Source organism: Leuresthes tenuis, unplaced genomic scaffold (assembly GCF_036924035.1).
Source record: "Leuresthes tenuis unplaced genomic scaffold, fLeuTen1.0.hap1 SCAF_21, whole genome shotgun sequence".
Classification (NCBI taxonomy): domain Eukaryota; kingdom Metazoa; phylum Chordata; class Actinopteri; order Atheriniformes; family Atherinopsidae; genus Leuresthes; species Leuresthes tenuis.
In genome coordinates, this window is record NW_027325375.1 from 14834716 (window position 1) to 14906804 (window position 72089).

The window sequence follows — 72089 nt, forward strand, 5'->3', positions numbered from 1 at the left end:
GTCGGGCATTCGCACCCTTTCTTACCCGCTTTTTACAAACCATGGTCGGACTTTCACACCTTTTAGTAGCCGAACAACTCCGCTCCCGCTATTGAGTGTGTACAGTCGGGTATTTTAACCTTTTCTTACCCGCTTTTTACCAACTATGGTTGGACATTCACACCTTCTTACAGCAGAACACCTCCGCTCCCTGTTTTGATTATGTATGGTTTGACATTCGCACCTTCTCTCACCCGCCTTTTACTATGGTCGGCCATTCACAGCTTCCTCTCCACCATACTTGTATGGTGGGATATTCACACCCACCTGCATCCGAAGACCTCCGCCCTCACTTTTGTTGATATTTAGTCGGTCATTCGCACCTTACCCGCTTTGGCAAACTATGGCCTTCTTGCAGCCAAACACCTCTGATCTCGCTTTTGATGATGTAAGGTTGGGCATTCAGACCTTGCTTCACCTGCTTTTCACCAAATATAGTCGGACATTCACACCCACTTGCATCCGAAGACCTCCGCCCCAAATTTTGTTGATATTTAGTCGGACATTCGCACCTTACCCGCTTTAGGCAAACTATGGCCTTCTTGCAGCCAAACACCTCTGATCTCGCTTTTGATGATGTAAGGTTGGGCATTCAGACCTTGCTTCACCTGCTTTTCACCAAATATAGTCGGACATTCACACCTTCTTGCAGCCGAACACTTCCGCTCCACCTTTTAGTGTTCTATCACACCTTTTTTTCACCGCATTTTATACATTATGGTTGGGAATTTTCAACCACTCTCATCCGAAGACCTCTCCTCCCGCTTTTGTTAATATATTTGAACTTTAGTTGGGCATTCAAACCTTCTTGCTGCTGAACCACCTCCGCTCCCTGTTTTGATCATATATGGTCTGGCAATACTACCTTTTCTTACCCGTTTGTGAGTAATTATGGCTGGACATTCACACCTACTTACAGCCGAACACAACCTCTTTCGCTTTTGATGATGTATGGACCGGCATTCTTACCTTTTCTAACACATTTTTCAGCAATTATGGTCGGAGATTCACACCTACTCACAGCCGAACAACTCCGCTCCCGCATTTGATGGTGTATAGTCGGGCATTCTCACCCTTTCTCATCAGCTTTTTGCAAATTATTCTCTGACATTCACACCTACTTGCAGTCGAACAGCTCTGCTCCCGCTTTTGATTATGTATGGTTGGATATTCGAACCTTTTCTTAACTGCTTTTTACAAACTTTGGTTGGACGTTCACACCTTCTTGTAGCCGAACACATGCACTCCTGCTTTTGATGATGTATGGTTGGGCATTCGCACCTTTTTTTTACCCATTTTTCAGGTATTATGGGTGGACATTCACACCTTCTTGCAGCTGAACACCTCCTCTCCCACTTATGATCATGTGTGGTTTGATTTTCGAAAATTTTCTTTCATGTTTTCTAGCAATTATTGATGGACATTTAGACCTTCTTGCAGCTGAACACCACCTCTCCCGATTTTGATTATGTATGGACCGGCATTTTTACCTTTTCTAACACATTTTTCAGCAATTATGGTTGGAGATTCACACCTACTCACAGCCGAACAACTCCGCTACCGCATTTGATGGTGTATAGTCGGGCATTCTCACCCTTTCTCATCAGCTTTTTGCAAATTATGATCTGACATTCACACCTACTTGCAGTCGAACAGCTCTGCTCCCGCTTTTGATTATGTATGGTTGGATATTCGAACCTTTTCTTAACTGCTTTTTACAAACTTTGGTTGGACGTTCACACCTTCTTGTAGCCGAACACATGCACTCCTGCTTTTGATGATGTATGGTTGGGCATTCGCACCTTTTTTTTACCCATTTTTCAGGTATTATGGGTGGACATTCACACCTTCTTGCAGCTGAACACCTCCTCCCCCACTTATGATCATGTGTGGTTTGATTTTCGAAAATTTTCTTTCATGTTTTCTAGCAATTATTGATGGACATTTAGACCTTCTTGCAGCTGAACACCACCTCTCCCGATTTTGATTATGTATGGACCGGCATTTTTACCTTTTCTAACACATTTTTCAGCAATTATGGTTGGAGATTCACACCTACTCACAGCCGAACAACTCCGCTACCGCATTTGATGGTGTATAGTCGGGCATTCTCACCCTTTCTCATCAGCTTTTTGCAAATTATGATCTGACATTCACACCTACTTGCAGTCCAACAGCTCTGCTCCCGCTTTTGATTATGTATGGTTGGATATTCGAACCTTTTCTTAACTGCTTTTTACAAACTTTGGTTGGACGTTCACACCTTCATGTAGCCGAACACATGCACTCCTGCTTTTGATGATGTATGGTTGGGCATTCGCACCTTTTTTTTTACCCATTTTTCAGGTATTATGGGTGGACATTCACACCTTCTTGCAGCTGAACACCTCCTCTCCCACTTATGATCATGTGTGGTTTGATTTTCGAAAATTTTCTTTCATGTTTTCTAGCAATTATTGACGGACATTTAGACCTTCTTGCAGCTGAACACCACCTCTCCCGATTTTGATTATGTATGGACCGGCATTTTTACCTTTTCTAACACATTTTTCAGCAATTATGGTTGGAGATTCACACCTACTCACAGCCGAACAACTCCGCTACCGCATTTGATGGTGTATAGTCGGGCATTCTCACCCTTTCTCATCAGCTTTTTGCAAATTATGATCTGACATTCACACCTACTTGCAGTCGAACAGCTCTGCTCCCGCTTTTGATTATGTTTGGTTAGATATTCTAACCTTTTAACTGCTTTTTACAAACTTTGGTCGGACGTTCACAATATCTTGCAGCCGAACACCTCCACTTTCGCTTTTGATGGTGTATATTCGGTCATACGAACCTTTTCTTACCCGCTTTTTACAAACCAAGGTCGGACTTTCACACCTTCTCTTAGCTGAACAACTCCGCTCCCTCTTTTGATTGGGTACAGTCGGGTAATTTAACCTTTTCTTACCCGCTTTTTACCATCTATGGTCGGACATTCACACCGTCTTACAGCGGAACACCTCCGCTCCCTCTTTTGATGATGTATGGTTAGGCATTCGCACCTTTTCTTACCCATTTTTCAGTAATTATGGGTAGACATTCACACCTTCTTGTAGCTGAACACCTCCTCTCCCGCTTATGATCATGTGCGGTTTGATATTCGAAAATTTTCTTTCATGTTTTCTAGCAATTATTGATGGACATTCAGACCGTCTTGCAGCTGAACACCTCCGCTCCCACTTTTGATGGTGTATAGTCGGGCTTTTGAGCCTTTTCTTCCCCGGTTTTTACAAATTATGGTTGGATATTCAGACCTTCTTGCAGCCGAAAACCTCCACTCCCTCTTTTGATCATACATTGTCGGGCAATAGTACCTTTTCTTACCCGTTTGTGAGTAATTATGGCTGGACATTCACACCTTCTTGCAGCCGAACACAACCTCTCCCGCTTTTGATGACATATGGTCCGGCATTTTTACCTTTTCTAACACATTTTTCAGCAATTATGGTCGGACAGTCACACCTACTCACAGACGAACACCTCCGCTCCCACATTTGATAGTGTATAGTCGGGCATTCTCACCCTTTCTCATCAGCTTTTTGCAAATTATGATCTGATATTCACACCTACTCGAAGTCGAACAGCTCTGCTCCCGCTTTTGATTATGTTTGGTTGGATATTCGAACATTTTCTTAATGCTTTTTACAAACTTTGGTTGGACGTTCACACCGTCTTGCAGCCGAACACCTCCGCTTCCGCTTTTGATGGTGTATAGTCGGGCATTCGAGCCTTTTCTTACCCACCTATTACTTACTATGGTTGAACATTCAAACCTTCTTGTAGCCGAACACATCCACTCCTGCTTTTGATGATGTATGATTTGGCATTCGCACCTTTTCTTACCCATTTTTCAGTAATTATTGGTCGGACATTCAGACCTTCTTGCACCTGAACACCTCTGCTCCCGCTTTTGATGGTGTATAGTCGGGCTTTCGAGCCTTTTCTTCCCCGATTTTTACAAATTATGGTTGGACATTCAGACCTTGCAGCCGAAAACCTCCGCTCCCTCTTTTGATCATACATTGTCGGGCATTCGCCCCTTGTCTTACACGGTTTTTACAAACTTTAGTCAGACATTCACACCTTGCAGCTGAACCACCTCCATTCCCTGTTTTGATCATGTGTGGTCTGGAAATACTACCTTTTCTTCCCCCGTTTGTGAGTAATTATGGCTGGACATTCACACCTACTTGCAGCCGAAAAACCACCTCTCCCGCTTTTGATGATGTATTGTCCGGCATTCTAGTCTTTTCTATCACATTTTTCAGCAATTATGATCTGACATTCACACCTACTTGCAGTCGAACAGCTCTGCTCCCGCTTTTGATTATGTTCGGTTGGATATTCAAACCTTTTCTTAACTGCTTTTTAAAAACTTTGGACCTCTGCCCCAAATTTTTTTGATATTTAGTCGGACATTCGCACCTTACCCGCTTTTTGCAAACTATGGCCTTCTTGCAGCCAAACACCTCTGATCTCGCATTTGATGATGTAAGGTTTGGCATTCAGACCTTGCTTCACCTGCTTTTTTACAAACTTTGGTCGGACGTTCACACCTTCTTGCAGCCGAACACCTACACTTCCGGTTTTGATAGTGTATATTCGGGCATACGAACCTTTTCTTACCCGCTTTTTACAAACCATGGTCGGACTTTCACACCTTCTCTTAGCTGAACAACTCCGCTCCCTCTTTTGATTGTGTACAGTCGGGTATTTTAACCTTTTCTTACCCGCTTTTTACCAACTATGATCGGACATTCACACCGTCTTACAGCGGAACACCTCCGCTCCCTCTTTTGATGGTGTATGTTCGGGCATTCGAACCTTTTCTTACCCGCTTTTTACAAACCAGGGTTGGACTTTCACACCTTTTAGTAGCCGAACAACTCCGCTCCCGCTATTGATTGTGTACAGTCGGGTATTTTAACCTTTTCTTACCCGCTTTTTACCAACTATGGTCGGACATTCACACCGTCTTACAGCGGAACACCTCCTCTCCCGCTTATGATCATGTACGGTTTGATATTCGAAAATTTACTTTCTTGTTTTAAAGCAATTATTGATGGACATTCAAACCTTCTTTTTGATGGTGTATAGTCGGGCTTTCGAGCCTTTTCTTCCCGGTTTTTACAAACCATGGTCGGACTTTCACACCTTCTTGTAGCCGAACAACTCCGCTCCCTCTTTTGATTGTGTACAGTCGGGTATTTTAACCTTTTCTTACCCGCTTTTTACCAACTATGATCGGACATTCACACCGTCTTACAGCGGAACACCTCCTCTCCCGCTTTTGATGGTGTATAGTCGGGCATTCGAACCTTTTCTTACCCGCTTTTTACAAACTATGGTGGGACATTCAAACCTTCTTGTATCCGAAAACCTCCGCTCTCTCTTTTGATCATATATTGTCGGACATTCGCACCTTTTCTTACCCGCATTTTACAAACCATGGTCGGACTTTCACACCTTCTTGTAGCCGAACACATCCGCTCCCGCTATTGATTGTGTACAGTCGGGTATTTTAACCTTTTCTTACCCGCTTTTTACCAACTATGGCTGGACATTCACACCTTCGTACAGCGGAACACCTCCGCTCCCTCTTTTGATGGTGTATGTTCGGGTATTCAAACCTTTTCTTACCCGCTTTTTCCAAACTATGGTCGGCTATTCACAGCTTCCTCTCCACCATACTTGTATGGTTGGATATTCACACCCACTTGCATCCGAAGACCTCTGCCCCAAATTTTTTTGATATTTAGTCGAACATTCGCACCTTACCCGCTTTTGGCAAACTATGGCCTTCTTGCAGCCAAACACCTCTGATCTAGCATTTGATGATGTAAGGTTTGGCATTCAGACCTTGCTTCACCTGCTTTTCACCAAATATAGTCGGACATTCACACCTTCTTGCAGCCGAACACTTCCGCTCCACCTTTTAGTGTTCTATCACACTTTTTTTTCACCGCATTTTATACATTATGGTCGGAAATTTTCAACCACTCTCATCCGAAGACCTCTCCTCCCGCTTTCTTTAATATATTTGAACTTTAGTCGGACATTCAAACCTTCTTGCAGCTGAACCACCTCCGCTCCCTGTTTTGATCATATATGGTCTGGCAATACTACCTTTTCTTACCCGTTTGTGAGTAATTATGGCTGGACATTCACACCTACTTGCAGCCGAACACAACCCCTCTCGCTTTTGATGATGTATGGACCGGCATTTTTACCTTTTCTAACACATTTTTCAGCAATTATGGTTGGAGATTCACACCTACTCACAGCCGAACAACTCCGCTCCCGCATTTGATGATGTATAGTCGGGCATTCTCACCCTTTCTCATCAGCTTTTTGCAAATTATGATCTGACATTCACACCTACTTGCAGTCGAACAGCTCTGCTCCCGCTTTTGATTATGTTTGGTTGGATATTCGAACCTTTTCTTAACTGCTTTTTACATATTTTGGTTGGACGTTCACACCTTCTTGTAGCCGTACACATGAACTCCTGCTTTTGATGATGTATGGTTGGGCATTCACACCTTTTTTTTGCCCATTTTTCAGGAATTATGGGTGGACATTCACACCTTGCAGCTGAACACCTCCTATCCCACTTATGATCATGTGCGGTTTGATTTTCGAAAAGTTTCTTTCATGTTTTCTAGCAATTATTGATGGACATGTAGACCTTCTTGCAGCTGAACACCTCCGCTCCCGCTTTTGATCATACATTGTCGGGCATTCGCACCTTGTCTTACCCACTTTTTACAAACTTTAGTCGAACAGTCACACCTACTTGCAGCCGAACACAACCTCTCTCGCTTTTGATGATGTATGGACCGGCATTCTTACCTTTTCTAACACATTTTTCAGCAATTATGGTCGGAGATTCACACCTACTCACAGCCGAACAACTCCGCTCCCACTTTTGATGGTGTATAGTCGGGCTTTCGAGCCTTTTCTTCCCCGGTTTTTACAAATTATGGTTGGACATTCAGACCTTCTTGCAGCCGAAAACCTCCACTCCCTCTTTTGATCATACATTGTCGGGCATTCGCACCCTTTCTTACCCGCTTTTTACAAACCATGGTCGGACTTTCACACCTTTTAGTAGCCGAACAACTCCGCTCCCGCTATTGAGTGTGTACAGTCGGGTATTTTAACCTTTTCTTACCCGCTTTTTACCAACTATGGTTGGACATTCACACCTTCTTACAGCAGAACACCTCCGCTCCCTGTTTTGATTATGTATGGTTTGACATTCGCACCTTCTCTCACCCGCCTTTTACTATGGTCGGCCATTCACAGCTTCCTCTCCACCATACTTGTATGGTGGGATATTCACACCCACCTGCATCCGAAGACCTCCGCCCTCACTTTTGTTGATATTTAGTCGGTCATTCGCACCTTACCCGCTTTGGCAAACTATGGCCTTCTTGCAGCCAAACACCTCTGATCTCGCTTTTGATGATGTAAGGTTGGGAATTCAGACCTTGCTTCACCTGCTTTTCACCAAATATAGTCGGACATTCACACCCACTTGCATCCGAAGACCTCCGCCCCAAATTTTGTTTATATTTAGTCGGACATTCGCACCTTACCCGCTTTAGGCAAACTATGGCCTTCTTGCAGCCAAACACCTCTGATCTCGCTTTTGATGATGTAAGGTTGGGCATTCAGACCTTGCTTCACCTGCTTTTCACCAAATATAGTCGGACATTCACACCTTCTTGCAGCCGAACACTTCCGCTCCACCTTTTAGTGTTCTATCACACCTTTTTTTCACCGCATTTTATACATTATGGTTGGGAATTTTCAACCACTCTCATCCGAAGACCTCTCCTCCCGCTTTTGTTAATATATTTGAACTTTAGTTGGGCATTCAAACCTTCTTGCTGCTGAACCACCTCCGCTCCCTGTTTTGATCATATATGGTCTGGCAATACTACCTTTTCTTACCCGTTTGTGAGTAATTATGGCTGGACATTCACACCTACTTGCAGCCGAACACAACCTCTTTCGCTTTTGATGATGTATGGACCGGCATTCTTACCTTTTCTAACACATTTTTCAGCAATTATGGTCGGAGATTCACACCTACTCACAGCCGAACAACTCCGCTCCCGCATTTGATGGTGTATAGTCGGGCATTCTCACCCTTTCTCATCAGCTTTTTGCAAATTATTCTCTGACATTCACACCTACTTGCAGTCGAACAGCTCTGCTCCCGCTTTTGATTATGTATGGTTGGATATTCGAACCTTTTCTTAACTGCTTTTTACAAACTTTGGTTGGACGTTCACACCTTCTTGTAGCCGAACACATGCACTCCTGCTTTTGATGATGTATGGTTGGGCATTCGCACCTTTTTTTTACCCATTTTTCAGGTATTATGGGTGGACATTCACACCTTCTTGCAGCTGAACACCTCCTCTCCCACTTATGATCATGTGTGGTTTGATTTTCGAAAATTTTCTTTCATGTTTTCTAGCAATTATTGATGGACATTTAGACCTTCTTGCAGCTGAACACCACCTCTCCCGATTTTGATTATGTATGGACCGGCATTTTTACCTTTTCTAACACATTTTTCAGCAATTATGGTTGGAGATTCACACCTACTCACAGCCGAACAACTCCGCTACCGCATTTGATGGTGTATAGTCGGGCATTCTCACCCTTTCTCATCAGCTTTTTGCAAATTATGATCTGACATTCACACCTACTTGCAGTCGAACAGCTCTGCTCCCGCTTTTGATTATGTATGGTTGGATATTCGAACCTTTTCTTAACTGCTTTTTACAAACTTTGGTTGGACGTTCACACCTTCTTGTACCCGAACACATGCACTCCTGCTTTTGATGATGTATGGTTGGGCATTCGCACCTTTTTTTTTACCCATTTTTCAGGTATTATGGGTGGACATTCACACCTTCTTGCAGCTGAACACCTCCTCTCCCACTTATGATCATGTGTGGTTTGATTTTCGAAAATTTTCTTTCATGTTTTCTAGCAATTATTGACGGACATTTAGACCTTCTTGCAGCTGAACACCACCTCTCCCGATTTTGATTATGTATGGACCGGCATTTTTACCTTTTCTAACACATTTTTCAGCAATTATGGTTGGAGATTCACACCTACTCACAGCCGAACAACTCCGCTACCGCATTTGATGGTGTATAGTCGGGCATTCTCACCCTTTCTCATCAGCTTTTTGCAAATTATGATCTGACATTCACACCTACTTGCAGTCGAACAGCTCTGCTCCCGCTTTTGATTATGTTTGGTTAGATATTCTAACCTTTTAACTGCTTTTTACAAACTTTGGTCGGACGTTCACAATATCTTGCAGCCGAACACCTCCACTTCCGCTTTTGATGGTGTATATTCGGTCATACGAACCTTTTCTTACCCGCTTTTTACAAACCAAGGTCGGACTTTCACACCTTCTCTTAGCTGAACAACTCCGCTCCCTCTTTTGATTGGGTACAGTCGGGTAATTTAACCTTTTCTTACCCGCTTTTTACCATCTATGGTCGGACATTCACACCGTCTTACAGCGGAACACCTCCGCTCCCTCTTTTGATGATGTATGGTTAGGCATTCGCACCTTTTCTTACCCATTTTTCAGTAATTATGGGTAGACATTCACACCTTCTTGTAGCTGAACACCTCCTCTCCCGCTTATGATCATGTGCGGTTTGATATTCGAAAATTTTCTTTCATGTTTTCTAGCAATTATTGATGGACATTCAGACCGTCTTGCAGCTGAACACCTCCGCTCCCACTTTTGATGGTGTATAGTCGGGCTTTTGAGCCTTTTCTTCCCCGGTTTTTACAAATTATGGTTGGATATTCAGACCTTCTTGCAGCCGAAAACCTCCACTCCCTCTTTTGATCATACATTGTCGGGCAATAGTACCTTTTCTTACCCGTTTGTGAGTAATTATGGCTGGACATTCACACCTTCTTGCAGCCGAACACAACCTCTCCCGCTTTTGATGATATATGGTCCGGCATTTTTACCTTTTCTAACACATTTTTCAGCAATTATGGTCGGACATTCACACCTACTCACAGACGAACACCTCCGCTCCCACATTTGATAGTGTATAGTCGGGCATTCTCACCCTTTCTCATCAGCTTTTTGCAAATTATGATCTGATATTCACACCTACTCGAAGTCGAACAGCTCTGCTCCCGCTTTTGATTATGTTTGGTTGGATATTCGAACATTTTCTTAATGCTTTTTACAAACTTTGGTTGGACGTTCACACCGTCTTGCAGCCGAACACCTCCGCTTCCGCTTTTGATGGTGTATAGTCGGGCATTCGAGCCTTTTCTTACCCACCTATTACTTACTATGGTTGAACATTCAAACCTTCTTGTAGCCGAACACATCCACTCCTGCTTTTGATGATGTATGATTTGGCATTCGCACCTTTTCTTACCCATTTTTCAGTAATTATTGGTCGGACATTCAGACCTTCTTGCACCTGAACACCTCTGCTCCCGCTTTTGATGGTGTATAGTCGGGCTTTCGAGCCTTTTCTTCCCCGATTTTTACAAATTATGGTTGGACATTCAGACCTTGCAGCCGAAAACCTCCGCTCCCTCTTTTGATCATACATTGTCGGGCATTCGCCCCTTGTCTTACACGGTTTTTACAAACTTTAGTCAGACATTCACACCTTGCAGCTGAACCACCTCCATTCCCTGTTTTGATCATGTGTGGTCTGGAAATACTACCTTTTCTTCCCCCGTTTGTGAGTAATTATGGCTGGACATTCACACCTACTTGCAGCCGAAAAACCACCTCTCCCGCTTTTGATGATGTATTGTCCGGCATTCTAGTCTTTTCTATCACATTTTTCAGCAATTATGATCTGACATTCACACCTACTTGCAGTCGAACAGCTCTGCTCCCGCTTTTGATTATGTTCGGTTGGATATTCAAACCTTTTCTTAACTGCTTTTTACAAACTTTGGTCGGACGTTCACACCTTCTTGCAGCCGAACACCCCCGCTTCCGCTTTTGATGGTATATATTCGGGTATTCGAACCTTCTCTTACCCGCTTTTTACAAACCATGGTTGGACTTTCATACCTTCTTGTAGCTGAACAACTCCACTCCTGCTTTTGATGATTTATGGTTGGACATTCGCATCTTTTCCTACCCATTTTTTCAGTAATTATGGGTGGATATTCACATCTTCTTGCAGCTGAACACCTCCTCTCCCGCTAATGATCATGTAAGGTTTGATATTCGAAAATTTTCTTTCATGTTTTAAAGCAATTATTAATGGACATTCACACCTACTTACAGCCGAACACCACCTCTCCCGCTTTTGATGATGTATGGACCGGCATTCTTACCTTTTCTAACACATTTTTCAGCAATTATGGTTGGAGAATCACACCTACTCACAGCCGAACAACTCCGCTACCGCATTTGATGGTGTATAGTCGGGATTTCTCACCCTTTCTCATCAGCTTTTTGCAAATTATTCTCTGACATTCACACCTACTCGAAGTCGAACAGCTCTGCTCCCGCTTTTGATTATGTTTGGTTGGATATTCGAACATTTTCTTAATGCTTTTTACAAACTTTGGTTGGACGTTCACACCGTCTTGCAGCCGAACACCTCCGCTTCCGCTTTTGATGGTGTATAGTCGGGCATTCGAGCCTTTTCTTACCCACCTATTACTTACTATGGTTGAACATTCAAACCTTCTTGTAGCCGAACACATCCGCTCCTGCTTTTGATGATGTATGATTTGGCATTCGCACCTTTTCTTACCCATTTTTCAGTAATTATTGGTCGGACATTCAGACCTTCTTGCACCTGAACACCTCTGCTCCCGCTTTTGATGGTGTATAGTCGGGCTTTCGAGCCTTTTCTTCCCCGATTTTTACAAATTATGGTTGGACATTCAGACCTTGCAGCCGAAAACCTCCGCTCCCTCTTTTGATCATACATTGTCGGGCATTCGCCCCTTGTCTTACACGGTTTTTACAAACTTTAGTCAGACATTCACACCTTGCAGCTGAACCACCTCCATTCCCTGTTTTGATCATGTGTGGTCTGGAAATACTACCTTTTCTTCCCCCGTTTGTGAGTAATTATGGCTGGACATTCACACCTACTTGCAGCCGAAAAACCACCTCTCCCGCTTTTGATGATGTATTGTCCGGCATTCAAGTCTTTTCTATCACATTTTTCAGCAATTATGATCTGACATTCACACCTACTTGCAGTCGAACAGCTCTGCTCCCGCTTTTGATTATGTTCGGTTGGATATTCAAACCTTTTCTTAACTGCTTTTTACAAACTTTGGTCGGACGTTCACACCTTCTTGCAGCCGAACACCCCCGCTTCCGCTTTTGATGGTATATATTCGGGTATTCGAACCTTCTCTTACCCGCTTTTTACAAACCATGGTTGGACTTTCATACCTTCTTGTAGCTGAACAACTCCACTCCTGCTTTTGATGATTTATGGTTGGACATTCGCATCTTTTCCTACCCATTTTTCAGTAATTATGGGTGGATATTCACATCTTCTTGCAGCTGAACACCTCCTCTCCCGCTAATGATCATGTAAGGTTTGATATTCGAAAATTTTCTTTCATGTTTTAAAGCAATTATTAATGGACATTCACACCTACTTACAGCCGAACACCACCTCTCCCGCTTTTGATGATGTATGGACCGGCATTCTTACCTTTTCTAACACATTTTTCAGTAATTATGGTTGGAGAATCACACCTACTCACAGCCGAACAATTCCGCTACCGCATTTGATGGTGTATAGTCGGGATTTCTCACCCTTTCTCATCAGCTTTTTGCAAATTATTCTCTGACATTCACACCTACTTGCAGTCGAACAGCTCTGCTCCCGCTTTTGATTATGTTTGGTTAGATATTCGAACCTTTTCTTAACTGCTTTTTTACAAACTTTGGTCGGACGTTCACACCTTCTTGCAGCCGAACACCTACACTTCCGGTTTTGATAGTGTATATTCGGGCATACGAACCTTTTCTTACCCGCTTTTTACAAACCATGGTCGGACTTTCACACCTTCTCTTAGCTGAACAACTCCGCTCCCTCTTTTGATTGTGTACAGTCGGGTATTTTAACCTTTTCTTACCCGCTTTTTACCAACTATGATCGGACATTCACACCGTCTTACAGCGGAACACCTCCGCTCCCTCTTTTGATGGTGTATGTTCGGGCATTCGAACCTTTTCTTACCCGCTTTTTACAAACCAGGGTCGGACTTTCACACCTTTTAGTAGCCGAACAACTCCGCTCCCGCTATTGATTGTGTACAGTCGGGTATTTTAACCTTTTCTTACCCGCTTTTTACCAACTATGGTCGGACATTCACACCGTCTTACAGCGGAACACCTCTTCTCCCGCTTATGATCATGTACGGTTTGATATTCGAAAATTTACTTTCTTGTTTTAAAGCAATTATTGATGGACATTCAAACCTTCTTTTTGATGGTGTATAGTCGGGCTTTCGAGCCTTTTCTTCCCGGTTTTTACAAACCATGATCGGACTTTCACACCTTCTTGTAGCCGAACAACTCCGCTCCCGCTATTGATTGTGTACAGTCAGGTATTTTAACCTTTTCTTACCCGCTTTTTACCAACTATGGTCGGACATTCACACCGTCTTACAGCGGAACACCTCTGCTCCCGCTTTTGATGGTGTATAGTCGGGCATTCGAACCTTTTCTTACCCACTTTTTACAAACTATGGTGGGACATTCAAACCTTTTTGTATATGAAAACCTCCGCTCTCTCTTTTGATCATACATTGTCGGACATTCGCACCTTTTCTTACCCGCTTTTTACAAACCATGGTCGGACTTTCACACCTTATTGTAGCCGAACACATCCGCTCCCGCTATTGATTGTGTACAGTCGGGTATTTTAACCTTTTCTTACCCGCTTTTTACCAACTATGGTCGGACATTCACACCTTCGTACAGCGGAACAACTCCGCTCCCTCTTTTGATGGTGTATGTTCGGGTATTCAAACCTTTTCTTACCCGCTTTTTCCAAACTATGGTCGGCTATTCACAGCTTCCTCTCCACCATACTTGTATGGTTGGATATTCACACCCACTTGCATCCGAAGACCTCTGCCCCAAATTTTGTTGATATTTAGTCGGACATTCGCACCTTACCCGCTTTTGGCAAACTATGGCCTTCTTGCAGCCAAACACCTCTGATCTCGCTTTTGATTATGTAAGGTTTGGCATTCAGACCTTGCTTCACCTGCTTTTCACCAAATATAGTCGGACATTTACACCTTCTTGCAGCCGAACACTTCCGCTCCACCTTTTAGTGTTCTATCACACCTTTTTTTCACCGAATTTTATACATTATGGTCGGAAATTTTCAACCACTCTCATCCGAAGACCTCTCCTCCCACTTTCTTTAATATATTTGAACTTTAGTCGGACATTCAAACCTTCTTGCAGCTGAACCACCTCCGCTCCCTGTTTTGATCATATATGGCCTGGCAATACTACCTTTTCTTACCCGTTTGTGAGTAATTATGGCTGGACATTCACACCTACTTGCAGCCGAACACAACCTCTCTCGCTTTTGATGATGTATGGACCGGCATTCTTACCTTTTCTAACACATTTTTCAGACATTATGGTCGGAGATTCACACCTACTCACAGCCGAACAACTCCGCTCCTGCATTTGATGATGTATAGTCGGGCATTCTCACCCTTTCTCATCAGCTTTTTGCAAATTATGATCTGACATTCACACCTACTTGCAGTCGAAAAGCACTGCTCCCGCTTTTGATTATGTTTGGTTGGATATTCAAACCTTTTCTTAACTGCTTTTTACATATTTTGGTTGGACGTTCACACCTTCTTGTAGCCGAACACTTCCACTCCTGCTTTTGATGATGTATGGTTGGGCATTCACACCTTTTTTTTGCCCATTTTTCAGGAATTATGGGTGGACATTCACACCTTGCAGCTGAACACCTCCTATCCCACTTATGATCATGTGTGGTTTGATTTTCGAAAAGTTTCTTTCATGTTTTCTAGCAATTATTGATGGACATGTAGACCTTCTTGCAGCTGAACACCTCCGCTCCCGCTTTTGATCATACATTGTCAGGCATTCGCACCTTGTCTTACCCACTTTTTACAAACTTTAGTCGAACAGTCACACCTACTTGCAGCCGAACACAACTTCTCTCGCTTTTGATGATGTATGGACCGGCATTCTTACCTTTTCTAACACATTTTTCAGCAATTATGGTCGGAGATTCACACCTACTCACAGCCGAACAACTCCGCTCCCGCATTTGATGGTGTATAGTCGGGCATTCTCACCCTTTCTCATCAGCTTTTTTCAAATTATGATCTGACATTCACACCTACTTGCAGTCGAACAGCTCTGCTCCCGCTTTTGATTATGTTTGGTTGGATATTCGAACCTTTTCTTAACTGCTTTTTACAAACTTTGGTTGGACGTTCACACCTTCTTGTAGCCGAACACATGCACTCCTGCTTTTGATGATGTATGGTTGGGCATTCGCACCTTTTTTTTACCCATTTTTCAGGTATTATGGGTGGACATTCACACCTTCTTGCAGCTGAACACCTCCTCTCCCACTTATGATCATGTGTGGTTTGATTTTAGAAACTTTTCTTTCATGTTTTCTAGCAATTATTGATGGACATTTAGACCTTCTTGCAGCTGAACACCACCTCTCCCGATTTTGATGATGTATGGACCGGCATTTTTACCTTTTCTAACACATTTTTCAGCAATTATGGTTGGAGATTCACACCTACTCACAGCCGAACAACTCCGCTACCGCATTTGATGGTGTATAGTCGGGCATTCTCACCCTGTCTCATCAGCTTTTTGCAAATTATGATCTGACATTCACACCTACTTCCAGTCGAACAGCTCTGCTCCCGCTTTTGATTATGTTTGGTTAGATATTCGAACCTTTTCTTAACTGCTTTTTACAAACTTCGGTCGGACGTTCACAATATCTTGCAGCCGAACACCTCCGCTTCCGCTTTTGATGGTGTATATTCGGGCATACGAACCTTTTCTTACCCGCTTTTTACAAACCATGGTCGGACTTTCACACCTTCTCTTAGCTGAACAACTCCGCTCCCTCTTTTGATTGTGTACAGTCGGGTAATTTAACCTTTTCTTACCCGCTTTTTACCATCTATGGTCGGACATTCACACCGTCTTACAGCGGAACACCTCCGCTCCCTCTTTTGATGATGTATGGTTAGGCATTCGCACCTTTTCTTACCCATTTTTCAGTAATTATGGGTAGACATTCACACCTTCTTGCAGCTGAACACCTCCTCTCCCGCTTATGATCATGTGCAGTTTGATATTCGAAAATTTTCTTTCATGTTTTCTAGCAATTATTGATGGACATTCAGACCGTCTTGCAGCTGAACACCTCCGCTCCCACTTTTGATGGTGTATAGTCGGGCTTTCGAGCCTTTTCTTCCCCGATTTTTACAAATTATGGTTGGACATTCAGACCTTCTTGCAGCCGAAAACCTCCACTCCCTCTTTTGATCATACATTGTCGGGCATTCGCACCTTTTCTTACCCGCTTTTTACAAACCATGGTCGGACTTTCACACCTTTTAGTAGCCGAACAACTCCGCTCCCGCTATTGATTGTGTACAGTCGGGTATTTTAACCTTTTCTTACCCGCTTTTTACCAACTATGGTTGGACATTCACACCTTCTTACAGCAGAACACCTCCGCTCCCTGTTTTGATTATGTATGGTTTGACATTCGCACCTTCTCTCACCCGCCTTTTACTATGGTCGGCCATTCACAGCTTCCTCTCCACCATACTTGTATGGTGGGATATTCACACCCACTTGCATCCGAAGACCTCCGCCCCCACTTTTGTTGATATTTAGTCGGTCATTCGCACCTTACCCGCTTTTGGCAAACTATGGCCTTCTTGCAGCCAAACACCTCTGATCTCGCTTTTGATGATGTAAGGTTGGGCATTCAGACCTTGCTTCACCTGCTTTTCACCAAATATAGTCGGACATTCACACCTTCTTGCAGCCGAACACTTCCGCTTTTAGTGTTCTATGAGGCATTCACATATTTTTTTTCACCGTATTTTATAGATTATGGTTGGAAATTCTCACCCACTCTCATCCGAAGACCTCTCCTCCCACTTTTGTTAATATATAGTCGGGCATTCGAACCTTTTCTTTCCCGCTTTTTACAAATTATGGTCGAACATCCACACCTACTTGCAGCTGAATACTTCCGCTCCACCTTTTAGGTATGTATGGTTGGCATTTGCACCTCTTTTTATACTGATTGCTGAAGATTAAGTTGTTCTTTCTCAAACTACAAATTTTTTTTGATTGTTGAAACTTGATTTGAAGTGGATAAATAAGGAGGACAAACAGTTTTAAGTCAGGCTGATAGAAGGAATTAATTTTATAGCAAAATCTGTATTTCGTCATATGTCGAGAGATGCTTATTGCTGAAGAAGTTCTTTCTCATTCTACAAAGTACAACGTTGTTTATCGTTGAAACTTGATTAGACATGAATAAATATGAATGACAAAGCAGTCTTAACTTGGTTTGAGTTAATGAATTCGTTTTATAGGAGAATCCGAATTCGTGCATAACTCATAAAATAGAGCTTATTTTCGGATTCCTGAAGAATGAGTCTGGTTCTTTCTCATAATACAAAGTTTGTTGTTTATTGTTGAAACTTCATCAGAAGTGAAGAAATAAATGAATGCCTATCAACAAATATGGGATCTAAACTCTAGTGCTTCCTCTAAAATAATTTCCTTTCTCAATTTAGAAATGTGTGTGTGTAAGTCACAACACCCGTGACACCAAAACGGCTTTCTTTTCTCTACACTCTGCACTATGAGCACACACACCAAATCAGAAAGGCTTTTTTCTCTCTTTTCTACATTATGGACTGTGGGGACACAAAACCGCTCTCTCTTTTTTTTTTTTTTATCGTGTGCCAGGGCGTTGTCTCACGTATTAGATTATGCTTAAGATACGAATTGGTTTATCAGTCACATCAGAATCCATACATACTGATCCTCCCGTAATAAAATGGTCGGATCTTATCAAACACACTTTGTTTCTTGTGACAATCAAGTCAGCGAAACAGCGTATACACGTCAAGACACTGAATCAAGTTTGCCACAAGAACTCATAAGTTTGGCAGTATTGCTCTGCCGTCAGCAATCATACACCCATTTTATTTTCGTGAGACATGTGCAAGCACCTGTTCATCTACTGTTCTATCACTATGAATTAGTGATCTATTATCAATAAGGATACTTCTACAACTACTATCAAAGTATGTCCGGACTTCTTATGTTGTCAGTTGCTATATATGAATAAGTGGGTAGCTACTGACAAGCATTAAGCATGTCACACAGCCCAAACATATAACATTTCAGGACACACCACACAGTTAACAACCACAGTGAAGCGTGTCAAAGCCCAAACATGTAACATTCAACAGGACACTTACACAACACATTCAAATCAAACAGTCAGACAACATACAAGAACATATACCCCAGCCGGCATTGCTCCCTGCCTATTTTCGTACAGCACACTATGTGTGCGCACACCTTTATTCACAAACTCTTCAACTTATACTCTTTTACCGAAGCTGCTACAGCTCGATTGGCCGAATACCCTTTGATCCTATTTCGGTGAATTTGACATCTGCCTTACATATAACAGATTAGCGGTTTAGCAGTTTTAATTTAGTTTGAGTGAAGGAATTCATTTTATAGCAAAATCCGAAATCGTGAAGAACTCATGAAAGTAAACTTATTCTCGGATTCCTGAAACTTTAGATTTGCTCTTTCTTTTACTGCAAAGTACAACGTTGTTTTTTTTGTTTAAATCTTTCTAGACATGGTAAATATTAAGGACAAAGCAGTTTTAACATAGTTTGAGTGAAGGAATTCATTTTATAGATAAAATCCCAAGAGTCTGCTGAGAAAAGAGAGTGAATGCGAGGTAGACTTTAACACGGCTATGGGAGCGAGCCGAGTGTGGGCTAACCGGGAGAATTGCTTGAAAGAAACGCGACACCGAATGAGCGATCAGAACAAAGCCTCAATACGGGATTCTCGTGGTGTTTTTGTTGCTGCCTTGTCTTTTGCACAGAGTAAAAGACAAGGCAGCCATCGAATAGGGCCCGATTGTTCCTAGTTGGTCAGCCGAGGAGCAAGGGGGGGGGGAGCAAGCGTCTCAACCAAGCAAAGCTCACCATGGGGAAGGTGGCTATGCCAACTAGCCTGATGCCCTGCTCCCGCAGTGACGGATAATCGTACTCTGGTTTCTCTTCATAACATACAAGTCTTTCGCCTTTTACTAAAGATTTCTGTGGAGAGCAGCACTAATGAGTTGTTTCTATTTTTGGCAGGCTTTACCTTTGCGGGTGAAGCCCTTTCTGTCTGTGCAAAAGAAATCTTCTTACTGTGCAGAGTGACTTCTCTGAGTAGAGTCGCCTTACTTGTTGCGACTGTGCCGATGTTCGAAGCTGGAGTGCAAAGTTGTTGCTTGAATGGTGCTTGCTGGAGCGTGCGGGAGTGCAAAGTTATACCATTTAAAAGGGCTGAAGAGTGCTCAGTGCAGCGGGTGGGCGACACTCTGGCCACCTTGAAAACCGAGGTTACATCCACTACCAGGGGCAGCCCAAGTTCTGCCGCAAGTGTGGTGAGCATGGGCACCTGGTTGAGGCTTGTACCAAGGTGTTATGTGGGAAGTGCAGAGAAATTGGGCAAACTTTTGGAGAGTGTCCAAATGGCAGGAAATGTAATCTCTGTGGAGAATTAAATCACCTCTTCAGAGATTGCCCTAAATCTTTTGCCAACAAATTAAAGACGGTAAAGCCACAGTCAAGCCAACAAAGAGAAGGAGACAACTCAGGGAGACAACTCACCGACAGCCTCGTACTGATTCGAGACATCTTTGATTACGCTAGAGACAGAAACACCCGGCTTGTCATCTTAAATTTAGACTTTGAAAAAGCATTTGATCGGGTCTCGCATCAATATCTCTTTCAGGTGTTGCAGCCATCGAAAAGGGCCCGATTGTTCCTACTTGGTGAGCTTTGCTTGGTTGAGACGCCGGTTAACCCGCACTCGGCTCGCTCCCAGAGCCGTGTTAAAGTCCACTTCGCATTCACTCTCTTTTCTCAGCAGATTAAAAGAAAGTTTCATCTTGGGCTCCCTGAAACTTCCATCCTGCACCGCTGTTTGCTTTTTCACAAGAGCAGAGGAGAGCGCACCGTTCCCAGCGGCACTGCAGTACCGGGTCGAGGCTTGGAGTGAACGGAGCAAGCTTCTTTTTCAACTCCTATTCTTAAAAATCCATTTAATATGTTGTCCTCGTATAGAGGACATATTAAACTGATAAGAACAGATACTACACTTGATCTTAGCCAAAAGGCCGAGAAGCGATAACTGTCCACTGTTTCAGGTCCGAGGGCCCTTGATGGCACAATGCGCACTTGTAGCAGTGTTCTTTTTATGGCCATAGGTGGCCAGAGTGTCACGTTGCACCTCCGCCCACCCGCTGCACTGAGCACTCTTCAGCCCTTTTAAATGGTATAACTTTGCACTCCCGCATGCTCCAGCAAGCACCATTCAAGCAACAACTTTGCACTAATGAGTTGTTTCTATTATTGGCAGGCTTTACCTTTGCGGGTGAAGCCCTTTCTGTCTGTGCAAAAGAAATCTTCTTACTGTGCAGAGTGACTTCTCTGAGTAGAGTCGCCTTACTTGTTGCGACTGTGCCGATGTTCGAAGCTGGAGTGCAAAGTTGTTGCTTGAATGGTGCTTGCTGGAGCGTGCGGGAGTGCAAAGTTATACCATTTAAAAGGGCTGAAGAGTGCTCAGTGCAGCGGGTGGGCGACACTCTGGCCACCTTGAAAACCGAGGTTACATCCACTACCAGGGGCAGCCCAAGTTCTGCCGCAAGTGTGGTGAGCATGGGCACCTGGTTGAGGCTTGTACCAAGGTGTTATGTGGGAAGTGCAGAGAAATTGGGCAAACTTTTGGAGAGTGTCCAAATGGCAGGAAATGTAATCTCTGTGGAGAATTAAATCACCTCTTCAGAGATTGCCCTAAATCTTTTGCCAACAAATTAAAGACGGTAAAGCCACAGTCAAGCCAACAAAGAGAAGGAGACAACTCAGGGAGACAACTCACCGACAGCCTCGTACTGATTCGAGACATCTTTGATTACGCTAGAGACAGAAACACCCGGCTTGTCATCTTAAATTTAGACTTTGAAAAAGCATTTGATCGGGTCTCGCATCAATATCTCTTTCAGGTGTTGCAGCCATCGAAAAGGGCCCGATTGTTCCTACTTGGTGAGCTTTGCTTGGTTGAGACGCCGGTTAACCCGCACTCGGCTCGCTCCCAGAGCCGTGTTAAAGTCCACTTCGCATTCACTCTCTTTTCTCAGCAGATTAAAAGAAAGTTTCATCTTGGGCTCCCTGAAACTTCCATCCTGCACCGCTGTTTGCTTTTTCACAAGAGCAGAGGAGAGCGCACCGTTCCCAGCGGCACTGCAGTACCGGGTCGAGGCTTGGAGTGAACGGAGCAAGCTTCTTTTTCAACTCCTATTCTTAAAAATCCATTTAATATGTTGTCCTCGTATAGAGGACATATTAAACTGATAAGAACAGATACTACACTTGATCTTAGCCAAAAGGCCGAGAAGCGATAACTGTCCACTGTTTCAGGTCCGAGGGCCCTTGATGGCACAATGCGCACTTGTAGCAGTGTTCTTTTTATGGCCATAGGTGGCCAGAGTGTCACGTTGCACCTCCGCCCACCCGCTGCACTGAGCACTCTTCAGCCCTTTTAAATGGTATAACTTTGCACTCCCGCATGCTCCAGCAAGCACCATTCAAGCAACAACTTTGCACTCCAGCTTCGAACATCGGCACAGTCGCAACAAGTAAGGCGACTCTACTCAGAGAAGTCACTCTGCACAGTAAGAAGATTTCTTTTGCACAGACAGAAAGGGCTTCACCCGCAAAGGTAAAGCCTGCCAAAAATAGAAACAACTCATTAGTGCTGCTCTCCACAGAAATCTTTAGTAAAAGGCGAAAGACTTGTATGTTATGAAGAGAAACCAGAGTACGATTATCCGTCACTGCGGGAGCAGGGCATCAGGCTAGTTGGTATAGCCACCTTCCCCATGGTGAGCTTTGCTTGGTTGAGACGCTTGCCCCCCCCCCCCCCTTGCTCCTCGGCTGACCAAGTAGGAACAATCGGGCCCTATTCGATGGCTGCCTTGTCTTTTACTCTATGCAAAAGACAAGGCAGCAACAAAAACACCACGAGAATCCCGTATTGAGGCTTTGTTCTGATCGCTCATTCGGTGTCGCGTTTCTTTCAAGCAATTCTCCCGGTTAGCCGACACTCGGCTCGCTCCCATAGCCGTGTTAAAGTCTACTTCGCATTCACTCTCTTTTCTCTGCAGACTCTTGGGATTTTATCTATAAAATGAATTCCTTCACTCAAACTATGTTAAAACTGCTTTGTCGTTCATATTTACCATGTCTAGAAAGATTTAAACAAAAAAAACAACGTTGTACTTTGCAGTAAAAGAAAGAGCAAATCTAAAGTTTCAGGAATCCGAGAATAAGCTTACTTTCATGAGTGCTTCACGATTTCGGATTTTGCTATAAAATGAATTCCTTCACTCAAACTAAAGTAAAACTGCTAAACCGCTAATCTGTTACATGTAAGGCAGATGTCAAATTCACCGAAATAGGATCTAAGGGTATTCAGCCAATTGAGCTGTAGCAGCTTCGGTAAAAGAGTATAAGTTGAAGAGTTTGTGAATAAAGGTGTGCGCACACATAGTGAGCTGTAGGAAAATAGGCAGGGAGCAATGCCGGCTGGGGTATATGTTCTTGTATGTTGTCTGACTGTTTGATTTGAATGTGTTGTGTAAGTGTCCTGTTGAATGTTTGGGCTTTGACACTTCACTGTGGTTGTTAACTGTGTGGTGTGTCCTGAAATGTTATATGTTTGGGCTGTGTGACATGCTTAATGCTTGTCAGTAGCTACCCACTTATTCATATATAGCAACTGACAACATAAGAAGTCTGGACATACTTTGATAGTAGTTGTAGAAGTATCCTTATTGATAATAGATAAACTAATTCATAGTGATAGAACAGTAGATGAACAGGTGCCTGCACGTCTCACGAAAATAAAATGGGTGTATGATTGCTGACGGCAGAGCAATACTGCCAAACTTATGAGTTCTTGTGGCAAACTTGATTCAGTGTCTTGACGTGTATACGCTGTTTCGCTGACTTGATTGTCACAAGAAACAAAGTGTGTTTGATAAGATCCGACCATTTTATTACGGGAGGATCAGTATGTATGGATTCTGATGTGACTGATAAACCCATTTGTATCTTAAGCATAATCTAATACGTGAGACAACGCCCTGGCACACAATCAAAAAAAAAAAGAGAGAGCGGTTTTGTGTCCCCACAGTCCATAATGTAGAAAAGAGAGAAAAAAGCCTTTCTGATTTTGTGTGTGTGCTCATAGTGCAGAGTGTAGAGAAAAGAGAGAAAAGAAAGCCGTTTTGGTGTCACGGGTGTTGTGACTTACACACACACATTTCTGAATTGAGAAAAGAAATTATTTTAGAGGAAGTAGTAGAGTTTAGATCCCACATTTGTTGATAGGCATTCATTTATTTCTTCACTTCTGATGAAGTTTCAACAATAAACAACAAACTTTGTATTATGAGAAAGAACCAGACTCATTCTTCAGGAATCCGAAAATAAGTACGAATTCGGATTCTCCTATAAAACGAATTAATTAACTCAAACCAAGTTAAGACTGCTTTGTCCTTCATATTTATTCATGTCTAATCAAGTTTCAACGATAAACAACGTTGTACTTTGTAGAATGAGAAAGAACTTCTTCAGCAATAAGCATCTCTCGACATATGACGAAATACAGATTTTGCTATAAAATTAATTTCTTCTATCAGCGTGACTTAAAACTGTTTGTCCTCCTTATTTATCCACTTCAAATCAAGTTTCAACAATTAAAAAAAATTGTAGTTTGAGAAAGAACAACTTAATCTTCAGCAATCAGTATAAAAAGAGGGTAACAAAAGGTGCAAATGCCAACCATACATCACTAAAAGGTGGAGCGGAAGTATTCAGCTGCAAGTAGGTGTGAATGTTCGACCATAATTTGTAAAAAGTGGGTAAGAAAAGGTTCGAATGCCCGACTAAATATGAACAAAAGCGGGAGGAGAGGTCTTCGGATGAGAGTGGGTGAGAATTTCCTACCATACAAGTATGGTGGAGAGGAAGGTGTGATTGGCCGACAATAGTAAAAAGCAGGTGAGAAAAGGTGCGAATGTCAAAACATACATGATCAAAACAGGGAGCGGAGGTGTTTGGCTGCGACAAGGTGTGAATGTCCACCCATAATTAATGAAAAACGGGCAACAAGTAGGTTCGAATGCCCAACCATACATCATCAAAAGCAGGAGTGGATGTGTTCGGCTTCAAGAAGGTATGAATGTCCATCAATAATTGCTATAAAACATGAAAGAAAATTTTCGAATATCAAACCGCACATAATCATAAGCGGGAGAGGAGGTGTTCCGCTGCAAGAAGGTGTGAATATCCACCCATAATTACTGAAAAATGGGTAAGAAAAGGTGCGAATGCCCAACCATACATCATCAAAAGCAGGAGTGGATGTGTTCGGCTACAAGAAGGTTTGAATGTCCGACCATAGTTTGTAAAAAGCGGGTAAGAACAGGTTTGTATGCCCGACTGTACACAATCAAAAGAGGGAGCGGAGTTGTTCAGCTACAAGAAGGTGTGAAAGTCCGACCATGGTTTGTAAAAAGCGGGTAAGAACAGGTTCGTATGCCCGAATATACACCATCAAATGCGGGAGCGGGGGTGTTCGGCTGTGAGTAGGTGTGAATCTCCAACCATAATTGCTGAAAAATGTGTTAGAAAAGGTAAGAATGCCGGTCCATACATCATCAAAAGCGGGAGAGGTGGTGTTCGGCTGCAAGTAGGTGTGAATGTCCAGCCATAATTACTCACAAATGGGTAAGAAAAGGTAGTATTGCCAGACCATACATGATCAAAACAGGGAGCGGAGGTGGTTAAGCTGCAAGAAGGTGTTAATGTCCGACTAAAGTTTGTAAAAAGCGGGTAAGAAAAGGTGCGAATGCCCGACAATGTATGATCAAAAGAGGGAGCGGAGGTTTTCGGCTGAAAGAAGGTCTGAATGTCCAACCATAATTTGTAAAAACCGGGGAAGAAAAGGCTCGAAAGCCCGACTATACACCATCAAAAGCTGGAGCGGAGGTGTTCAGCTGCAAGAAGGTCTGAATGTCCATCAATAATTGCTAGAAAACATGAAAGAGAATTTTCGAATATCAAACCGCACATGATAATAAGCGGGAGAGGAGGTGTTCAGCTGCAAGAAGGTGTGAATGTCCACCCATAATTACTGAAAAATGGGTAAGAAAAGGTGCGAATTCCCAACCATACATCATCAAATGCACGAGTGGATGTGTTCGGCTACAAGAAGGTTTGAATGTCTGACCATAGTTTGTAAAAAGCGGGTAAGAAAAGGTTCGAATGCCCAAACATACACCATCAAAAGAGGGAGCGGAGGTGTTCCGCTGTAAGAAGGTGTGAATGTCCGACCATAGTTGGTAAAAAGCGGGTAAGAAAAGGTTAAAATACCCGACTGTACACAATCAATAGCGGGAGCGGAGTTGTTCGGCTACTAAAAGGTGTGAAAGTCCGACCCTGGTTTTAAAAAGCGGGTAAGAAAAGGTTCGAATGCCCGAACATACACCATCAAAAGAGGTAGCGGAGGTGTTCCGCTGTAAGACGGTGTGAATGTCCGATCATAGTTGGTAAAAAGCGGGTAAGAAAAGGTTAAAATACCCGACTGTACACAATCAAAAGAGGGAGCGGAGTTGTTCAGCTAAGAGAAGGTGTGAAAGTCCGACCATGGTTTGTAAAAAGCGGGTAAGAAAAGGTTCGTATGCCCGAATATACACTATCAAAACCGGAAGCGTAGGTGTTCGGCTGCAAGAAGGTGTGAACGTCCGACCAAAGTTTGTGAAAAAGCAGTTAAGAAAAGGTTCGAATATCTAACCAAACATAATAAAAAGCGGGAGCAGAGCTGTTCGACTGCAAGTAGGTGTGAATGTCCATTAATAATTGCTTTAAAACATGAAAGAAAATTTTCGAATATCAAACCTTACATGATCATTAGCGGGAGAGGAGGTGTTCAGCTGCAAGGTGTGAATATCCACCCATAATTACTGAAAAATGGGTAGGAAAAGATGCGAATGTCCAACCATAAATCATCAAAAGCATGAGTGGAGTTGTTCAGCTACAAGAAGGTATGAAAGTCCAACCATGGTTTGTAAAAAGCGGGTAAGAGAAGGTTCGAATACCCGAATATATACCATCAAAAGCGGAAGCGGAGGTGTTCGGCTGCAAGAAGGTGTGAACGTCCGACCAAAGTCTGTAAAAAGCAGTTAAGAAAAGGTTTGAATATCCAACCGAACATAATCAAAAGCGGGAGCAGAGCTGTTCGACTGCAAGTAGGTGTGAATGTCAGATCATAATTGCTGAAAAATGTGATAGAAAAGACTAGAATGCCGGACAATACATCATCAAAAGCGGGAGAGGTGGTTTTTCGGCTGCAAGTAGGTGTGAATGTCCAGCCATAATTACTCACAAACGGGGGAAGAAAAGGTAGTATTTCCAGACCACACATGATCAAAACAGGGAATGGAGGTGGTTCAGCTGCAAGGTGTGAATGTCTGACTAAAGTTTGTAAAAACCGTGTAAGACAAGGGGCGAATGCCCGACAATGTATGATCAAAAGAGGGAGCGGAGGTTTTCGGCTGCAAGGTCTGAATGTTCAACCACAATTTGTAAAAATCGGGGAAGAAAAGGCTCGAAAGTCCGACTATACACCATCAAAAGCGGAAGCGGAGGTTTTCGGCTGCAAGACGGTGTGAACGTCCGACCAAAGTTTGTAAAAAGCAGTTAAGAAAATGTTCGAATATCCAACCAAACATAATCAAAAGCGGGAGCAGAGCTGTTCGACTGCAAGTAGGTGTGAATATCAGATCATAATTTGCAAAAAGCTGTTGAGAAAGGGTGAGAATGCCCGACTATACACTATCAAATGTGGGAGCGGAGGTGTTCGTCTGTGAGTAGGTGTGAATGTCCGACCATAATTGCTGAAAAATGTGTTAGAAAAGGTAAGAATGCCGGACCATATATCATCAAAAGCGGGAGAGGTTGTGTTCGGCTGCAAGTAGGTGTGAATGTCCAGCCATAATTACTCACAAACGGGTAAGAAAAGGTACAATTGCCAGACCATATATGATCAAAACAGGGAGCGGAGGTGGTTCAGCTGCAAGAAGGTTTGAATGTCCGACTAAAGTTTGTAAAAAGCGGGTATGACAAGGTGTGAATGCCCGACAATGTATGATCAAAAGAGGAGCGGAGGTTTTCGGCTGCAAGAAGGTGTGAATGTCCACCCATAATTACTGAAAAATGGGTAAGAAAAGGTGCGAAAGCCCAACCGCACATGATCATAAGTGGATGAGAAGGTGTTCGACTGCAAGTAGGTGTGAATGTAAGATCATAATTTGTAAAAAGCGGGTAAGAAAAGGTAAGAATGCCCAACCATAAATTATCAAAAGCGGCAGCAGAGTTTCGGCTGGTATTTATCAATGTCTAGATAGATTTCAACAAAAAACAACGTTGTACTTTGCAGTAAAAGAAAGTGCAAATCAAAAGTTTTAGGAATCCGAGAATAAGCTTATTTTCATGAGTTCTGCACGATTTCGGATTTTATGTATAAAATGAATTCCTTCACGCAAACTAAGTTAACACTGCTTTGTCCTTCATATGTACCCATTTCTACATATATTTCAAGCATAAACTTCCTCATACTACCCTGAATGAGAAAGAGCCACACTTGTGATTAAGCCATACGCCCCTTTTGAGGAGCTCTGCATGGTTTGGGATTTTATCTATAAAATTAATTCCTTCAATCAAACTATGTTAAAACGGCTTTTACCTTCATATTTATCAATGTCTAGATCGACTTCAACAAAGAACAGGACAGCACTCTTCAGCCCTTTTAAATGGTATAACTTTGCACTCCCGCATGCTCCAGCAAGCACCATTCAAGCAACAACTTTGCACTCCAGCTTCGAACATCGGCACAGTCGCAACAAGTAAGGCGACTCTACTCAGAGAAGTCACTCTGCAAAGTAGCAAGATTTCTTTTGCACAGACAGAAAGGGCTTCACCCGCAAAGGTAAAGCCTGCCAATAATAGAAACAACTCATTAGTGCTGCTCTCCACGGAAGTCTTTAGTAAAAGGCGAAAGACTTGTATGTTATGAAGAGAAACCAGAGTACGATTATCCGTCACTGCGGGAGCAGGGCATCAGGCTAGTTGGTATAGCCACCTTCCCCATGGTGAGCTTTGCTTGGTTGAGACGCTTGCCCCCCCCCCCCCCCCCCCTTGCTCCTCGGCTGACCAAGTAGGAACAATCGGGCCCTATTCGATGGCTGCCTTGTCTTTTACTCTATGCAAAAGACAAGGCAGCAACAAAAACACCACGAGAATCCCGTATTGAGGCTTTGTTCTGATCGCTCATTCGGTGTCGCGTTTCTTTCAAGCAATTCTCCCGGTTAGCCAACACTCGGCTCGCTCCCATAGCCGTGTTAAAGTCTACTTCGCATTCACTCTCTTTTCTCTGCAGACTCTTGGGATTTTATCTATAAAATGAATTCCTTCACTCAAACTATGTTAAAACTGCTTTGTCGTTCATATTTACCATGTCTAGAAAGATTTAAACAAAAAAAACAACGTTGTACTTTGCAGTAAAAGAAAGAGCAAATCTAAAGTTTCAGGAATCCGAGAATAAGCTTACTTTCATGAGTGCTTCACGATTTCGGATTTTGCTATAAAATGAATTCCTTCACTCAAACTAAAGTAAAACTGCTAAACCGCTAATCTGTTACATGTAAGGCAGATGTCAAATTCACCGAAATAGGATCTAAGGGTATTCAGCCAATTGAGCTGTAGCAGCTTCGGTAAAAGAGTATAAGTTGAAGAGTTTGTGAATAAAGGTGTGCGCACACATAGTGAGCTGTAGGAAAATAGGCAGGGAGCAATGCCGGCTGGGGTATATGTTCTTGTATGTTGTCTGACTGTTTGATTTGAATGTGTTGTGTAAGTGTCCTGTTGAATGTTTGGGCTTTGACACTTCACTGTGGTTGTTAACTGTGTGGTGTGTCCTGAAATGTTATATGTTTGGGCTGTGTGACATGCTTAATGCTTGTCAGTAGCTACCCACTTATTCATATATAGCAACTGACAACATAAGAAGTCTGGACATACTTTGATAGTAGTTGTAGAAGTATCCTTATTGATAATAGATAAACTAATTCATAGTGATAGAACAGTAGATGAACAGGTGCCTGCACGTCTCACGAAAATAAAATGGGTGTATGATTGCTGACGGCAGAGCAATACTGCCAAACTTATGAGTTCTTGTGGCAAACTTGATTCAGTGTCTTGACGTGTATACGCTGTTTCGCTGACTTGATTGTCACAAGAAACAAAGTGTGTTTGATAAGATCCGACCATTTTATTACGGGAGGATCAGTATGTATGGATTCTGATGTGACTGATAAACCCATTTGTATCTTAAGCATAATCTAATACGTGAGACAACGCCCTGGCACACAATCAAAAAAAAAAAGAGAGAGCGGTTTTGTGTCCCCACAGTCCATAATGTAGAAAAGAGAGAAAAAAGCCTTTCTGATTTTGTGTGTGTGCTCATAGTGCAGAGTGTAGAGAAAAGAGAGAAAAGAAAGCCGTTTTGGTGTCACGGGTGTTGTGACTTACACACACACATTTCTGAATTGAGAAAAGAAATTATTTTAGAGGAAGTAGTAGAGTTTAGATCCCACATTTGTTGATAGGCATTCATTTATTTCTTCACTTCTGATGAAGTTTCAACAATAAACAACAAACTTTGTATTATGAGAAAGAACCAGACTCATTCTTCAGGAATCCGAAAATAAGTACGAATTCGGATTCTCCTATAAAACGAATTAATTAACTCAAACCAAGTTAAGACTGCTTTGTCCTTCATATTTATTCATGTCTAATCAAGTTTCAACGATAAACAACGTTGTACTTTGTAGAATGAGAAAGAACTTCTTCAGCAATAAGCATCTCTCGACATATGACGAAATACAGATTTTGCTATAAAATTAATTTCTTCTATCAGCGTGACTTAAAACTGTTTGTCCTCCTTATTTATCCACTTCAAATCAAGTTTCAACAATTAAAAAAAATTGTAGTTTGAGAAAGAACAACTTAATCTTCAGCAATCAGTATAAAAAGAGGGTAACAAAAGGTGCAAATGCCAACCATACATCACTAAAAGGTGGAGCGGAAGTATTCAGCTGCAAGTAGGTGTGAATGTTCGACCATAATTTGTAAAAAGTGGGTAAGAAAAGGTTCGAATGCCCGACTAAATATGAACAAAAGCGGGAGGAGAGGTCTTCGGATGAGAGTGGGTGAGAATTTCCTACCATACAAGTATGGTGGAGAGGAAGGTGTGATTGGCCGACAATAGTAAAAAGCAGGTGAGAAAAGGTGCGAATGTCAAAACATACATGATCAAAACAGGGAGCGGAGGTGTTTGGCTGCGACAAGGTGTGAATGTCCACCCATAATTAATGAAAAACGGGCAACAAGTAGGTTCGAATGCCCAACCATACATCATCAAAAGCAGGAGTGGATGTGTTCGGCTTCAAGAAGGTATGAATGTCCATCAATAATTGCTATAAAACATGAAAGAAAATTTTCGAATATCAAACCGCACATAATCATAAGCGGGAGAGGAGGTGTTCCGCTGCAAGAAGGTGTGAATATCCACCCATAATTACTGAAAAATGGGTAAGAAAAGGTGCGAATGCCCAACCATACATCATCAAAAGCAGGAGTGGATGTGTTCGGCTACAAGAAGGTTTGAATGTCCGACCATAGTTTGTAAAAAGCGGGTAAGAACAGGTTTGTATGCCCGACTGTACACAATCAAAAGAGGGAGCGGAGTTGTTCAGCTACAAGAAGGTGTGAAAGTCCGACCATGGTTTGTAAAAAGCGGGTAAGAACAGGTTCGTATGCCCGAATATACACCATCAAATGCGGGAGCGGGGGTGTTCGGCTGTGAGTAGGTGTGAATCTCCAACCATAATTGCTGAAAAATGTGTTAGAAAAGGTAAGAATGCCGGTCCATACATCATCAAAAGCGGGAGAGGTGGTGTTCGGCTGCAAGTAGGTGTGAATGTCCAGCCATAATTACTCACAAATGGGTAAGAAAAGGTAGTATTGCCAGACCATACATGATCAAAACAGGGAGCGGAGGTGGTTAAGCTGCAAGAAGGTGTTAATGTCCGACTAAAGTTTGTAAAAAGCGGGTAAGAAAAGGTGCGAATGCCCGACAATGTATGATCAAAAGAGGGAGCGGAGGTTTTCGGCTGAAAGAAGGTCTGAATGTCCAACCATAATTTGTAAAAACCGGGGAAGAAAAGGCTCGAAAGCCCGACTATACACCATCAAAAGCTGGAGCGGAGGTGTTCAGCTGCAAGAAGGTCTGAATGTCCATCAATAATTGCTAGAAAACATGAAAGAGAATTTTCGAATATCAAACCGCACATGATAATAAGCGGGAGAGGAGGTGTTCAGCTGCAAGAAGGTGTGAATGTCCACCCATAATTACTGAAAAATGGGTAAGAAAAGGTGCGAATTCCCAACCATACATCATCAAATGCACGAGTGGATGTGTTCGGCTACAAGAAGGTTTGAATGTCTGACCATAGTTTGTAAAAAGCGGGTAAGAAAAGGTTCGAATGCCCAAACATACACCATCAAAAGAGGGAGCGGAGGTGTTCCGCTGTAAGAAGGTGTGAATGTCCGACCATAGTTGGTAAAAAGCGGGTAAGAAAAGGTTAAAATACCCGACTGTACACAATCAATAGCGGGAGCGGAGTTGTTCGGCTACTAAAAGGTGTGAAAGTCCGACCCTGGTTTTAAAAAGCGGGTAAGAAAAGGTTCGAATGCCCGAACATACACCATCAAAAGAGGTAGCGGAGGTGTTCCGCTGTAAGACGGTGTGAATGTCCGATCATAGTTGGTAAAAAGCGGGTAAGAAAAGGTTAAAATACCCGACTGTACACAATCAAAAGAGGGAGCGGAGTTGTTCAGCTAAGAGAAGGTGTGAAAGTCCGACCATGGTTTGTAAAAAGCGGGTAAGAAAAGGTTCGTATGCCCGAATATACACTATCAAAACCGGAAGCGTAGGTGTTCGGCTGCAAGAAGGTGTGAACGTCCGACCAAAGTTTGTGAAAAAGCAGTTAAGAAAAGGTTCGAATATCTAACCAAACATAATAAAAAGCGGGAGCAGAGCTGTTCGACTGCAAGTAGGTGTGAATGTCCATTAATAATTGCTTTAAAACATGAAAGAAAATTTTCGAATATCAAACCTTACATGATCATTAGCGGGAGAGGAGGTGTTCAGCTGCAAGAAGGTGTGAATATCCACCCATAATTACTGAAAAATGGGTAGGAAAAGATGCGAATGTCCAACCATAAATCATCAAAAGCATGAGTGGAGTTGTTCAGCTACAAGAAGGTATGAAAGTCCAACCATGGTTTGTAAAAAGCGGGTAAGAGAAGGTTCGAATACCCGAATATATACCATCAAAAGCGGAAGCGGAGGTGTTCAGCTGCAAGAAGGTGTGAACGTCCGACCAAAGTCTGTAAAAAGCAGTTAAGAAAAGGTTTGAATATCCAACCGAACATAATCAAAAGCGGGAGCAGAGCTGTTCGACTGCAAGTAGGTGTGAATGTCAGATCATAATTGCTGAAAAATGTGATAGAAAAGACTAGAATGCCGGACAATACATCATCAAAAGCGGGAGAGGTGGTTTTTCGGCTGCAAGTAGGTGTGAATGTCCAGCCATAATTACTCACAAACGGGGGAAGAAAAGGTAGTATTTCCAGACAACACATGATCAAAACAGGGAATGGAGGTGGTTCAGCTGCAAGGTGTGAATGTCTGACTAAAGTTTGTAAAAACCGTGTAAGACAAGGGGCGAATGCCCGACAATGTATGATCAAAAGAGGGAGCGGAGGTTTTCGGCTGCAAGGTCTGAATGTCCAACCACAATTTGTAAAAATCGGGGAAGAAAAGGCTCGAAAGTCCGACTATACACCATCAAAAGCGGAAGCGGAGATGTTCGGCTGCAAGACGGTGTGAACGTCCGACCAAAGTTTGTAAAAAGCAGTTAAGAAAATGTTCGAATATCCAACCAAACATAATCAAAAGCGGGAGCAGAGCTGTTCGACTGCAAGTAGGTGTGAATATCAGATCATAATTTGCAAAAAGCTGTTGAGAAAGGGTGAGAATGCCCGACTATACACTATCAAATGTGGGAGCGGAGGTGTTCGTCTGTGAGTAGGTGTGAATGTCCGACCATAATTGCTGAAAAATGTGTTAGAAAAGGTAAGAATGCCGGACCATATATCATCAAAAGCGGGAGAGGTTGTGTTCGGCTGCAAGTAGGTGTGAATGTCCAGCCATAATTACTCACAAACGGGTAAGAAAAGGTACAATTGCCAGACCATATATGATCAAAACAGGGAGCGGAGGTGGTTCAGCTGCAAGAAGGTTTGAATGTCCGACTAAAGTTTGTAAAAAGCGGGTATGACAAGGTGTGAATGCCCGACAATGTATGATCAAAAGAGGAGCGGAGGTTTTCGGCTGCAAGAAGGTGTGAATGTCCACCCATAATTACTGAAAAATGGGTAAGAAAAGGTGCGAAAGCCCAACCGCACATGATCATAAGTGGATGAGAAGGTGTTCGACTGCAAGTAGGTGTGAATGTAAGATCATAATTTGTAAAAAGCGGGTAAGAAAAGGTAAGAATGCCCAACCATAAATTATCAAAAGCGGCAGCAGAGTTTCGGCTGGTATTTATCAATGTCTAGATAGATTTCAACAAAAAACAACGTTGTACTTTGCAGTAAAAGAAAGTGCAAATCAAAAGTTTTAGGAATCCGAGAATAAGCTTATTTTCATGAGTTCTGCACGATTTCGGATTTTATGTATAAAATGAATTCCTTCACGCAAACTAAGTTAACACTGCTTTGTCCTTCATATGTACCCATTTCTACATATATTTCAAGCATAAACTTCCTCATACTACCCTGAATGAGAAAGAGCCACACTTGTGATTAAGCCATACGCCCCTTTTGAGGAGCTCTGCATGGTTTGGGATTTTATCTATAAAATTAATTCCTTCAATCAAACTATGTTAAAACGGCTTTTACCTTCATATTTATCAATGTCTAGATCGACTTCAACAAAGAACAACATTGTATTTTGCAGTAGAAGAAAGAGCAAAACTGGAGGATCAGGAATCCGAGAATAAGCTTCTTTTCATACGTTCTGCACGATTTCGGATTTTATGTATAAAATGAATTCCTTCACTCAAACTAAGTTAACACTGCTTTGTCCTTCATATGTACCCATTTCTACATATATTTCAAGCATAAACTTCCTCATAATACCCTGAATGAGAAAGAGCCACACTTGTGATTAAGCCATACGCCCATTTTGAGGAGCTCTGCATGATTTGGGATTTTATCTATGAAATCAATTCCTTCACTCAAACTATGTTAAAACGGCTTTTACCTTCATATTTATCAATGTCTCGATAGATTTAAACAAAAAAACAACGTTGTACTTTGCAGTAAAAGAAAGAGCCAATCAAAAGTTTTAGGAATCCGACAATAAGCTTATTTTCATGAGTTCTGCACGATTTCGGATTTTATGTATAAAATGAATTCATTCACTCAAACCAAGTTAAAACTGCTTTTTCATTCATATTTATCAATGTCTAGATCGACTTCAACAAAGAACAACATTGTATTTTGCAGTAGAAGAAAGAGCAAAACTGAAGGATCAGGAATCCGAGAATAAGCTTATTTTCTTATGGGCAAGTGGGAACTGCTTTGTCCTTCATATTTATCAATGTGTAGATGGATTTCAACTTCTTCTACTGCAAAGTCCAATGTTTTTCTTTGTTGAAGTCGATCTAGACATTGATGAATATGGAAGGACAAAGCAGTTTTAACTTGGTTTGAGCGAAGCAATTCATTTTATAGCAAAATCCGAAATCGTGCAGAACTCATGAAAGCAGGCTTATACTCGGATTCCTGAAACTTTAGATTTGCTCTTTCTTTTACTGCAAAGTACAACGTTGTTTTTTTGTTTAAATCTTTCTAGACATGGTAAATATGAAGGACAAATCAGTTTTAACATAGTTTGAGTGAAGTAATGCATTTTATAAGCAAAATCCCAAATCATGCAGAACTCACGAAAAGCTTTTTCTCGCTTTTCACTGCTTTTTACAAACTTTGGTCGGACGTTCACACCTTCTTGCATCCGCTTTTGATGATGTATATTCGGGCATTCGAACCTTTTATTACCCGCTTTTTACAAACCATTGTCGGACTTTCACACCTTCTTGCAGCCGAACACCACCTCTCCCGCTTTTGTATGGTCCAGTATTCTTACCTTTTCTAACACATTTTTCAGCAATTATGGTCGGACATTCACACCTACTCAAAGCTGGACACCTCCGCTCCCGCTTTTGATCATACAATGTCGGGACATCGCTCCTTGTCTTACCAGCTTTTTACAAACTTTAGTCGAACATTCACACCTTCTTGAAGCTGAACACCTCCACTCCCTCTTTTGATTGTGTACAGTCGGGTATTTTAACCTTTTCTTACCCGCTTTTTACCAACTATGATCGGACATTCACACCGTCTTACAGCGGAACACCTCCGCTACCTCTTTTGATGGTGTATGTTCGGGCATTCGAACCTTTTCTTACCCGCTTTTTAAAACCAGGGTCGGACTTTCACACCTTTTAGTAGCCGAACAACTCCGCTCCCGCTATTGATTGTGTACAGTCGGGTATTTTAACCTTATCTTACTCGCTTTTTACCAACTATGGTCGGACATTCACACCTTCTTACAGCGGAACACCTCCGCTCCCTCTTTTGATGGTGTATGTTTGGGCATTCGAACCTTTTCTTACCCGCTTTTTACAAACTATGGTCGGACATTCAAACCTTCTTGTAGCCGAACACATCCACTCGTGCATTTGATGATGTATGGTTGGGAATTCGCACCTTTTCTTACCCATTTTTCAGTAATTATGGGTGGACATTCACACCTTGCAGCTGAACACCTCCTCTTCCGCTTATTATCATGTGCGGTTTGATATTCGAAAATTCTCTTTCATGTTTTCTAGCAATTATTGATGGACATTCCGACCTTCTTGCAGCTGAACACCTCCGCTCCAGCTTTTGATGGTGTATAGTCGGGCTTTCGAGCCTTTTCTTCCCCGGTTTTTACAAATTATGGTTGGACATTCAGACCTTCTTTCAGCCGAAAACCTCCGCTCCCTCTTTTGATCATACATTGTCGGGCATTCGCACCTTTTCTTACCCGCTTTTTACAAACTTTAGTCGGACATTAACACCTTCTTGCAGCTTAACCACCTCCGCTCCCTGTTTTGATCATGTATGGTCTGGCAATACTACCTTTTCTTACCCATTTGTGAGTAATTATGGCTGGACATTCACACCTACTTGCAGCCGAACACCACCTCTCCCGCTTTTGATGATGTATGGACCGGCATTCTTACCTTTTCTAACACATTTTTCAGCAATTATGGTTGGAGATTCACACCTACTCACAGCCGAACACCTCCGCTCCCGCATTTGATGGTGTATATTCGGGCATACGAACCTGTTCTTACCCGCTTTTTACAAACCATGGTCGGACTTTCACACCTTCTTGTAGCTGAACAACTCCCCTCCCTCTTTTGATTGTGTACAGTCGGGCATACAAACCTGTTCTTACCCGCTTTTTACAAACTATGGTCGGACATTCAAACCTTCTTGTAGCCGAACACATCCACTCCTGCTTTTGATGATGTATGGTTGGGCATTCGCACCTTTTCTTACCCATTTTTCAGTAATTATGGGTGGATATTCACACCTTCTTGCAGCGGAACACCTCCTCTCCCGCTTATGATTATGTGCGGTTTGATATTCGAAAATTTTCTTTCATGTTTTATAGCAATTATTGATGGACATTCATACCTTCTTGAAGCCGAACACATCCACTCCTGCTTTTGATGATGTATGGTTGGGCATTCGAACCTACTTGTTGCCCGTTTTTCATTAATTATGGGTGGACATTCACACCTTGTCGCAGCCAAACACCTCCGCTCCCTGTTTTGATCATGTATGTTTTGACATTCGTACCTTTTCTCACCTGCTTTTTACTATTGTCGGCCAATCACAACTTCCTCTCCATCATACTTGTATGGTAGGAAATTCTCACCCACTCTCATCCGAAGACCTCTCCTCCCGCTTTTGTTAATATTTAGTCGGGCATTCGAACCTTTTCTTACCCACTTTTTACAAATTATGGTCGAACATTCACACCTACTTGCAGCTGAATACTTCCGCTCCAATTTTTAGTGATGTATGGTTGGCATTTGCACCTTTTGTTACCCTCTTTTTATACTGATTGCTGAAGATTAAGTTGTTCTTTCTCAAACTACAATTTTTTTTTAATTGTTGAAACTTGATTTGAAGTGGATAAATAAGGAGGACAAACAGTTTTAAGTCACGCTGATAGAAGAAATTAATTTTATAGCAAAATCTGTATTTCGTCATATGTCGAGAGATGCTTATTGCTGAAGAAGTTCTTTCTCATTCTACAAAGTACAACGTTGTTTATCGTTGAAACTTGATTAGACATGAATAAATATGAAGGACAAAGCAGTCTTAACTTGGTTTGAGTTAATTAATTCGTTTTATAGGAGAATCCGAATTCGTGCTTATTTTCGGATTCCTGAAGAATGAGTCTGGTTCTTTCTCATAATACAAAGTTTGTTGTTTATTGTTGAAACTTCATCAGAAGTGAAGAAATAAATGAATGCCTATCAACAAATGTGGGATCTAAACTCTACTGCTTCCTCTAAAATAATTTATTTTCTCAATTCAGAAATGTGTGTGTGTAAGTCACAACACCCGTGACACCAAAACGGCTTTCTTTTCTCTCTTTTCTCTACACTCTGCACTATGAGCACACATACCAAATCAGAAAGGCTTTTTTCTCTCTTTTCTACATTATGGACTGTGGGGACACAAAACCGCTCTCTCTTTTTTTTTTTGATTGTGTGCCAGGGCGTTGTCTCACGTATTAGATTATGCTTAAGATACGAATGGGTTTATCAGTCATATCAGAATCCATACATACTGATCCTCCCGTAATAAAATGGTCGGATCTTATCAAACACACTTTGTTTCTTGTGACAATCAAGTCAGCGAAACAGCGTATACACGTCAAGACACTGAATCAAGTTTGCCACAAGAACTCATAAGTTTGGCAGTATTGCTCTGCCGTCAGCAATCATACACCCATTTTATTTTCGTGAGACGTGCAGGCACCTGTTCATCTACTGTTCTATCACTATGAATTAGTTTATCTATTATCAATAAGGATACTTCTACAACTACTATCAAAGTATGTCCAGACTTCTTATGTTGTCAGTTGCTATATATGAATAAGTGGGTAGCTACTGACAAGCATTAAGCATGTCACACAGCCCAAACATATAACATTTCAGGACACACCACACAGTTAACAACCACAGTGAAGTGTCAAAGCCCAAATATTCAACAGGACACTTACACAACACATTCAAATCAAACAGTCAGACAACATACAAGAACATATACCCCAGCCGGCATTGCTCCCTGCCTATTTTCCTACAGCTCACTATGTGTGCGCACACCTTTATTCACAAACTCTTCAACTTATACTCTTTTACCGAAGCTGCTACAGCTCAATTGGCCGAATACCCTTAGATCCTATTTCGGTGAATTTGACATCTGCCTTACATGTAACAGATTAGCGGTTTAGCAGTTTTAATTTAGTTTGAGTGAAGGAATTCATTTTATAGCAAAATCCGAAATCGTGAAGCACTCATGAAAGTAAGCTTATTCTCAGATTCCTGAAACTTTAGATTTGCTCTTTCTTTTACTGCAAAGTACAACGTTGTTGTTTTTGTTTAAATCTTTCTAGACATGGTAAATATGAACGACAAAGCAGTTTTAACATAGTTTGAGTGAAGGAATTAATTTTATAGATAAAATCCCAAGAGTCTGCAGAGAAAAGAGAGTGAATGCGAAGTAGACTTTAACACGGCTATGGGAGCGAGCCGAGTGTTGGCTAACCGGGAGAATTGCTTGAAAGAAACGCGACACCGAATGAGCGATCAGAACAAAGCCTCAATACGGGATTCTCGTGGTGTTTTTGTTGCTGCCTTGTCTTTTGCATAGAGTAAAAGACAAGGCAGCCATCGAATAGGGCCCGATTGTTCCCACTTGGTCAGCCGAGGAGCAGGGGGGGGGGGGGGGGGCAAGCGTCTCAACCAAGCAAAGCTCACCATGGGGAAGGTGGCTATACCAACTAGCCTGATGCCCTGCTCCCGCAGTGACGGATAATCGTACTCTGGTTTCTCTTCATAACATACAAGTCTTTCGCCTTTTACTAAAGACTTCCGTGGAGAGCAGCACTAATGAGTTGTTTCTATTATTGGCAGGCTTTACCTTTGCGGGTGAAGCCCTTTCTGTCTGTGCAAAAGAAATCTTGCTACTTTGCAGAGTGACTTCTCTGAGTAGAGTCGCCTTACTTGTTGCGACTGTACCGATGTTCGAAGCTGGAGTGCAAAGTTGTTGCTTGAATGGTGCTTGCTGGAGCATGCGGGAGTGCAAAGTTATACCATTTAAAAGGGCTGAAGAGTGCTCAGTGCAGCGGGTGGGCGGAGGTGCAACGTGACACTCTGGCCACCTATGGCCATAAAAAGAACACTGCTACAAGTGCGCATTGTGCCAGCAAGGGCCCTCGGACCTGAAACAGTGGACAGTTATCGCTTCTCGGCCTTTTGGCTAAGATCAAGTGTAGTATCTGTTCTTATCAGTTTAATATGTCCTCTATACGAGGACTACATATTAAATGGATTTTTAAGAATAGGAGTTGAAAAAGAAGCTTTGCTCCGTTCACTCCAAGCATCGACCCAGTACTGCAGTGCCGCTGGGAACGGTGCGCTCTTCTCTGCTCTTGTGAAAAAGCAAACAGCGGTGCAGGATGGAAGTTTCAGGGAGCCCAAGATGAAACTTTCTTTTAATCTGCTGAGAAAAGAGAGTGAATGCGAAGTAGACTTTAACACAGCTCTGGGAGCGAGCCGAGTGTGGGCTAACCGGGAGAATTGCTTGAAAGAAACGCGACACCGAATGAGTGGTCAGAACAAAGCCTCAATACGGTGTTCCCGTGGTGTTTGTGGCTGCCTTGTCTTTTGCACAGAGTAAAAGACAAGGCAGCCATCGAATAGGGCCCGATTGTTCCTACTTGGTCAGCCGAGGAGCAAGGGGGGGGAGCAAGCGTCTCAACCAAGCAAATCTCACCAAGTAGGAACAATCGGGCCCTATTCGATGGCTGCAACACCTGAAAGAGATATTGATGCGAGACCCGATCAAAAGCTTTTTCAAAGTCTAAATTTAAGATGACAAGCCGGGTGTTTCTGTCTCTAGCGTAATCAATGATGTCTCGAATCAGTACGAGGCTGTCGGTGAGTTGTCTCTCTGAGATGGCACAAGCCTGGTCTGGGTGAATTACCTCCTCTAAAACAGAGGACATCCATGTCGTTAAAACCTTGCTAAAAAGTTTATAGTCAAAGTTTAAAAGTGTGATGGGCCTCCAATTCTTTAGGTCAGTCTTATCATTTTTATCAGAAGTGAAGAAATAAATGAATGCCTATCAACAAATGTGGGATCTAAACTCTAGTGCTTCCTCTAAAATAATTTCCTTTCTCAATTTAGAAATGTGTTAGAAAAGGTAAAAATGCCGGTCCATACATAATCAAAATCGGGAGAGGTGGTGTTCAGCTGCAAGAAGGTCTAAATGTCCATCAATAATTGCTAGAAAACATGAAAGAAACTTTTCGAAAATCAAACCGCACATGATCATAAGTGGGATAGGAGGTGTTCAGCTGCAAGGTGTGAATGTCCACCCATAATTCCTGAAAAATGGGAAAAAAAAGGTGTGAATGCCCAACCATACATCATCAAAAGCAGGAGTGGAAGTGTTCGGCTACAAGAAGGTGTGAACGTCCAACCAAAATATGTAAAAAGCAGTTAAGAAAAGGTTCGAATATCCAACCAAACATAATCAAAAGCGGGAGCAGAGCTTTTCGACTGCAAGTAGGTGTGAATATCAGATCATAATTTGCAAAAAGCTGATGAGAAAGGGTGAGAATGCCCGACTATACATCATCAAATGCGGGAGCGGAGGTGTTCCGCTGTAAGAAGGTGTGAATGTCCGACCATAGTTGGCAAAAAGCAGGTAAGAAAAGGTTAAAATACCCGATTGTACACAATCAATAGCGGGAGCAGAGTTGTTCCGCTACTAAAAGGTGTGAAAGTCCGACCATGGTTTGTAAAAAGCGGGTAAGAAAAGGTGTGAATGCCCGACAATGTATGATCAAAAGAGGGAGCGGAGGTTTTCGGCTGAAAGAAGGTCTGAATGTCCATCCATAATTAGTAAAAATCGGGGAAGAAAAGGCTCAAAAGCCCGACTATACACCATCAACAGCTGGAGCGGAGGTGTTCAGCTGCAAGAAGGTCTGAATGTCCACCAATAATTGCTAGAAAACATGGAAGAGAATTTTCGAATATCAAACCGCACATGATCATAAGCGGGAGAGGAGGTGTTAAAATGCAAGAAGGTGTGAATGTCCACCCATAATTACTGCAAAATGGGTAAGAAAAGGTACGAATGCCCAACCATACATCATCAAAAGCAGGAGTGGATGTGTTCGGCTACAAGAAGGTTTTAATGTCCGACCATAGTTTGTAAAAAACGGGTAAGAAAAGGTTCGAATGCCCGAACATACACTATCAAAAGAGGGAGCGGAGGTGTTCCACTGTAAGAAGGTGTGAATGTCTGACCATAGTTGGTAAAAAGCGGGTAAGAAAAGGTGAAAATACCCGACTGTACACAATCAATAGCGGGAGCGGAGTTGTTCGGCTACCAAAAGGTGTGAAAGTCCGACCCTGGTTTGTAAAAAGCGGGTAAGAGAAGGTGCGAATGCCCGACAATGTATGATCAAAAGAGGGAGCGGAGGTTTTCGGCTGCAAGAAGGTCTGAATGTCCAACAATAATTTTGTAAAAACCGGGGAAGAAAAGGCTCGAAAGCCCGACTATACACCATCAAAAGCGGGAGCGGAGGTGTTCGGCTGCAAGTAGGTGTGAATGTTCGACCATAATTTGTAAAAAGCGGGTAAGAAAAGGTTTGAATGCCCGACTATATATTAACAAAAGCAGGAGGAGAGGTCTTCGGATAAGAGTGGGTGAGAATTTCCAACAGTAATCAATAAAATAAGGTGAAAAAAAAGGTGTGAATACCCCATAGAACACTAAAAGGTGGAGCAGAAGTGTTCGGCTGCAAGAAGGTGTGACTGTTCGACTATATTTGGTGAAAAGCAGGTGAAGCAAGGTCTGAATGCCCAACCTTACATCATCAAAAACGAGATCAGAGGTGTTTGGCTGCAAGAAGGCCATAGTTTGCCAAAAGCGGGTAAGCTGCGAATGACCGACTAAATATCAACAAAAGTGGGGGCGGAGGTCTTCGGATGCAAGTGGGTGTGAATATCCCACCATACAAGTATGGTGGAGAGGAAGCTGTGAATAGCCGACCATAGTAAAAAGCGGGTGAGAAAAGGTGCGAATGTCCAATCATACATGATCAAAACAGGGAGCGGAGGTGTTTGGCTGCGACAAGGTGTGTATGTCCACCCATAATTAATGAAAAGCGGGCAACAAGTAGGTTTGAATACCCATCATCAAAAGCAGGAGTGGATGTGTTCGGCTACAAGAAGGTTTGAATGTCTGACCATAGTTTGTAGAAAGCGGGTAAGAAAAGGTTCGAATGCCCGTACATACACCATCAAAAGAGGGAGCGGAGGTGTTCCGCTGTAAGACGGTGTGAATCTCCAACAATAGTTGGTAAAAAGCGGGTAAGAAAAGGTTAAAATACCCGACTGTACACAATCAATAGCGGGAGTGGAGTTGTTCGGCTATAAGAAGGTGTGAAAGTCCGACCATGGTTTGTAAAAAGCGGGTAAGAAAAGGTGCGAATGCCCGACAATGTATGATCAAAAGAGGGAGTGGAGGTTTTCGGCTGCAAGAAGGTCTGAATGTCCAACCATAATTTGTAAAAACCGGGGAAGAAAAGGCTCGAAAGCCCGACTATACACCATCAAAAGTGGGAGCGGAGGTGTTCAGCTTCAAGACGGTGTTCAGCTTCAAGACGGTCTGAATGTCCATCAATAATTTCTAGAAAACATGAAAGAAAATTTTCGAATATCAAACTGCACATGATCATAAGCAGGAGAGGAGGTGTTCAGCTGCAAGAAGGTGTGAATGTCTACCCATAATTACTGAAAAATGGGTAATAAAAGGTGCGAATGCCTAACCATACATCATGAAAAGAGGGAGCGGAGGTGTTCCGCTGTAAGACGGTGTGAATCTCCAACAATAGTTGGTAAAAAGCGGGTAAGAAAAGGTTAAAATACCCGACTGTACACAATCAATAGCGGGAGCGGAGTTGTTCGGCTACAAGAAGGTGTGAAAGTCCGACCATGGTTTGTAAAAAGCGGGTAAGAAAAGGTGCGAATGCCCGACAATGTATGATCAAAAGAGAGAGCGGAGGTGTTCGGCTGCAAGGTCTGAATGTCCAACCATAATTTGTAAAAACCGGGTAAGAAAAGGCTCGAAAGCCCGACTATACATCATCAAAAGCGGGAGCGGAGGTGTTCAGCTGCAAGAAGGTGTGAATGTTCGACTAAAGTTTGTAAAAAGCTGGTAAGACAAGGAGCGATGTCCCGACATTGTATGATCAAAAGCGGGAGCGGAGGTGTCCAGCTGTGAGTAGGTGTGAATGTCCGACCATAATTGCTGAAAAATGTGTTAGAAAAGGTAAGAATACTGGACCATACATCATCAAAAGTGGGAGAGGTGGTGTTCGGCTGCAAGAAGGTGTGAAAGTCCGACAATGGTTTGTAAAAAGCGGGTAAAAAAAGGTTCAAATGCCCGAATATACATCATCAAAAGCGGAAGCGGAGGTGTTCGGATGCAAGAAGGTGTGAACGTCCGACCAAAGTTTGTAAAAAGCAGTGAAAAGCGAGAAAAAGCATTTCGTGAGTTCTGCATGATTTGGGATTTTGCTTATAAAATGCATTACTTCACTCAAACTATGTTAAAACTGATTTGTCCTTCATATTTACCATGTCTAGAAATATTTAAACAAAAAAACAACGTTGTACTTTGCAGTAAAAGAAAGAGCAAATCTAAAGTTTCAGGAATCCGAGTATAAGCCTGCTTTCATGAGTTCTGCACGATTTCGGATTTTGCTATAAAATGAATTGCTTTGCTCAAACCAAGTTAAATCTGCTTTGTCCTTCCATATTCATCAATGTCTAGATCGACTTCAACAAAGAAAAATATTGGACTTTGCAGTAGAAGAAGTCGAAATCCATCTACACATTGATTAATATGAAGGACAAAGCAGTTCCCACTTGCCCATAAGAAAATAAGCTTATTCTCGGATTCCTGATCCTTCAGTGTTGCTCTTTCTTCTACTGCAAAATACAATGTTGTTCTTTGTTGAAGTCGATCTAGACATTGATAAATATGAAGGAAAAAGCAGTTTTAACTTGGTTTGAGTGAATTAATTCATTTTATACATAAAATCCGAAATCGTGCAGAACTCATGAAAATAAGCTTATTCTCGGATTCCTAAAACTTTTGATTGGCTCTTTCTTTTACTGCAAAGTACAATGTTGTTTTTTTTTGTTTAAATATATCGAAACATTGATAAATATGAAGGTAAAAGCCGTTTTAACATAGTTTGAGTGAAGGAATTGATTTTATAGATAAAATCCCAAATCATGCAGAACTCCTCAAAAGGGGCGTATGGCTTAATCACAAGTGTGGTTCTTTCTCATTCAGGGTAGTATGAGGAAGTTAATGCTTGAAATATATGTAGAAATGGGTACATATGAAGGACAAAGCAGTGTTAACTTAGTTTGAGTGAAGGAATTCATTTTATACATAAAATCCCAAATCATGCAGAACGTATGAAAAGAAGCTTATTCTCGGATTCCTGATCCTTCAGTTTTGCTCTTTCTTCTACTGCAAAATACAATGTTGTTCTTTGTTGAAGTCGATCTAGACATTGATAAATATGAAGGAAAAAGCAGTTTTAACTTGGTTTGAGTGAATGAATTCATTTTATACATAAAATCCGAAATCGTGCAGAACTCATGAAAATAAGCTTATTGTCGGATTCCTAAAACTTTTGATTTGCTCTTTCTTTTATTGCAAAGTACAACGTTGTTTTTTTTTTTGTTTAAATCTATCGAGACATTGATATATATGAAGGTAAAAGCCGTTTTAACATAGTTTGAGTGAAGGAATTAATTTTATAGATAAAATCCTAAATCATGCAGAACTCCTCAAAAGGGAGGTATGGCTTAATCACAAGTGTGGCTCTTTCTCATTCAGGGTAATATGAGGAAGTTTATGCTTGAAATATATGTAGAAATGGGTACATATGAAGGACAAAGCAGTGTTAACTTAGTTTGCGTGAAGAAATTCATTTTATACATAAAATCCGAAATCGTGCAGAACTCATGAAAATAAGCGTATTCTCGGATTCCTAAAACTTTTGATTTGCACTTTCTTTTACTGCAAAGTACAACGTTGTTTTTTGTTGAAATCTATCTAGACATTGATTACATTCACACCTACTTGCAGTCGAACACCTTCTCATCCACTTATGATCATGTGCGGTTGGGCTTTCGCACCTTTTCTTACCCATTTTTCAGTAATTATGGGTGGACATTCAGACCTTCTTGCAGCCGAAAACCTCCGCTCCTCTTTTGATCATACATTGTCGGGCATTCACACCTTGTCTTACCCGCTTTTTACAAACTTTAGTTGGACATTCAAACCTTCTTGCAGCTGAACCACCTCCGCTCCCTGTTTTGATCATATATGGTCTGGCAATAGTACCTTTTCTTACCCGTTTGTGAGTAATTATGGCTGGACATTCACACCTTCTTGCAGCCGAACACAACCTCTCCCGCTTTTGATGATATATGGTCCGGCCTTCTTACCTTTTCTAACACATTTTTCAGCAATTATGATCTGATATTCACACCTACTTGAAGTCGAACAGCTCTGCTCCCGCTTTTGATTATGTTCGGTTGGATATTCAAACCTTTTCTTAACTGCTTTTTACAAACTTTGGTCGGACGTTCACACCTTCTTGCAGCCGAACACCCCCGCTTCCGCTTTTGATGGTATATATTCGGGTATTCGAACCTTCTCTTACCCGCTTTTTACAAACCATGGTTGGACTTTCATACCTTCTTGTAGCTGAACAACTCCACTCCTGCTTTTGATGATTTATGGTTGGACATTCGCATCTTTTCCTACCCATTTTTCAGTAATTATAGGTGGATATTCACATCTTCTTGCAGCTGAACACCTCCTCTCCCGCTAATGATCATGTAAGGTTTGATATTCGAAAATTTTCTTTCATGTTTTAAAGCAATTATTAATGGACATTCACACCTACTTGCAGCCGAACACCACCTCTCCCGCTTTTGATGTTGTATTGTCCGGCATTCTTACCTTTTCTAACACATTTTTCAGCAATTATGGTTGGAGAATCACACCTACTCACAGCCGAACAACTCCGCTCCCGCTATTGATTGTGTACAGTCGGGTATTTTAACCTTTTCTTACCCGCTTTTTACCAACTATGGTCGGACATTCACACCGTCTTACAGCGGAACACCTCCTCTCCCGCTTATGTTCATGTACGATTTGATATTCGAAAATTTACTTTCTTGTTTTAAAGCAATTATTGATGGACATTCAAACCTTCTTTTTGATGGTGTATAGTCGGGCTTTCGAGCCTTTTCTTCCCGGTTTTTACAAACCATGGTCGGACTTTCACACCTTCTTGTAGCCGAACACATCCGCTCCCGCTATTGATTGTGTACAGTCGGGTATTTTAACCTTTTCTTACCCGCTTTTTACCAACTATGGTCGGACATTCACACCTTCGTACAGCGGAACACCTCCGCTCCCTCTTTTGATGGTGTATGTTCGGGTATTCAAACCTTTTCTTACCCGCTTTTTCCAAACTATGGTCGGCTATTCACAGCTTCCTCTCCACCATACTTGTATGGTTGGATATTCACACCCACTTGCATCCGAAGACCTCTGCCCCAAATTTTTTTGATATTTAGTCGGACATTCGCACCTTACCCGCTTTTGGCAAACTATGGCCTTCTTGCAGCCAAACACCTCTGATCTCGCATTTGATGATGTAAGGTTTGGCATTCAGACCTTGCTTCACCTGCTTTTCACCAAATATAGTCGGACATTCACACCTTCTTGCAGCCGAACACTTCCGCTCCACCTTTTAGTGTTCTATCACACCTTTTTTTCACCGCATTTTATACATTATGGTCGGAAATTTTCAACCACTCTCATCCGAAGACCTCTCCTCCCGCTTTCTTTAATATATTTGAACTTTAGTCGGACATTCAAACCTTCTTGCAGCTGAACCACCTCCGCTCCCTGTTTTGATCATATATGGTCTGGCAATACTACCTTTTCTTACCCGTTTGTGAGTAATTATGGCTGGACATTCACACCTACTTGCAGCCGAACACAACCCCTCTCGCTTTTGATGATGTATGGACTGGCATTTTTACCTTTTCTAACACATTTTTCAGCAATTATGGTCGGAGATTCACACCTACTCACAGCCGAACAACTCCGCTCCCGCATTTGATGATGTATAGTCGGGCATTCTCACCCTTTCTCATCAGCTTTTTGCAAATTATGATCTGACATTCACACCTACTTGCAGTCGAACAGCTCTGCTCCCGCTTTTGATTATGTTTGGTTGGATATTCGAACCTTTTCTTAACTTCTTTTTACATATTTTGGTTGGACGTTCACACCTTCTTGTAGCCGAACACTTCCACTCCTGCTTTTGATGATGTATGGTTGGGCATTCACACCTTTTTTTTGCCCATTTTTCAGGAATTATGGGTGGACATTCACACCTTGCAGCTGAACACCTCCTATCCCACTTATGATCATGTGCGGTTTGATTTTCGAAAAGTTTCTTTCATGTTTTCTAGCAATTATTGATGGACATGTAGACCTACTTGCAGCCGAACACAACCTCTCTCGCTTTTGATGATGTATGGACCGGCATTCTTACCTTTTCTAACACATTTTTCAGCAATTATGGTCGGAGATTCACACCTACTCACAGCCGAACAACTCCGCTCCCGCATTTGAAGGTGTATAGTCGGGCATTCTCACCCTTTCTCATCAGCTTTTTGCAAATTATGATCTGACATTCACACCTACTTGCAGTCGAACAGCTCTGCTCCCGCTTTTGATTATGTTTGGTTGGATATTCGAACCTTTTCTTAACTGCTTTTTACAAACTTTGGTTGGACGTTCACACCTTCTTGTAGCCGAACACATGCACTCCTGCTTTTGATGATGTATGGTTGGGCATTCGCACCTTTTTTTTACCCATTTTTCAGGTATTATGGGTGGACATTCACACCTTCTTGCAGCTGAACACCTCCTCTCCCACTTATGATCATGTGTGGTTTGATTTTCGAAAATTTTCTTTCATGTTTTCTAGCAATTATTGATGGACATTTAGACCTTCTTGCAGCTGAACACCACCTCTCCAGATTTTGATGATGTATGGACCGGCATTTTTACCTTTTCTAACACATTTTTCAGCAATTATGGTTAGAGATTCACACCTACTCACAGCCAAACAACTCCGCTACCGCATTTGATGGTGTATAGTCGGGCATTCTCACCCTTTCTCATCAGCTTTTTGCAAATTATGATCTGACATTCACACCTACTTCCAGTCGAACAGCTCTGCTCCCGCTTTTGATTATGTTTGGTTAGATATTCGAACCTTTTCTTAACTGCTTTTTACAAACTTTGGTCGGACGTTCACAATATCTTGCAGCCGAACACCTCCGCTTCCGCTTTTGATGGTGTATATTCGGGCATACGAACCTTTTCTTACCCGCTTTTTACAAACCAAGGTCGGACTTTCACACCTTCTCTTAGCTGAACAACTCCGCTCCCTCTTTTGATTGTGTACAGTCGGGTAATTTAACCTTTTCTTACCCGCTTTTTACCATCTATGGTCGGACATTCACACCGTCTTACAGCGGAACACCTCCGCTCCCTCTTTTGATGATGTATGATTAGGCATTCGCACCTTTTCTTACCCATTTTTCAGTAATTATGGGTAGACATTCACACCTTCTTGCAGCTGAACACCTCCTCTCCCGCTTATGATCATGTGCAGTTTGATTTTCGAACATTTTCTTTCATGTTTTCTAGCAATTATTGATGGACATTCAGACCGTCTTGCAGCTGAACACCTCCGCTCCCACCTTTGATGGTGTATAGTCGGGCTTTCGAGCCTTTTCTTCCCCGGTTTTTACAAATTATGGTTGGACATTCAGACCTTCTTGCAGCCGAAAACCTCCACTCCGTCTTTTGATCATACATTGTCGGGCATTCGCACCTTTTCTTACCCGCTTTTTACAAACCATGGTCAGACTTTCACACCTTTTAGTAGCCGAACAACTCCGCTCCCGCTATTGATTGTGTACAGTCGGGTATTTTAACCTTTTCTTACCCGCTTTTTACCAACTATGGTTGGACATTCACACCTTCTTACAGCAGAACACCTCCGCTCCCTGTTTTTATTATGTATGGTTTGACATTCGCACCTTCTCTCACCCGCCTTTTACTATGGTCGGCCATTCACAGCTTCCTCTCCACCATACTTGTATGGTGGGAAATTCACACCCACCTCCATCCGAAGACCTCCGCCCCCACTTTTGTTGATATTTAGTCGGTCATTCGCACCTTACCCGCTTTTGGCAAACTATGGCCTTCTTGCAGCCAAACACCTCTGATCTCGCTTTTGATGATGTAAGGTTGGGCATTCAGACCTTGCTTCACCTGCTTTTCACCAAATATAGTCGGACATTCACACCTTCTTGCAGCCGAACACTTCCGCTTTTAGTGTTCTATGAGGCATTCACATATTTTTTTTCACCGTATTTTATAGATTATGGTTGGAAATTCTCACCCACTCTCATCCGAAGACCTCTCCTCCCACTTTTGTTAATATATAGTCGGGCATTCGAACCTTTTCTTTCCCGCTTTTTACAAATTATGGTCGAACATCCACACCTACTTGCAGCTGAACACCTCCTCTCCCGCTTATGATCATGTGCAGTTTGATATTCGAACATTTTCTTTCATGTTTTCTAGCAATTATTGATGGACATTCAGACCGTCTTGCAGCTGAACACCTCCGCTCCCACCTTTGATGGTGTATAGTCGGGCTTTCGAGCCTTTTCTTCCCCGGTTTTTACAAATTATGGTTGGACATTCAGACCTTCTTGCAGCCGAAAACCTCCACTCCGTCTTTTGATCATACATTGTCGGGCATTCGCACCTTTTCTTACCCGCTTTTTACAAACCATGGTCAGACTTTCACACCTTTTAGTAGCCGAACAACTCCGCTCCCGCTATTGATTGTGTACAGTCGGGTATTTTAACCTTTTCTTACCCGCTTTTTACCAACTATGGTTGGACATTCACACCTTCTTACAGCAGAACACCTCCGCTCCCTGTTTTTATTATGTATGGTTTGACATTCGCACCTTCTCTCACCCGCCTTTTACTATGGTCGGCCATTCACAGCTTCCTCTCCACCATACTTGTATGGTGGGATATTCACACCCACCTCCATCCGAAGACCTCCGCCCCCACTTTTGTTGATATTTAGTCGGTCATTCGCACCTTACCCGCTTTTGGCAAACTATGGCCTTCTTGCAGCCAAACACCTCTGATCTCGCTTTTGATGATGTAAGGTTGGGCATTCAGACCTTGCTTCACCTGCTTTTCACCAAATATAGTCGGACATTCACACCCACTTGCATCCGAAGACCTCCGCCCCAAATTTTGTTGATATTTAGTCGGACATTCGCACCTTACCCGCTTTTGGCAAACTATGGCCTTCTTGCAGCCAAACACCTCTGATCTCGCTTTTGATGATGTAAGGTTGGGCATTCAGACCTTGCTTCACCTGCTTTTCACCAAATATAGTCGGACATTCACACCTTCTTGCAGCCGAACACTTCCGCTCCACCTTTTAGTGTTCTATCACACCTTTTTTTCACCGCATTTTATACATTATGGTTGGAAATTTTCAACCACTCTCATCCGAAGACCTCTCCTCCCGCTTTTGTTAATATATTTGAACTTTAGTCGGGCATTCAAACCTTCTTGCAGCTGAACCACCTCCGCTCCCTGTTTTGATCATATATGGTCTGGCAATACTACCCTTTCTTACCCGTTTGTGAGTAATTATGGCTGGACATTCACACCTACTTGCAGCCGAACACAACCTCTCTCGCTTTTGATGATGTATGGACCGGCATTCTTACCTTTTCTAACACATTTTTCAGCAATTATGGTCGGAGATTCACACCTACTCACAGCCGAACAACTCCGCTCCCGCATTTGATGGTGTATAGTCGGGCATTCTCACCCTTTCTCATCAGCTTTTTGCAAATTATGATCTGACATTCACACCTACTTGCAGTCGAACAGCTCTGCTCCCGCTTTTGATTATGTATGGTTGGATATTCGAAACTTTTCTTAACTGCTTTTTACAAACTTTGGTTGGACGTTCACACCTTCTTGTAGCCGAACACATGCACTCCTGCTTTTGATGATGTATGGGTGGACATTCACACCTTCTTGCAGCTGAACACCACCTCTCCCGATTTTGATTATGTATGGACCGGCATTTTTACCTTTTCTAACACATTTTTCAGCAATTATGGTTGGAGATTCACACCTACTCACAGCCGAACAACTCCGCTTCCGCTTTTGATGGTGTATATTCGGGCATACGAACCTTTTCTTACCCGCTTTTTACAAACCAAGGTCAGACTTTCACACCTTCTCTTAGCTGAACAACTCCGCTCCCTCTTTTGATTGTGTACAGTCGGGTAATTTAACCTTTTCTTACCCGCTTTTTACCATCTATGGTCGGACATTCACACCGTCTTACAGCGGAACACCTCCGCTCCCTCTTTTGATGATGTATGGTTAGGCATTCGCACCTTTTCTTACCCATTTTTCAGTAATTATGGGTAGACATTCACACCTTCTTGCAGCTGAACACCTCCTCTCCCGCTTATGATCATGTGCAGTTTGATATTCGAAAATTTTCTTTCATGATTTCTAGCAATTATTGATGGACATTCAGACCGTCTTGCAGCTGAACACCTCCGCTCCCACTTTTGATGGTGTATAGTCGGGCTTTCGAGCCTTTTCTTCCCCGGTTTTTACAAATTATGGTTGGACATTCAGACCTTCTTGCAGCCGAAAACCTCCACTCCCTCTTTTGATCATACATTGTCGGGCATTTGCACCTTTTCTTACCCGCTTTTTACAAACCATGGTCGGACTTTCACACCTTTTAGTAGCCGAACAACTCCGCTCCCGCTATTGATTGTGTACAGTCGGGTATTTTAACCTTTTCTTACCCGCTTTTTACCAACTATGGTTGGACATTCACACCTTCTTACAGCAGAACACCTCCGCTCCCTGTTTTGATTATGTATGGTTTGACATTCGCACCTTCTCTCACCCGCCTTTTACTATAGTCGGCCATTCACAGCTTCCTCTCCACCATACTTGTATGGTGGGATATTCACACCCACCTGCATCCGAAGACCTCCGCCCCCACTTTTGTTTATATTTAGTCGGTCATTCGCACCTTACCCGCTTTTGGCAAACTATGGCCTTCTTGCAGCCAAACACCTCTGATCTCGCTTTTGATGATGTAAGGTTGGGCATTCAGACCTTGCTTCACCTGCTTTTCACCAAATATAGTCGGACATTCACACCCACTTGCATCCGAAGACCTCCGCCCCAAATTTTGTTGATATTTAGTCGGACATTCGCACCTTAACCGCTTTTGGCAAACTATGGCCTTCTTGCAGCCAAACACCTCTGATCTCGCTTTTGATGATGTAAGGTTGGGCATTCAGACCTTGCTTCACCTGCTTTTCACCAAATATAGTCGGACATTCACACCTTCTTGCAGCCGAACACTTCCGCTCCACCTTTTAGTGTTCTATCACACCTTTTTTTCACCGCATTTTATACATTATGGTCGGAAATTTTCAACCACTCTCATCCGAAGACCTCTCCTCCCGCTTTCTTTAATATATTTGAACTTTAGTCGGACATTCAAACCTTCTTGCAGCTTAACCACCTCCGCTCCCTGTTTTGATCATATATGGTCTGGCAATACTACCTTTTCTTACCCGTTTGTGAGTAATTATGGCTGGACATTCACACCTACTTGCAGCCGAACACAACCTCTCTCGCTTTTGTTGATGTATGGACCGGCATTCTTACCTTTTCTAACACATTTTTCAGCAATTATGGTCGGAGATTCACACCTACTCACAGCCGAACAACTCCGCTCCCGCATTTGATGGTGTATAGTCGGGCATTCTCACCCTTTCTCATCAGCTTTTTGCAAATTATGATCTGACATTCACACCTACTTGCAGTCGAACAGCTCTGCTCCCGCTTTTGATTATGTATGGTTGGATATTCGAACCTTTTCTTAACTGCTTTTTACAAACTTTGGTTGGACGTTCACACCTTCTTGTAGCCGAACACATGCACTCCTGCTTTTGATGATGTATGGTTGGGCATTCGCACCTTTTTTTTTACCCATTTTTCAGGTATTATGGGTGGACATTCACACCTTCTTGCAGCTGAACACCTCCTCTCCCACTTATGATCATGTGTGGTTTGATTTTCGAAAATTTTCTTTCATGTTTTCTAGCAATTATTGATGGACATTTAGACCTTCTTGCAGCTGAACAGGCTTTGTGCACATGTCTCATGAAAATAAAATGGGTGTATGATTGCTGACGGCAGAGCAATACTGCCAAACTTATGAGTTCTTGTGGCAAACTTGATTCAGTGTCTTGACGTGTATACGCTGTTTCGCTGATTTGTCACAAGAAACAAAGTGTGTTTGATAAGATCCGACCATTTTATTACGGGAGGATCAGTATGTATGGATTCTGATGTGACTGATAAACCCATTCGTATCTTAAGCATAATCTAATACGTGAGACAACGCCCTGGCACACAATCAAAAAAAAAAAAAGAGAGAGAGCGGTTTTGTGTCCCCACAGTCCATAATGTAGAAAAGAGAGAAAAAAGCCTTTCTGATTTGGTGTGTGTGCTCACAGTGCAGAGTGTAGAGAAAAGAGAGAAAAGAAAGCCGTTTTGGTGTCACGGGTGTTGTGACTTACACACACACATTCCTGAATTGAGAAAGGAAATTATTTTAGAGAAAGCACTAGAGTTTAGATCCCACATTTGTTGATAGGCATTCATTTAATTTTTCTTTTAATCAGTTTTAAAGTGAATACTAACTGAGAAATGAAAAAGGTGAAGAGTTTAGAAGCTTGGTTCAAGAGCAAAACTTGGTTTATGATCAGCTGAGTCTCTAAACAGAACAGCAAAGGGCTTCATCGAACATTTAAAAAAGATTCAGATTGTTAGAATATCCAGAATTTATAGGAATGGTGGTGATTACTCTTATTTTCTAGAATGGAAATAACTGCACCATGTCTGTTTTATGAATTTAAGGGGCTAAAAAGTTTTGTTCTCGTTTTTCTATGATTAACCGAATGTATGTGAGAGTCCAAACAGACAGAAGGGTTACGGCCGAGCGCTGGACCTTCCAAAAAAGATGAGACAGGCTGGACCTGTGCCATACTAGTTAAGACCGGCCTGTGGATAACAGGTTCTTTAAACTCTCACACACACAAACTCACACACGTTCGCACACATACACCCATACACACACACATTCTTGAACTTGCTGCAAGATTAAACATTTGCATTAACTGACTCCAGCAACTCTGAGTCTCATTGAGAGACTTTTCTCAACAATTGGGTCCTCAAACCAGATCTCAACGTTTTTTCCGCTTTCCAGGGTCGGAGCTGAAACCGTGCACGGGGGAGTCCAGTACTCCTAATGAAAGACCCCCTGCTGAATTGCGGTAATTAGGGGCCAGTGTCCACTGAAAGGGGGAAACAGGGACGAGATCGTACTTTTGAATCAATGGCCAGAAGCCATTGGCAGTGCAGGCATCAACAATAATGGTGTTATTTCACCCATTAACACTTAAGGTACCTCATGCAGTGGCTGTGATATGGTTACTTAACAAAATATCTTTACCAGACATCTCTCCTACATAACAGTTCTTCTTTCACAGCCACACCTTGTTGTCGAGAGATGTGCTACACTTAATCCATCCACACTGCTACCTACCCCACAGATGGAAAGCCTCATGATTGCATGTCAGAAATAACCATCAGTGTTTTACCCAGGCCAGACTTAACTGATATACGTTATGAAAATGCAGAAATAACTATATTTATTCAACAGGTCAAGCAAAAAACCCTGATGGCACAAATGCTACAGGATTTGCAGTAGTAACAGAAACTGAAGTTTTCTTAAAACAACCACTACCAAAAAATTACTCTGTTCAAGCAGTCGAATTGGTAGCTTTAACTGAAGCTTGTAAATTAAATAACAAAAAGGTTGTTAACGTTTACACTGACAGTCAGTATGCCTTCTCAACTGTACATGTGTTAACACAGCATTGGAAAAACAGGTATGTTGACATCCACAGCTAAATGTATAAACTACAAATATTTTAGCATTATTAGATGTTATTCAATTGCCATCTACAATAGACTCGTATGAATGACCGGAAGGAAAACCATACTGCCAAAGAATTTGTTTAAATATGCTGCAGTATTGAGCCACGGACCATGTCATGTCTCAACAGGAGGGATGGAAGCAATAATGAACAAGGTTTTTACAGCATATGGTTTTACTAATTATTGAATTTTTTTTTTAGAATAAATAAATGAATAAAGTTTTGTCTAGCAGGTCAAATATGTGCAAAATACATTCCACAGGGCAATCTAAGACCAAAACGAAGATAATTCCCTAAGCCAGTGTATCTTTTTCAACATATTTGTTTGTATTTCATTATTTCATTATTGTGTAGATTTCATTGAACTAAATTAATGTTAAGGGAAACGATTCTACTCAGTGACAACAGAGGTTTTTACCAAATGGTCTGAAATATTTCCATGTGCACAAGCAGATGCACTCTCAGTAGCAAAATCACGCGTAAAATAACTCATTTCTAGATTTGAAATTCCTGAAAAGATCTTCAGTGATAATTTGACACACTTTGTAAACTATGTCATCTCACTGATGGCAAAGAACTTAAAATAGATCTTAGAAACCACTGTGATATAGAAGGTTTCGCTAACACATTGGAATTGTTTTACTATTTACATATGCATGTGCAGTGAAGAATTGCTTGCTGCTGATAAATGCAAAGAAGAACAACTTACACATAGATGCTCACATATAGGCTGCTGAATGCAATGAAGACCTGCTTATCCAGTAAAGTTCAATGTCAATGTGTAATATTCAATTAGGATTTGCAAAACAGTGAAGTTAAACAATGAATGGGTCCATAGTCGGTATGAGAAGACTACAGGAATATTTACCTGGGTGTACGTTCAAACAGAGATGAGAAAATTGCGATAAATTATTGTTTGTTTGTTTGTTAGTATGTATATGAATGTTATGTGTATAAACTGTGTTGAGTTGTAGTTACTCAGTTGTGTCTCAGTGAAACAACCGACGGGGGAAGCCTTGCGGTGACAACAAAAGCAGTGTTTTACTGATCAGTCAAGTTGCTCCAGTGTACTCCATACAAACTGGTTGGCTACTGAAGGGATAGAAAATGGGGAATACTTGTTTTAAAGCAAACAAGGAATTAGATGGGAAAAATACATGTTTTAACGGGACCCAGACAATACTATATAGATGTCGCCACTGAAGTAAAGAACGTTTACGTGGGATGGTGTGAGGGTCCTGGTTTGGCTGACGTTCGCCGATATGCTCGCCATGCTCAGAACCAAGTTGAGACGCGTAAGACAACCAAAAGGGACAAGTGTGAAAAGGAGCTGCATTTGGCAACCATGACCATGTATTACGCAGTTGGTGTAAACAGAGGACGAGGCCGAAGTCGAAGACGTGGACGTGTGGGAGAGGAGGTCGAAATGGGCCACGCCAGAGCTATGATCCGAATATTTGTTTTTACTGTGGCCAGACTGGACACTGGAAGAAGGACTGTCCACAGCTAAAAAGTGATGAAATTGGGCAAAAGGCTGACTGAGGGTGGGAGGCAGGTTCTGGACGTCACGCGGCAGCGGAGCCTCCACTAATGGGTGATAGCACAAACACACTCACACATTCTTCCTGCTCTGTGTAGTGAAGCAACGCTTGCCGACTGTGATTCACGTAGTAAAGTTTTGCATGCTATTTCCGTCCTAGAGCAAAGATATTTCTCTCAGAATATAGGAACTTATGTTCATCAGTAGTGACGTCAGGGGAGTTTGATTGTCCTCCAAAGTTAAGTGGAAACCACGTTTACTGTATGTCTGCATCAGGCCAGGTTGTGAAGGAGAAAATGACAATGCCCATTGCGTGTTGTCACTCCCGATGAGCTCTCCTTCAAACACTCATTTTTGTTATCAGAGTTGTGTCCCATTAACCTGATGGGCTGTGATCTCATGTGTAAATTAGGCATTATTTTAACTTCTACACCAGAGGGTGTTAAGGTTATGTTACAGCCTGACAAAGTTTTCACAGCAGTGCAGTTTGATTCATCGGCACTTACATATGCTTATGAGTGGAAACTTCCCAGCTCTCCTTTTTCACAACAACTAGTGGAAGAAGCAAAAGCGTTAGTTTCACCCCTTTCTGATTTCATGCAACCTACTGATTTGCACTGCACATCACACATTTCTTTGGGGCCTGACGATGACTATGAGAAGAAGTGAAAAAATATGTGCGCCTACTTTATTGGCTGTGTCGCTCACTCCAGAGCACTTCGATTTTTTTAATGTTTGTGGTACTCGCCCTCACATTTCCTTGGCCAAACGTACACACTGGCAGTGACAAGGTGTGGGAGAGTTTGTTGCTACATGTCAGAAAGAAATGGAGTGGACCGTTTCACCTGCTGATCCAAATTTGATGTTTTCTGAACGATTGTCAGCATACAAAAAAACATTTTTGAGTACAATGCATTGTCAAAGAACTGTGGACTTAATTCCTACCACAGAATCACATTTTGAAGCATGTTTTTTATCTGAAACAGATTTGTCTTCGATACCCATGTTGGCTGAAGTGCCCAATGATCTTTGGGCTAAGAGCAAATATGATGTGGGGTTGATAAAAGGCTGTGAACCAGTAATTGTCACCCCTAAATCAGACTTTTGTCCATGTAAAAAACAATACCCTTTTAAGCCTGAAGCAATTAAAGGGATTAAACCTGTTTTTCAATCTTTTCAGAAAACAGGCGTTATTGTTCCTTTTGAAAATTCACCTGTGCTTACTCCATTGTTTCCTGTTAAAAAGATTAAAGATGCTGGCCAGCCAGATGAATGGCGTTTTGTACAGGACCTCCAAGCGGTGAATGCTGCAGTTCAGCCACATGCTCCTACTGTGCCCAACCCACACACTATTTTGTCTCAAATTACATCAGATGCACAGTTTTTCTCAGTGGTTGACTTGTCGCCAGTGCACCCTGATAGCCCATTTTGGTTTGCTTTTTAGTTTGAAGGGAGATCTTGGACTTTTACCCGGTTATGCCAGGGGTACTGTGAAAGTCCCACTATTTACAATGCTGCCCTCAAAGCTAGTCTGGATTAACTTCAATCAACCACAGGCTCTGCTCTTTTGCAGTATGTGGATGACATCCTTTTATGTGGTCCATCTAAACAACAGTGTGAAAAAGACAGTGAATCTGTTGAAACATCTTCCTTCTTATGGCCATAAAGCCAGCCTTTCTAAGTTACAGTTTGTACAGGACGAAGTCACCTTTTTGGGTCATGTGATTTTTAAGGATGGGCGCTCACTTTCTCCTAAACGTGTTGCTGCAGTTCAGATCATTCCTAAACTGGTTACTAAAAAACAGCTTATGTCATTCTTAGGTATAACATCTTACTGCAGGAACTTTATTCCTAACTACTCTTTTCTCGAAGCTCTCTTAGGTGCTCTTATCCATGGTAAAGGCAGCTGCAGTTCTGACATGCAGCTCCAGCCTTTAGTCAGCTTAAGCTGGCTCTTCAAACAGCACCAACACTTGGCATTCCAGATCCTCATAAACCTTTCATACAGGCAGTTGATGAGAAGCATGGTTGTATGACATCTGTTCTTATGCAGGAACATGGGGCAGGCAAAGGCCAGTGGCTCATTTCTCAGCAAAACTGGACTCTGTGACTGCAGGCCTGCCTGGTTGTCTTCGTGCTGTTGCAGCTGCAGAGAAAGCTGTCCTGGCCTCCCAAGATATTGTGGGCTACGCTAATTTGACTGTTTTGGTTCCTCATGCTGTTGCCTTTATTCTTCTCGAGCAGAAAACTTCACATCTTTCAACTACTCGTTGGCTCAGATACACCTCTGTGATATGCCAAATGTCACTGTTAAACGTTGTACTGTTCTGAATCCTGCTACTTTGCTTCCGACTCCTGAGGATGGGGAGCCTCATGACTGTGAAGCTGTTTTGGAACAAGTTTTTACACCCCGACCTGATCTTTTAGAGACTCCTCTTCCAAACTCTGACATGATTCTTTTTGTAGATGGATCAGCTTTGCGTGATCCAGCCACAGGTACTAACTGTGTTTGGTTTGCAGTATGTTCTTCACATGACACTTTGTTGTCTGGTTCTCTTCCTAAACATTTCTCTGCTCAAACTACTGAGCTTATTGCACTTACTGAAGCTTGTAAGTTGGCAGCTGGTAAGTCTGTCACTATTTACACAGATTCCAGATATGCTTTTGGTGTTGTTCATGACTTTGGTGCGCTGTGGAAACACAGGCATTTCCTTAAATCAGATGGTAAAACTATTCTGAACTCCAAGCAGGTTTCTGATCTTCTTGATGCGATCCTTTTGCCTACAGCAATCTCGGTCTGTAAGTGTGCGGCTCACACTAACTCAGACGATCCTGTTGCTTGTGGCAATGCCAGAGCTGATGCTGCAGCTAAGCAAGCAGCTAAATCTTTTCCTGTTTTCGCTTCCCTCTCTTTGCAGGCAGAAGACTCCCTCACAGATCTCCATGCTTTGCAAACTTTTGCCTCTGCAGATGAAATTTGGTCCTCCGGACGCATTTGGTCCTCTGTGGGTGCAACTCATATGGATGGTGTTTGGATGGGACCTGATGGTAAACCCTGTCTACCTAAACATTTTTTTCCTCATTTTTCAAAATTGACACATGGGTTGGACCATGTGTCAAAAGGGGGGATGCTGAATGCACTCACTGCTCAGTGGTTCACAAAAGGGTTCAGTTCATATGCGCAAAAATACTGTCAGTCATGTATGGTTTGTGCCACACATAATGTAGGAAAGGCATTACACACATCGCAAGTTGCACACCCTCCACCAGAGAAACCTTTTGAACATTTGATGATGGATTTTGTTGAACTCACACCAGCTGAAGGAAAGAAATATGCACTAGTAATAGTGGACGTGTTTAGTAAATGGGTTGAAGTTTTCCCTGCAAAACATGCAAACAGTAATGCAGTGACTAAAGCACTGCTAAACAGAAATCATTCCTAGATGGGGCATTCCAGAGAAGATCAGCAGTGATAATGGCACACATTTTGTAAACACTGCATTGACTGAGGTTGGTAAATTCCTGGGAATAACCTTGCGCACACATTGTGCTTATCATCCACAGAGTGGAGGTGCTGTGGAAAGAGAAAATGGTACATTAAAGCCCAAGTTAGCCAAATGTTGTGAAGAAACAGGTCTGCCATGGACAAAAGTATTACCTATTGTGCTTACCTACATGAGAATGAGAATCAGAGCTCAAGTGAATCTCAGCCCATTTGAAATTTTATTTGGCAGACCTCCTAACCTGGGATTGGGACCTGTAACCAGACCCCTCCCTTCCACAACTGTTTGTGATGATGCTATGTTGTCTTACTGTCGAAACCTTTCCACTGTTCTATCTCAAGTTTCACAGACAGTAAAAGCAGCCCTTCCAGCCACAGAAAACACACCACTCCAACCAGATGACAGGTGGTGAAGGAACTTCGCAGGAAACATTGGAAGTCCAAACGTTGGCAAGGCCCGTTCCAGGTGCTACTGGTCACTCATACAGCTGTTAAAGTTGCAGAGAGAGCAACCTGGATTCATGCCAGTCACTGTAAGAAGGTACCAGAACCAGTAGATGACTTCCACCCTGACATACATCAGCCTAACCAACACGCCCGGAAGGACAAAGATAAGAGTCAGCAGTAAAAGCTGTACTCCACCGGTGTGTTAAGTGCTAGTAACCTCTGACACCGAAGATTGAAACATCCTTACTGAGACCTGCGATGAAGATGATCATACACATGCTGTGAACCATGGAAGAAACTGTTTGTTGTTTGTATTTTCTTATTTGTAACCAGCATGTGCACATTGTATCTTGATTTCACAGGAAGCAATAATACAGGGCTGCTGTATTTTTCCCTGTGTGAAAGGCCTCATTGTATGTATCTCACCAAATGATTCAAATGACTCAAAGAACTTTTTTGCTTTCAAAATTTTTCCTCTAGTGACGCTGACTTAGAGAGGGATGAAGATAATCATATTTAATTGTTCATGTTTTGATTGTTTATCATTGGACCCTTTATCACTATGATGCCTGCATTTTAAACTCACGTTGTGTGCAAATGCAGGCTGATGTTTTACAGATAAAGTTATTATTTTCCTTGTTTCTTTTGGGTTGATTAATATAATGGTATTATTATAATCAAAAGGGAGGAATGTAATGGAAAATAATTCTTATATGCATTGTATTGAGTGTTACTGTGTATAACCTGCAAATGACCGAGCTGCAAGGTACCACCCTGCCCTGTTTTCTTAAATTCCTCTTTACAATGGTGGGCTTGTTATTATGAGATAGCTGCACTTTAGGGGGGACAGGGTTAGGCTGGTATTTACGAGTGTGTCTGGGTAACCTCAACTAATGGTTGGGGAGGAAAGTTAGAAGAACAATCAATTATACCCAAAAACAGATGACGTGATGAGTGGGCAATATAACTGTGTGTTTTTGCTTCAGTGGTCAGAGCAACTCTGTATTCTGTACTGTGTTGTTCTCTCTTGCAAGATATTATTATTAAAGCCTCTTATCTCCTCAAAAGAAAATAACTGACTCCCCAAGTGCAAGTGTCAGGACAAATGATCAAACTTCTCCAAGCTTCAGTCTGCAGAGAAGTACAAGACAGGGTTGCCCACTTTTGCCCTCACTTTTTGCTATTTTCATCGAACCTTTAGCAGCTGCTATCAGACAAGATAGAAATATTAAAGGCATCCAACCCCAAAATATTGAGCATAAAATAAGTCTTTATGCTGATGATGTATTACTTTTCCTTCAGAACTCACAGACGTCTCTCACTCACACGATCACACTCATAAATAAATTCTCAGCACTTTCTGACTACTCTATCAATTGGTCTAAGACCACAGTTCTGCCCATTAACTATAGGGACCAGAATATACCTGCGATCACTTTACAGTCAGGAAATATTAGATATTTAGGCATAAACATTTCCTCCAGGCTCTCAGGGCTAACAAAGCTAAATTATGTGCAATTATTAAAGACAGTAGAGGACGATCTCTCTCGTTTGAAGTCCTTACCTATATCACTTATGGGGAGAGTTACAACCATTAAAATGATGATACTACCAAAAGTTAACTATTTGTTCTCAATGATCCCCATAAAACCATCTGCTACTTGGTTTAAGTCACTAGGTTCATGCATCTCCAAATTTCTGTGGAAAAACAAACCACCACGTATTAGTTTAAAAACCCTACAGAAGACCAAGGACAGTGGTGGATTAGATTTACCTAATTTTCAGCACTATTCCTTAGCCAATAGGTTACAGTATATATCAAAATGGTTTAAACCTAGCCCAATAGATGAACCATGGATAAATATAGAACAAGCATTGTGTGATAATCTGGAAATCTCTGACCTGCCACTTATTAGTCAAAACGTAAAAAATCACAAATGTTTCAAAAGCATTAACATCAGCACCTCTCTGACAGCCTGGTAGGAATTTCTTAAAATAACAAAGTCTTCACTTGTCCCGTGTAAGCTTACACCCATCTGGAACAATCCTGACATCCTGCAAAACAAAAAAATGCTAAACTTTACTCTCTGGAAGATCAAAGGAATCAAACATCTGGAACATATAATCCAAAATGGACATTTTATTTCATTTGATGAGCTCATATCACAACATGAGATAGGCAGCAATAAATTCCTAGAATATCAACAACTTAAGTCTATAATAACAAAGAAATATATCCTCCACCAACCAGACTTACAACTCCCGATTAGGGTAGTAGAATTTCTAAGCATCTGCACCCCAAAACTACTATCAAAAATATATAAATTATTGTCTAAGATAGATGACACAATGTCTCTACCGTCCTCAAAATGGGAGGCAGATTTATCCATCAGTTCTAGTCATAGCTTCTGGCCACATATATGTTTGAACACCTTCAGAATGACTCGAAATCCTAATTTACAGCTCATACAATACAAAATTCTTCATAGAACACACTATACAGGACAAAGGATGTTCAGGATGGGTCTAACACACTCAAACATCTGCTCACATTGCACAGATAACACACCTGATGATTATGCACACGCTTTGTGGTTTTGTGCGCCTGTCCAGAGGTTCTGGCTTGAAGTCTTTGCGGACCTATCAACATGACTAAAGTGTAGCATTCCTGCATGCCCCACACTGTGCATACTGGGTGACTTAGACAACATCAATGTGGAATTTAGCTTAGCACACATGATCCTCACAGTGTTATGTATAGCAAAGAAAACTATTCTCATGAACTGGAAAGCGAAGAACAATCTGTGTATTAACCAGTTTAGAAATTTTCTTTTAGATTATATTAGCATGGAAACAATGTTTGCTTCCTCAAAACATCAATTGGCTGAATTTAATTCTCTCTGGTCCCTTCTGATTAGCTTGATCACATAGTGGTGGTGGTGGGTTGCTGTCCCGTCGCTCTGGGCGGTTGGGTGTGTGCTGGGGGGGGCTGTGTGGCTTCGGGCGTCTGGTGGTCTCTCGGGTCGTGGGGAAATACAGCAGCCCTGTATTATTGCTTCCTGTGAAATCAAGATACAATGTGCACATGCTGGTTACAAATAAGAAAATACAAACAACAAACAGTTTCTTCCATGGTTCACAGCATGTGTATGATCATCTTCATCGCTGGTCTCAGTAAGGATGTTTCAATCTTCGGTGTCAGAGGTTACTAGCACTTAACACACCGGTGGAGTACAGCTTTTACTGCTGACTCTTATCTTTGTCCTTCCGGGCGTGTTGGTTAGGCTGATGTATGTCAGGGTGGAAGTCATCTACTGGTTCTGGTACCTTCTTACAGTGACTGGCATGAATCCAGGTTGCTCTCTCTGCAACTTTAACAGCTGTGTGAGTGACCAGTAGCACCTGGAACGGGCCTTGCCAACGTTTGGACTTCCAATGTTTCCTGCGAAGTTCCTTCACCACCTGTCATCTGGTTGGAGTGGTGTGTTTTCTGTGGCTGGAAGGGCTGCTTTTACTGCCTGTGAAACTTGAGATAGAACAGTGGAAAGGTTTCGACAGTAAGACAACATAGCATCATCACAAACAGTTGTGGAAGGGAGGGGTCTGGTTACAGGTCCCAATCCAAGGTTAGGAGGTCTGCCAAATAAAATTTCAAATGGGCTGAGATTCACTTGAGCTCTGATTCTCATTCTCATGTAGATAAGCACAATAGGTAATGCTTTTGTCCATGGCAGACCTGTTTCTTCACAACATTTGGCTAACTTGGACTTTAATGTACCATTTTCTCTTTCCACAGCACCTCCACTCTGTGGATGATAAGCACAATGTGTGCGCAAGGTTATTCCCAGGAATTTACCAACCTCAGTCAATGCAGTGTTTACAAAATGTGTGCCATTATCACTGCTGATCTTCTCTGGAATGCCCCATCTAGGAATGATTTCTGTTTAGCAGTGCTTTAGTCACTGCATTACTGTTTGCATGTTTTGCAGGGAAAACTTCAACCCATTTACTAAACACGTCCACTATTACTAGTGCATATTTCTTTCCTTCAGCTGGTGTGAGTTCAACAAAATCCATCATCAAATGTTCAAAAGGTTTTTCTGGTGGAGGGTGTGCAACTTGCGATGTGTGTAATGCCTTTCCTACATTATGTGTGGCACAAACCATACATGACTGACAGTATTTTTGCGCATATGAACTGAACCCTTTTGTGAACCACTGAGCAGTGAGTGCATTCAGCATCCCCCCTTTTGACACATGGTTCAACCCATGTGTCAATTTTGAAAAATGAGGAAAAAAATGTTTAGGTAGACAGGGTTTACCATCAGGTCCCATCCAAACACCATCCGTATGAGTTGCACCCACAGAGGACCAAATGCGTCCAGAGGACCAAATTTCATCTGCAGAGGCAAAAGTTTGCAAAGCATGGAGATCTGTGAGGGAGTCTTCTGCCTGCAAAGAGAGGGAAGCGAAAACAGGAAAAAAATTAGCTGCTTGCTTAGCTGCAGCATCAGCTCTGGCATTGCCACAAGCAACAGGATCGTCTGAGTTAGTGTGAGCCGCACACTTACAGACCGAGATTGCTGTAGGCAAAAGGATCGCATCAAGAAGATCAGAAACCTGCTTGGAGTTCAGAATAGTTTTACCATCTGATTTAAGGAAATGCCTGTGTTTCCACAGCGCACCAAAGTCATGAACAACACCAAAAGCATATCTGGAATCTGTGTAAATAGTGACAGACTTACCAGCTGCCAACTTACAAGCTTCAGTAAGTGCAATAAGCTCAGTAGTTTGAGCAGAGAAATGTTTAGGAAGAGAACCAGACAACAAAGTGTCATGTGAAGAACATACTGCAAACCAAACACAGTTAGTACCTGTGGCTGGATCACGCAAAGCTGATCCATCTACAAAAAGAATCATGTCAGAGTTTGGAAGAGGAGTCTCTAAAAGATCAGGTCGGGGTGTACAAACTTGTTCCAAAACAGCTTCACAGTCATGAGGCTCCCCATCCTCAGGAGTCGGAAGCAAAGTAGCAGGATTCAGAACAGTACAACGTTTAACAGTGACATTTGGCATATCACGGAGCACAGAGGTGTATCTGAGCCAACAAGCAGTTGAAAGATGTGAAGTTTTCTGCTCGAGAAGAATAATGGCAACAGCATGAGGAACCAAAACAGTCAAATTAGCGTAGCCCACAATATCTTGGGAGGCCAGGACAGCTTTCTCTGCAGCTGCAACAGCACGAAGACAACCAGGCAGGCCTGCAGCCACAGAGTCCAGTTTTGCTGAGAAATGAGCCACTGGCCTTTGCCTGCCCCATGTTCCTGCATAAGAACAGATGTCATACAACCATGCTTCTCATCAACTGCCTGTATGAAAGGTTTATGAGGATCTGGAATGCCAAGTGTTGGTGCTGTTTGAAGAGCCAGCTTAAGCTGACTAAAGGCTGATTCAGCCTCAGGAGTCCATGGAACACGATCAGCTGACTGGAGCTGCATGTCAGAACTGCAGCTGCCTTTACCATGGATAAGAGCACCTAAGAGAGCTTCGAGAAAAGAGTAGTTAGGAATAAAGTTCCTGCAGTAAGATGTTATACCTAAGAATGACATAAGCTGTTTTTTAGTAACCGGTTTAGGAATGATCTGAACTGCAGCAACATGTTTAGGAGAAAGTGAGCGCCCATCCTTAGAAATCACATGACCCAAAAAGGTGACTTCGTCCTGTACAAACTGTAACTTAGAAAGGCTGGCTTTATGGCCATAAGAAGGAAGATGTTTCAACAGATTCACTGTCTTTTTCACACTGTTGTTTAGATGGACCACATAAAAGGATGTCATCCACATACTGCAAAAGAGCAGAGCCTGTGGTTGATTGAAGTTAATCCAGACTAGCTTTGAGGGCAGCATTGTAAATAGTGGGACTTTCACAGTACCCCTGGCATAACCGGGTAAAAGTCCAAGATCTCCCTTCAATCTAAAAAGCAAACCAAAATGGGCTATCAGGGTGCACTGGCGACAAGTCAACCACTGAGAAAAACTGTGCATCTGATGTAATTTGAGACAAAATAGTGTGTGGGTTGGGCACAGTAGGAGCATGTGGCTGAACTGCAGCATTCACCGCTTGGAGGTCCTGTACAAAACGCCATTCATCTGGCTGGCCAGCATCTTTAATCTTTTTAACAGGAAACAATGGAGTAAGCACAGGTGAATTTTCAAAAGGAACAATAACGCCTGTTTTCTGAAAAGATTGAAAAACAGGTTTAATCCCTTTAATTGCTTCAGGCTTAAAAGGGTATTGTTTTTTACATGGACAAAAGTCTGATTTAGGGGTGACAATTACTGGTTCACAGCCTTTTATCAACCCCACATCATATTTGCTCTTAGCCCAAAGATCATTGGGCACTTCAGCCAACATGGGTATCGAAGACAAATCTGTTTCAGATAAAAAACATGCTTCAAAATGTGATTCTGTGGTAGGAATTAAGTCCACAGTTCTTTGACAATGCATTGTACTCAAAAATGTTTTTTTGTATGCTGACAATCGTTCAGAAAACATCAAATTTGGATCAGCAGGTGAAACAGTCCACTCCATTTCTTTTTGACATGTAGCAACAAACTCTCCCACACCTTGTCACTGCCAGTGTGTACGTTTGGCCAAGGAAATGTGAGGGCGAGTACCACAAACATTAAAAAAATCAAAGTGCTCTGGAGTCAATAATGTAGGCGCACATATTTTTTCACTTCTTCTCATAGTCATTGTCAGGCCCCAAAGAAATGTGTGATGTGCAGTGCAAATCAGTAGGTTGCATGAAATCAGAAAGGGGTGAAACTAACGCTTTTGCTTCTTCCACTAGTTGTTGTGAAAAAGGAGAGCTGGGAAGTTTCCACTCATAAGCATATGTAAGTGCCGATGAATCAAACTGCACTGCTGTGAAAAAAGGCTGTAACATAACCTTAACACCCTCTGGTGTAGAAGTTAAAATAATGCCTAAATAACACATGAGATCACAGCCCATCAGGTTAATGGGACACAACTCTGATAACAAAAATGAGTGTTTGAAGGAGAGCTCATCGGGAGTGACAACACGCAATGGGCATTGTCATTTTCTCCTTCACAACCTGGCCTGATGCATACAGTAAACGTGGTTTCCACTTAACTTTGGAGGACAATCAAACTCCCCTGACGTCACTACTGATGAACATAAGTTCCTATATTCTGAGAGAAATATCTTTGCTCTAGGACGGAAATAGCATGCAAAACTTTACTACGTGAATCACAGTCGGCAAGCGTTGCTTCACTACACAGAGCAGGAAGAATGTGTGAGTGTGTTTGTGCTATCACCCATTAGTGGAGGCTCCGCTGCCGCGTGACGTCCAGAACCTGCCTCCCACCCTCAGTCAGCCTTTTGCCCAATTTCATCACTTTTTAGCTGTGGACAGTCCTTCTTCCAGTGTCCAGTCTGGCCACAGTAAAAACAAATATTCGGATCATAGCTCTGGCGTGGCCCATTTCGACCTCCTCTCCCACACGTCCACGTCTTCGACTTCGGCCTCGTCCTCTGTTTACACCAACTGCGTAATACATGGTCATGGTTGCCAAATGCAGCTCCTTTTCACACTTGTCCCTTTTGGTTGTCTTACGCGTCTCAACTTGGTTCTGAGCATGGCGAGCATATCGGCGAACGTCAGCCAAACGAGGACCCTCACACCATCCCAGGTAAATGTTCTTTACTTCAGTGGCGACATCTATATAATATTGTCTGGGTCCCGTTAAAACATGTATTTTTCCCATCTAATTCCTTGTTTGCTTTAAAACAAGTATTCCCCATTTTCTATCCCTTCAGTAGCCAACCAGTTTGTATGGAGTACACTGGAGCAACTTGACTGATCAGTAAAACACTGCTTTTGTTGTCACCGCAAGGCTTCCCCCGTCGGTTGTTTCACTGAGACACTACTGAGTAACTACAACTCAACACAGTTTATACACATAACATTCATATACATACTAACAAACAAACAAACAATAATTTATCGCAATTTTCTCATCTCTGTTTGAACGTACACCCAGGTAAATATTCCTGTAGTCTTCTCATACCGACTATGGACCCATTCATTGTTTAACTTCACTGTTTTGCAAATCCTAATTGAATATTACACATTGACATTGAACTTTACTGGATAAGCAGGTCTTCATTGCATTCAGCAGCCTATATGTGAGCATCTATGTGTAAGCTGTTCTTCTTTGCATTTATCAGCAGCAAGCAATTCTTCACTGCACATGCATATGTAAATAGTAAAACAATTCCAATGTGTTAGCGAAACCTTCTATATCACAGTGGTTTCTAAGATCTATTTTAAGTTCTTTGCCATCAGTGAGATGACATAGTTTACAAAGTGTGTCAAATTATCACTGAAGATCTTTTCAGGAATTTCAAATCTAGAAATGAGTTATTTTACGCGTGATTTTGCTACTGAGAGTGCATCTGCTTGTGCACATGGAAATATTTCAGACCATTTGGTAAAAACCTCTGTTGTCACTGAGCAGAATCGTTTCCCTTAACATTAATTTAGTTCAATGAAATCTACACAATAATGAAATAATGAAATACAAACAAATATGTTGAAAAAGATACACTGGCTTAGGGAATTATCTTCGTTTTGGTCTTAGATTGCCCTGTGGAATGTATTTTGCACATATTTGACCTGCTAGACAAAACTTTATTCATTTATTTATTCTAAAAAAAAAATTCAATAATTAGTAAAACCATATGCTGTAAAAACCTTGTTCATTATTGCTTCCATCCCTCCTGTTGAGACATGACATGGTCCGTGGCTCAATACTGCAGCATATTTAAACAAATTCTTTGGCAGTATGGTTTTCCTTCCGGTCATTCATACGAGTCTATTGTAGATGGCAATTGAATAACATCTAATAATGCTAAAATATTTGTAGTTTATACATTTAGCTGTGGATGTCAACATACCTGTTTTTCCAATGCTGTGTTAACACATGTACAGTTGAGAAGGCATACTGACTGTCAGTGTAAACGTTAACAACCTTTTTGTTATTTAATTTACAAGCTTCAGTTAAAGCTACCAATTCGACTGCTTGAACAGAGTAATTTTTTGGTAGTGGTTGTTTTAAGAAAACTTCAGTTTCTGTTACTACTGCAAATCCTGTAGCATTTGTGCCATCAGGGTTTTTTGCTTGACCTGTTGAATAAATATAGTTATTTCTGCATTTTCATAACGTATATCAGTTAAGTCTGGCCTGGGTAAAACACTGATGGTTATTTCTGACATGCAATCATGAGGCTTTCCATCTGTGGGGTAGGTAGCAGTGTGGATGGATTAAGTGTAGCACATCTCTCGACAACAAGGTGTGGCTGTGAAAGAAGAACTGTTATGTAGGAGAGATGTCTGGTAAAGATATTTTGTTAAGTAACCATATCACAGCCACTGCATGAGGTACCTTAAGTGTTAATGGGTGAAATAACACCATTATTGTTGATGCCTGCACTGCCAATGGCTTCTGGCCATTGATTCAAAAGTACGATCTCGTCCCTGTTTCCCCCTTTCAGTGGACACTGGCCCCTAATTACCGCAATTCAGCAGGGGGTCTTTCATTAGGAGTACTGGACTCCCCCGTGCACGGTTTCAGCTCCGACCCTGGAAAGCGGAAAAAACGTTGAGATCTGGTTTGAGGACCCAATTGTTGAGAAAAGTCTCTCAATGAGACTCAGAGTTGCTGGAGTCAGTTAATGCAAATGTTTAATCTTGCAGCAAGTTCAAGAATGTGTGTGTGTATGGGTGTATGTGTGCGAACGTGTGTGAGTTTGTGTGTGTGAGAGTTTAAAGAACCTGTTATCCACAGGCAGGTCTTAACTAGTATGGCACAGGTCCAGCCTGTCTCATCTTTTTTGGAAGGTCCAGCGCTCGGCCGTAACCCTTCTGTCTGTTTGGACTCTCACATACATTCGGTTAATCATAGAAAAACGAGAACAAAACTTTTTAGCCCCTTAAATTCATAAAACAGACATGGTGCAGTTATTTCCATTCTAGAAAATAAGAGTAATCACCACCATTCCTATAAATTCTGGATATTCTAACAATCTGAATCTTTTTTAAATGTTCGATGAAGCCCTTTGCTGTTCTGTTTAGAGACTCAGCTGATCATAAACCAAGTTTTGCTCTTGAACCAAGCTTCTAAACTCTTCAC

The 72089-nt window shown here is 42.1% G+C and overlaps 7 non-coding genes across 7 annotated transcripts; 3 read left to right on the forward strand and 4 right to left on the reverse strand.

Moving 5' to 3' along the window:
• The first annotated feature begins 19473 nt into the window (after window positions 1-19473).
• Window positions 19474-19587, forward strand: LOC140280719 (U5 spliceosomal RNA). Its single transcript, XR_011909650.1, has one exon. It is a non-coding gene; the product is annotated as a U5 spliceosomal RNA (small nuclear RNA).
• An 838-nt stretch (window positions 19588-20425) lies between these two features.
• Window positions 20426-20609, reverse strand: LOC140280515 (U2 spliceosomal RNA). Its single transcript, XR_011909475.1, has one exon. It is a non-coding gene; the product is annotated as a U2 spliceosomal RNA (small nuclear RNA).
• Window positions 20610-21695: 1086 nt separating this feature from the next.
• Window positions 21696-21879, reverse strand: LOC140280516 (U2 spliceosomal RNA). The gene has a single exon (XR_011909476.1). It is a non-coding gene; the product is annotated as a U2 spliceosomal RNA (small nuclear RNA).
• A 308-nt stretch (window positions 21880-22187) lies between these two features.
• On the reverse strand, window positions 22188-22301 carry LOC140280720 (U5 spliceosomal RNA). Its single transcript, XR_011909651.1, has one exon. It is a non-coding gene; the product is annotated as a U5 spliceosomal RNA (small nuclear RNA).
• A 6219-nt stretch (window positions 22302-28520) lies between these two features.
• LOC140280624 (U5 spliceosomal RNA) lies at window positions 28521-28634 on the reverse strand. The gene has a single exon (XR_011909563.1). It is a non-coding gene; the product is annotated as a U5 spliceosomal RNA (small nuclear RNA).
• An 11265-nt stretch (window positions 28635-39899) lies between these two features.
• On the forward strand, window positions 39900-40013 carry LOC140280625 (U5 spliceosomal RNA). The gene has a single exon (XR_011909564.1). It is a non-coding gene; the product is annotated as a U5 spliceosomal RNA (small nuclear RNA).
• Window positions 40014-40321: 308 nt separating this feature from the next.
• On the forward strand, window positions 40322-40506 carry LOC140280500 (U2 spliceosomal RNA). Its single transcript, XR_011909462.1, has one exon. It is a non-coding gene; the product is annotated as a U2 spliceosomal RNA (small nuclear RNA).
• The last annotated feature ends 31583 nt before the right edge of the window (window positions 40507-72089 follow it).